At 45.5% G+C, this 72089-nt stretch overlaps 1 protein-coding gene across 1 annotated transcript; it reads left to right on the forward strand.

Moving 5' to 3' along the window:
• Positions 1-7244: 7244 nt before the first annotated feature.
• GHRHR (growth hormone releasing hormone receptor) lies at positions 7245-29646 on the forward strand. Its single transcript, XM_033165596.1, has 12 exons — positions 7245-7352; positions 10033-10146; positions 10835-10932; positions 16235-16332; positions 17037-17169; positions 18697-18850; positions 19970-20030; positions 20810-20879; positions 22221-22312; positions 25363-25492; positions 27759-27800; positions 29504-29646. Exons 1-12 carry the CDS (start codon positions 7259-7261, stop codon positions 29627-29629), a joined length of 1212 nt encoding a protein of 403 aa, XP_033021487.1. The 5' UTR covers positions 7245-7258; the 3' UTR covers positions 29630-29646.
• Positions 29647-72089: the final 42443 nt, after the last annotated feature.

Genomic DNA, 72089 nt, shown 5'->3' on the forward strand with positions numbered 1-72089 from the left:
TCCCTGCCCCAAGCAGCATGGCCAAAATTTAGGACTGATGGGATCTGCAGTCCAGCAACAGAACCTATTGAATTACAGAAGTTGTTGGACTCCAACTTACAGCCCCAACCAGCATGGGCAATGGTCAAGGATAATAATAATAATAATAATAATAATAATAATAATAATAATAATAATAATATCCAGGCTATCCTGCTGGATTTCCCCAGCTGCCCGGAGTAGCTTGCAGCACATATAAAAACATAATAAAACACCAGACATTAATAACTTCCCGATACAGAGCTGCTTTCAGGTGTCTTCTTAAAGTTGCATTGCTATTTATCTCCTTGACATCTGATGGAAGGGTGTTCCCCAGGGAAGGTGCCACTACCGAGAAGGCCCTCTGCCTGGTTCCCTGTAACCTCACTTCTCACAATGAGGGACTCACCTGAAGACCCTCAGAGCTGGACCTCCGTGTCTGGGCTGAATGATGGGGGTGGAGACGCTCCTTCAGGATGACAGGAGTTGCTGTCCTCAACCTCAACGATGACAGGAGGGCACCCAGGTTGGGAAGAGCCATGGCTCAATGACAGAGCACCAGCTTCACCTGCAAAGGTCCCAGGTTCAAACCTCAGCATCTTCAGGTAGCCCTTGGAATATCCGATATCTGAAACCCTGGAGTGCTGCTGCCAGTCACTGGGCTAGATGGACCACTGTTGGCTTCCTGTGTCCCAATGCGCAGGGATGGGAGACTGAGTCCAGAGACACAACCTGATGCTCTCCCAATGTTGTTGGACTCCAGCTTCCATCAGGCCCATCCAACATAGCCGATGGTCATGGATGATGGGAGTTGTAGTCCAAAGCATCAGCCCACAGTATCAGGTTGGGGAAGTCTGCTTTCCTTCTTCCTTAACACACAACCCCAAACAATCCAGCTCCTTGCTTGGAACACCCACCTTCCCAATTAATATGTTTCCTGCATGTGGAAGTTGCATTGATTTGCATGAAAGCAGCAGTCAACTTGAGCAGGTCTGTGCCCATCTTTTGTGTTGTCACTGTTTGTGTTGCATTTTTCGAGGGACCTACCAGCTCCCTTTGGCAGTAACTGGCAGAGTTCTCCGAATGCACACAGGTGGGAGGCAAATCAATCGCAGCCTAGAGAGTTGCTAATAATATTGAGTCTCTCTCTGTCTCTCTCTCTCTCTCCACCACTCCCCCTCCCCACTTCCACTACACACATTCACCGGTTCTGTTGGTCATTTGTGTGCTTCAGATCAGCAACAGGCAGTAGGGAGGCGAGAGGCGAGAGGGATGCTCGGAAGTGGGGGGTGCCTCTCTAACTCCTGCAGCATGAACTCGGGAAATATATGGAACGGCCGCATCTTCTTCCTGTTGACTCTACCGTCTCTTGTAAGTAAACAGTCCAAAAGTCTTGTTGTCGTTGTTCCACTTCTGCTCGGATCGGATCCCTGTTTGATATCGCATCAACCTTTCTTTCTTTTGGCGTTGATTTGGCAGAAGGTGCTCAGAGAAAAGTGCGCTAACGGGGTTTCTTTTGACTGTCAAATTGCACCGCTTACCTGTGAATGTTTCCTGTGAATGCAAACTCTGATTTAGAGAGCTCCAGTTCTGTGGGTTTTTTTTTTCAGAAGCACTAAGGACAAGAGGAATAAATGAGGAAATTTAAGGGCTTGTTCTGATACAATGATGGGGCAGAGCTTGGGAAACATTGCGTGGGGACGTAGTGGCAACTCTGTGTGATCTGTTGGTTTGTCACCTTGCGTATTGCTTAAAATGTCTTGCTGAGTAGCTCTGGCATCTACGGACAGGCATGGAGATGCCCCAGACCCTGAAGAGCTGCTGCCAGCCAGTGTAGACAATGCAGAACTGGGTGGACTGATGCTTTGACTTGGCAATTCCTATGTTCCAGGCTGCCCTGCCAACTACCTCACCCCTTCTGGTATTCTGCTAAAGGTCACTTGTACATTATTTGAAATATAAATCAAGTATTCGGGGAAATTGCCAATCTTGTCTGCAAAGCCCACCTACGTTTTCCACTCCGCCATCAACGTTTCCATCTGTGGTGAAGCGAATCTGGGAGAAAGAAATTCTCCAGTCAGTTAGCTTACAAAAGCTCCAGATACGGGTTCTCCTAATTTCAGAGTGTTCCCAAGATTTGCAGCTGTGGATAAATTGAGGATTTAAGGGTAGGGTGTGTGTGAGATGGTTGTGAAAATATTCACAGTGGCAAGTTGCCATTTAAAACCCACTGCCAAAGCTGGAGGTCTGACTTCATTCAGAGTGAGCCTCAGAGCTTTACTTTGGAAGCAAAATTTGAAAGGTGCCCGAGAGAGTCCCAAATTTTCAGTTCAACATATAAACTAAATGCTTAATTCATGTGATGTTTTTCTCAAGCGCTGGGACGATCCATGTTTCCCAGAAAATTGGCTCCCAGTTTGAATCTAGTGATTTTGCCTGAAGCTAGACTGAACTGAGTCCTGATAATCCATCACCTCCAAGCCAATCTGAAGTTGTCCCACTAACCCCATTGATAAGCAAATCCATTAAAAGGGGTGTTAGCCATTGTTACCAAACACCTCCAATTCAGGGAGGACTTTTTGAGGGTTCAAGCTCCCCCACCCCCAGTTAGTAATAGTGTTGGAACCCTCTGCTCTGGCTATACAGTGGTACCTTGGTTTAAGAACAGCTTAGTTTATCAACGACTTGGATTAAGAACACTGAAAACCTGGAAGTAGGTGTTTTGGTTTGTGAATTTTGCCTTGGAAGCAGAACACGTTCCTCTTCCAGTTGAGTGTGTTCCATTTGTAAATCTAGTCCCCCGCTGCTATGGGAAAGCACGCCTTGGTTTAAGAATGCTTTGGTTCAAGAACGGACTTCCGGAATGGATTAAGTTCGTAAACCAAGGTACCATATACAAACATACCATTTGTATATTATTTAAACTTAACCATGCCAAGATTAAAGAAGGGAATACCATTACATCTACTTTGGTCCTGTGTGGTTAAACCATTTCAATTAATGTGCACATTTCAATGATTGTGTACTGGCTAGAGTTTTTGGACCAGGAAGATTTAGATTAATAAATCTCACAGTCTCATCTGCACTACACTTTTAAAGCACCGTAATCCCACTATAAATCGTCATGGCTTTCCCTAAAGAATCCTGTAGTTTGTTAAAGGTGCTGGGAGTTGTTTAGAGACCCTTTCCCCTCTCACAGAACTACAATTCCCAGAGTTCCTTGGGAAAGGGGATCGGTTGTGAAGTTCTCCCCATCTCTAATCTAAAGGTAAAGGTAAAGGGACCCCCTGACCGTTAAGTCCAGTCGCGAACGATTCTGGGGTTGCAGTGCTCATCTCGCTTTATTGGCCGAGGGAGCCGGCGTACAGGTTCCGGGTCATGTGGCCAGCATGACTAAGCCGCTTCTGGCGAACCAGAGCAACGCACAGAAATACTGCTTACCTTCCTGCCAGAGTGGTACCTATTTATCTACTTGCACCTTGACATGCTTTCGAACTGGTAGGTTGGCAGGAGCAGGGACCGAGCAACGGGAGCTCACCCCGTCGCGGGGATTCGAACTGCCAACCTTCTGATCGGCAAGCCTTAGGCTCTGTGGTTTAGACCACAGTGCCACCGCGTCCCATCCCTAATCTAAGGGCACCCAAAAGGTTCTGTATAGCACAGGCTCCCCTCTTTGGACAGTGTGTGGAGGGGGGGGGGAGCAGGCTCTTTTTACTTTCCTACAAAAATGAGAGGAGCGTGGCAAATAGAAGACTTGCAGTGGGTGAAGTATTTGCTATCTCTAGCCATGTATTTGGCTGGAGGCCTCTTCATTAATGAAGAAGGCTGTGAATATGAATAGGGGAAGCACATGCATTTAGGGAATCATTGCCTTCTGCACTCTTTGTGACCCGAAAAAAATGTATGATCCAGAGATCTGGAAACCTTTGCTGAATATTTATCCCACTGGTGTGGAAATGAGCCGAGCAGCATCAGCTAGGCCACCTGTCCAGTAGGTGTTTTGATTTTTCTGGGTCGCATTATCTCCCGCCCCTTAACGAGAACAAATCAATGGGTTGTAGCATCCTGCCATGACTAGTCAAAAGAATCAGGAGCAGAGGCCAAAAGGAAAGTCTGCAGCCATGTGCTGGATCCCAGAATGCAAGGGGGAAATAATAATAATAATACTAATACTAATACTAATAATACCCCAGCCACTCTGGGTGGCTTCCAACAAAATGTTAAAAATACAATAAAACATCAAACATTAACAGCTTCCCTAAACAGGGCTGCCTTCAGATGTCTTCTAAAAGTCAGGTAGTTGTTTATTTCCTTGACATCTGACAGGAGGGTGTTCCACAGGGCAGGTGCCACCACCGAGAAGGCCTTCTGCCTGGTTCCCTGTAACTTCACTCCTTGCAGTGAGGGAACCACCAGAAGGCCCTCAGAGCTGGACCTCAGTGTCTGGGCTGGATGATGGGGGTGGAGATGCTCCTTCAGGTATACTGGACCAAGGCCATTTAGGGCTTTAAAGGTCAACACCAACACTTTGAATTGTGCACGGAAATGTACTGGGAGCCAATGTAGGTCTTTCAGGACCGGTGCTATATGGTCATCTGTAGATGGCTCAGTACATTTGGAGGAACATATCTTTGCCCTTTAAAAAAGCAAATTAATACATAACATCCTCTGTATATGCCCTCCTAGTTTTTAAATTGGCTGTGAGTCACAGAAAATTGGGTGGTCCCGAGTAGGATTGTCAGAGAGCCCTTGTTGGTGCTAATTTACTAGTTCGCTAAGGGATGGAAGACCATGTCGGCGATCACACAGGGTCCCCAGACGTTTCACCGTCTATTAATCCCTGTGCCACCACTTTATTTCTCGCTGCCACCAACCAGGCGCTACCTGGTAAAATACTGAGTCCAGTCTGGGTTAAATTGTAACATAAAACTTCTGTTTATTCATTGTAGTTTAACAAGCATGTGGTCTCATAAACGATCTCAGTCAATTACAATCATAGGGTGCCTATCCAGACCTATAACTTCATCTCCCTGCTCTCACTCCCTAAACCACCTCTCCACTTTTTACTTGTCTTCTTAGCTCCTAACTGTTCCTAACTCAACCTAACCACAGGCTCTCTCCCAATTCACTCCCACTCCAACCAACCACCCAACCCGCCAACGAACTCCCCTCGCCTCTCCCAGAGCTGGTTTTATAGTCCCTCTGACTCCACCCCCCTCCTGGGTTCTGATTGGGTAACCTGTTTAACTATTTCACCTCCAGCGCTCTCAAATGTTAACGTCACAGACCAGCCTTACAAAGCTTTCCCAAACTTGCAGGGGTAAAAATGGCAAAAGCTGCATCAGGCTGACAATTGAAGAAAGGTCATAGCTTAGTGGTAGAGCATCTACCAGTCCCAGGTTCAATCTCTTGCAATGCCAGGCAAAGCTGGCGAGTCTCTGCCAGTCACTGTAGACAATGCTGGGCTTGATGGAGTACTCTTTTTTTCATTCTGCATAAGGCAGCATCCTTTGTGTTCCTAAAAGGTGGTAGTCTCCAGGAAGGAGAGGTTGCATAGCTCAGTTGGTTAGAGCCTGGTGCTGATAACACCAAGGTTGCAGGTTTGATTCCCGTATGGGACAGCTGCATATTCCTGCACTGTGTGCAGTTGGAAGGGCTGTCTTTAGCATATGTGGCACCGGGGTGCAAAAAACTGCTCAGTGCCCTCAATTGGGGGGGGGGGACAGGCCAAAGTTTTAGAGCTTTTTTAAGGGGCGCAGCTCAGAGGTGTTGAGCTTTTGGGGGGGCATGCAACTCTTTCCCGTGCCACTGTGGGTGGAGGGAAGAGAACACTCCCCTGCGTGCCTTGTGTGAGCAGTGTGTGTGTGCTGGGCGGGCCTCTCGACAGCCTGCCAATCACAGGTGCGCAGGAGGGCGGAGCCAACCGGCTGCCTCATTGCCCGCAGCAGAAAAGCCTGTGGCACTCCAATGAGCTCTGCTCCGCCCGGCAGTGGCTATGCAATCCCCGAATTCCAAATCTCGGCCCCGGACTCGCATCCTGGTGCCCCTGAGAGCCCAGGGCCCGGGTGCCACACACTCCTAACACCTATGGGTAAGCCAGCCCTGGCGGTTGGACTAGATGATCCTCAGAGTCCCTTCCAACTCTACAATTCTATGATTCTATGACATTTCCCCGTTTTTCTGAGCACCAGATATATACCCAATGTTGAGTCATTTATTCAGTAATAACTATTACATGTCACACCCTTTTCAACAACTGAATGATGATTGACATAGTGAACTGATGTAGGATGTGCAAGGAAGAAGGGGGAGGAATACATCACTCAAATGTTAATACCATCACAAACAACAATGGCTTCAATCCTCACCCTGCTTCCCTGAGAGTAAGTCCCATTATATTCAACAGGAGGGGCATTTGAGTAGACATGGGCACTATACGTGTAAAGCACTATCGTACCACTTTAAACATTCATAGGTCCCCTCCCAAAGAATCATGGGAACTGTAGTTTCCTAAGGATGCTGAGAGTTGTTAAAGGTAAAGGGAGCCCTGACCATTAGGTCTAGTCGCAGACGACTCTGGGGTTGCGGCGCTCATCTCGCTTTATTGGCTGAGGGAGCCGGCGTACAGCCTCCAGGTCATGTGGCCAGCATGACTAAGCCGCTTCTGGAGAACCAGAGCAGCGCACGGAAATGCCGTTTACCTTCCCACCAGAGTGGTACCTATTTATCTACTTGCACTTTGACGTACTTTCGAACTGCTAGGTGGGCAGGAGCAGGGACTGAGCAATGGGAGCTCACCCCATTGTGGGGATTCAAACCGCCGACCTTCTGATCGGCAAGCCCTAGGCTCTGTGGTTTAACCCACAGTGCCACCCGCGCCCCTCCTGAGAGTTGTTAGGGGACTCTTATTTGACTCACAGGGCTACAATTTCCAGAGTTACCAGGGAAGAGGGATTGACTGATAGAACACTTTGGGAATTGTAGGTTTAGGAGGCGGATACGATCTCCTAACAACTCTCACCGCCGTCTTTAACAAACTACAGTTCCCAGGTTTCTTTGCTGGGTGCAGCCATGATTGTTTAAAGTGGTATCATAATACTTTAGATGTATGGTGCAGATGGGACTGTGGTTAGGATTGTACTATAAGGAGGGTTTTTGTGGGGGTGCAGGGAAGGAAAGAAGGTGAGGTTGTATCAATGTGCCCAGCCTCTTATTTCTCCCCTGTTTCCAGGGTCTTGGAATGTCTCAAGCAGAATGCGAAGCTTTAACAGAATGGAAGAAAAACGAGAGTGAATGCCTCAAGGAGATTCGGCAGCACATGAATGAAACAGCAGGTACCTTAGAAGAAGAAGTGTTTGGATTTCTGGAGATGCATTGAATATCTCAAGGTTGGGGAATTCCATGCCTTGGGACCCCCAGACCTCCAATCTAGCTCTTAACGCCCGCCCCAAGCCATGTCCCTCACCACTTCAGCTTCACACCCTCCTTAAGTGTCCTTTGTTTGGCTGAAACAACATGTCCTCACACTCTGATCATGTCTTTCACTTTCAGGGATGGAGGGCAGAGAGGGGTGTGCAAGTAGTAGTAGTAGTAGTAATCATAATAATCATAATAATAATTTATTATTTGTACCCCGCCCAACTGGCTGGGTTTCCCCAGCCACTCTGGGTGGCTTCCAACAAAGATTAAAAATACATTAAAATGTCACAGGTTAAAAACTTCCTTAAACCGGGCTGCCTTCAGATGTCTTCTGAATGTCAGGTAGTTGTTTATGTCTTTGACATCTGGAGGGAGGGCGTTCCACAGGGCGGGCGCCACTACTGAGAAGGCCCTCTGCCTGGTTCCCTGTAACCTCACTTCTCGCAGGGAGGGAACCGCCAGAAGGCCTTCGGCGCTTGCGTGTACCGGGTATCTAGTTTAGAGAGATGTAGTCAGCGTTAAGTTTTTGGGCCACAGTGTGTAGCCTGTGTTTTGCTTAGGTGACTGTCCTGGAGCCTGGTGTTACCTTCATTCACTTTGCAGTTTGATTACTAACTTTCACTCGGTGTGGGAACACCCTTTAATATAGTTTGGGTGTTTCAAGGGGTCCAGAATGAGGCTGCCTGGTTGGGGTGAACTTCAGTGAGTACATTACATCAGTCACACAAAAAGTAAAGGTAGAGTCAGGATTTCATAAGGAAAATCCCAGTGTCCATATTAGAGCAAGCCCTTGATTTAGGCCAACCAAAATGCCACAAAATAGTACACAAGCTTCCTAGTTCTGCAGAGTTCTCCATCAGGCTAGGTATTTAAAAACAGAAACATAAGGAAGAGGCCAGTATCCTGTTCTCACAGTGGCCAAACAGATGCTTGCAGGACTTGAGCATAAGAGTAAAGGTAAAGGTAAAGGGACCCCTGACCATTAGGTCCAGTCACGGATGACTCTGGGGTTGCGGCGCTCATCTCGCTTTACTGGCCGAGGGAGCTCACAGAAACACCGTTTACCTTCCCACTGGAGCGGTACCTATTTATCTACTTGCACTGCATGCTTTCGAACTGCTAGGTTGGCAGGAGCAGGCCTCCAACCATGGACACAAAGCATAGCCATCCTGGCTAGTGGACATTGATAAGCTTATCCCCTGTGAATTTGTCTAAACATCTTCAAAAGCCATCCAACTTGGTGGCCAACACTACCTCCCGAGAGAGAGAGAGTTCCATAGTTTAACTATTTAATCTATTTTTTTTCAATCAATCGATTGATTTTATTTCAGCTTTAAGCTCATAGAAAACTATTTAATCTATAGTTTAACTTAAAAGGGGGAAATGGAAGATAAAACAGCTGGGGTCACTCCATCCAATGACGTCTGCATTTGACAAGTTCTGAGAAGGAATGTGGAAGGGGCAAGCAGATATTCAAACAGAGCATTTCATGTGCTTACAGGTTTCACCAAAGCAGGGGCGTAGCAAGGTAAATTGGTACCCGGGGGCAATTTTTTTTGTCCCCCCCCCCCGCGCATGGGAAGGTTAGGTGGTACCCAGTGCAGAAAATTTCTTGTCAACCCCCCCCTATTGATTCCCCCCCCCAAATGGTTTTACGTTATTTCATATTTTCTTGCAAAGGAATAATAACAAGTAATAATAAAAAAACCTTTTATTTATATCCCGCCCTCCCCGGCCAAAGTCGGGCTCAGGGTGGCTAACATCAGATACATAACATTGGTATAAAATCAAACAATAATTAAATTACCACCTCCTAAAAACATCTCAAAATCAAATTAAAGTCTAATTAGATGGCTTTCCACAGGGTTAGGGTTGGGAACAGTAAGTGTTCTCTGAACTGAAATTTCAGCCGTCATGACATAGGAAAACAGCCAAGTGAACAGCTATTTTGGTGGAGGAGGGTCAAGATATTAACCGATATGCATGAAATTTCATATATAGCTATATAATCCCTAGTATAGTAAGATAAGACCTTCGGAGCAGGCATTTTTTAAAAATGCAAAAAAAAAAAATCAACTCCCCCCCCCAAAATTGTTCCTTGATAATTTGTCACCCCTTCCATTATGGAACAGGGGTGGCCCGCCCCCCGCCCCCTTGCTACGCCCCTGCACCAAAGCTCCCTGGGAAGAATTTCCCAAAAGCCTCTGAAAGTGTCTCATTTGAATGGCTGTTGGCTCCTCCCACATCCCCTCTTAAAATTTACTATATGGACGGCTTAACTAATCCCAAGAGCGTTTTCTCTCCCCCACCCCCACCCCTTGTGGTCCCATCCCCACTGCCAACACCTAGCCTGATAATAATTTATGGGTCCTTGAAAGGGTGCTCTTTTGAGACATTTGGGTTGAGATGCCTTCCAATGGATTTAGGAATATTATAGCCATGATATTGAAGGAGCTCCAGAGGTTACAAATCAGCCTCTACTGTAGGCTCAGTTCAGGGCACTGGGATAATCCTATTTGCTTTTGTATTCCCGTTTCCAAGCATGGCGAAGAGAGATGTGAGATTTCAAAGTGCTTTTTCCCTTCCCTTTGCAAGGTTGCAAGAGAATATGGGACCAACTCCTGTGCTGGCCGGATACAAATGCTGGACAAACACTCACCTTTACCTGCCCGGGCATCCTTCTCCACTTCACAAAGCAGCCAGGTGAGGGTGCTGTAGCTTTTTGCCCCCCCTCCATTGTGTTGATTTGTTTCTAGGCATTGTTTACAACTGCGCTTAACCCTTTGCATATCGGTAATTCCCCCCAATGTTTCCAAGAACAGAGTCCCCCCCCCAAAGAAGTGACATAAATTGTAGGGGTTCCTGGAGTATTGTAATGGGCAGCAGAGACCCACAGTTTGCAAGAGAACAGGACTCAAAAGAGGCAGTTTAGAACTGAGAGAATCAGTTTAAGATATACAGTACCTACAGAAACATAACAGTGACACAATATATATGGCAGCATTTGAATGACCTTTGTGTAAAATATATACTATTAAACAAGGAAACACGGTACGATACATTATAAGAAAGCACTAGAAATTATAGTCAGAGTAAGGTAAGAAATACAAGTACATTCAATGTTGTAAATGTAACATACATCGGGAAATGACAGGAAGTCTGTTTTTATATGATTTACGTAGGTTATTGGAATTTAGTTTACTGGATTCAATATTTTGATATATTTTTGCTTAGTTTAAAATTGTAAGGAAAGAATTTGTGCATGCACAAAGACATGTACCAAAAACTATGTATGGGTGTAAATTAACAAATTAATTAATAATAATAATAAATTTTTAATAGAACTGAGAGAATCCCACCTTACATTTCTGACTTCTTTCCCCCTTAATGTTCATAGGCTCGGTGAAAAGAAGCTGCACAGCTCAGGGCTGGTCTGACCCATTTCCGCCATATTCCACAGCATGTCCAGTGGAAGATGAGGTTACTCTTTATGAGGTGGGTAGAGCTGAATGAGTACCTCAGAATGATACACCCTGGTTTTTGGGGAGCAGGGGGAAGGCGAGGGGAAGGGGGCAACTTCTGCAGGAGAGCAATGCTTCCTGCGATTAGGCAGAGAATGATGGATGGCAAGGAATGGTGCCTCAAAAAGTTGGCATTGAATTATCTCTGCAGTTCGAGTTTCTTTGCTGATAGGGGATCTCTTGGATTGGCACACCTTCCAAGTCGGGGAAGGACTCTTCCTCCTACTATTTGGGGACCACACTTAATGTTGGGCTTTTGTTTTAAACTGGAAAAGCCTCGAAAACAGTTTAGCACTTGGAGTGGTGTCCAGCTACGCTTCTGCGGCGTTACTCTGCTTCTCCAGTGCTTTTGCAGAGTTGTTCAAACTTCAAACTTCTTACTTCTTCTTGAGCAATGGTATGTGTGCCTTTCGTGCTGGCAAATAAACTCCCACAACATCTGGGTTGTTTCAAAACAAGCACACTTTATTTACAGACATATAAATCACGGACACTCTCCCGGAGATATGGACGACATCTCCGCTCCAGTTCAGTCAAAAGTGAAACTGACAAAAACAGTGCGTCACATCAATCACATAGGCATTCACATACAGCAGATACCCTGGATGTATGACACATCTTCCCTGTGGGAGGGGCGAACTGTTGAGCTTCTTTAACCCTGAAAGCTCCAAACCTCACACTTAACGTATTTCTTTGTTGTTGTTTAGTCGTCTTAGACGTGTTCGACTCTCTGTGACACCATGAACCATGCCTTGGAAACTCTCACTTTCTTCTCAAAGCTTCTCCTTTTTTATGTCCATGGAGTTTTCTTGGCAAAATACTGGAGTGGTTTGCCAGTTCCTTCTCCAGGTGAATCACATATAGTCTAAACTCTCAACTATGACATAGCTCATAGCTTCTTGGAGTTATTCAAGCCCCTTTGTCATGACAAGGCAGTGATCCATGAAGGGGAACGTATTTCTTACATCCCCCCATTTCCTCCATGAAATTCAGAATAGCGTCCGGTGAGTGTGATCATTTCCTGTTTCTCTTCTTTCAAATCTCAGGTTCTGTTCTCCACATTTCCACACCTGTGTGCGATTTATTTTCATCAAAACCGGTCAGATTTTAGTGTCACTTTCTAATACACACTTTAGTTTTGCAAAACAAAATTTTCATAACGTGATGATTTTGTGTGTGTTATATGCGTTCTTGTACACAGTACTTGGCAGGAGAACGACATTCCAAAATTCCAAGAAATGTAAATCTTGAAGGATGGCTGAATTTTGGTCCACATATTGCTTTTGGAAAGTGTGGATTTGGTCAGTTCTGAGTTAAATGTGAATTGAATCAAATTTATCCCCTTAGTTCAGGGTGGTGTACATGGTTTGACAGAGGGAGGGGGGGAGAGGGGGGAGAGAGAGAGAGAGAGAGAGAGAGAGAGAGAGAGAGAGAGAGAGAGAGAAATTGGCTTAGGTTCATAGTTGTATTTGAAGCTCTTCTAATGCTGTTGGACTCCCATTATCCCTATGCTGGCTAGGCCTGTTGAGAGTTGAAGTCCAAGTACATATGGAGGTCTGTAAGTCCCCCTTTCCTGATGTAACCACTACACTGCTTTGGCATTAAATTGCTACCATTCAAAAGGAGTGTTCAGTTTGGCTTCTGAGTCAAGAGTCTAGAATGGCACCATCCTGCCTTCTCCCTAACCCAGGCCTCTGGTCCAAGCCTCCAACATATTCTGAGCAGCCCTACAAGGGCTACTGCTCAGCTTCAGCACCACTGGTATCAAGGAACCAGCGGACAGCTCCCTGTTCTGCTCTGTTGTAAACATCAAAGGCCTTGCTGATGTGAACCATTCCCAGCTCTACCAACCTCAAGTCTGTGGGAATGTTGTGGATAGTAGGAGAGGATATATTGATTAAATATTATCCTTCCTCACTCACGCTAGTGAGCTAGTAGCAGAGCACATTCCCTGTACATCACAGGAAGCTAGTTGGCAGTTTCGTTAGAATCTCTCGAGTTAAGCAATCCAGTCTGGCTTGTCCAGATTGGATTTGTTCCTGGTAAATTCCCCTTTAATTCCCCTTTAATTCCCTCTTAAAACAATAATGATACAACAGCATTCTTTAAAAAAGTAATAAGAAGTTTACTTACATTCAGTTCACAGTATGACCCCTGAAGGCAAGCTTTAGCTTGTAGTTACAGAAGAGAGTGTGGGTTCATCCCATGTAAGGAATGAGCCCACGTGCTGCTGGCTGAGAGCCAGCAGACAGCAAAAGAACATCAAGAAGGGTCAAGAGAGAGAAGGGAGAAGGGAAGGTGGCTGCGTTACTGGCCCTTTTGTAAGGTCTGCCAAGGTCACGCCCACCTATCTGGTCACACGCAGGGTGTGTGTGTGCTCTAGACCAGGTGAGACAGGGAGTCCTCCTGGCTGGAGCAACACTCCCCTGTGTGTCCACTCTGGGCAAACAAGAAATGTTGTATTTGACTGCTCCTGTGATGTTACATCCCACAAAGTCTGGGCCACTTCCTTGGTTTTGTACCACGGTTGGGAAGCTGTTGCCATCCAGATATTGCAGGTTTTCTCATCCTTGACCGTCATCCACATGAGCTGGGGTTGGTGTGACACCTGGAGGGCCACAGGTTTTCCCAGCCATGTTTTATATTTTTGAAGTCTGGCCTTCATGCTTCTTATATATCTTTAATCTGCCCATCTCTCACTTCTCTTCAGAGGTTTGGGCCATTCCTAAACATTTGTTCCAAACTAATAGAGGCAGAGCTCTGTTTGGAAAGGAAAGCCCTGTTGCTTAGCAACCTTCCTGGGGACCCCCGGCGCTTGCTGATGCGGAGACGCTTGACTCCAAGGCTTCTAGGTTATGAGCTCAGTGGTGTTCCTGCCTCCTCTGAGGTTTCGGAGACTTAAAAAAAAGTATCTCTAACAATTGCTATTTCCGAAGCAGGCTGCAGGGAGGGATGTTGAGGTTCAAAACTGTTTGGTTGTTTCGATATTTCTGAAAATTCGTTGGAATCTATACCTGAACAATTTCAGGAGCTTATGCTTGCTTGGCTCCAATTGTTCATTTATTTATAGCATGAGAATTGTGGGTTCAAGCCCCACATTGGGCAAAAGATTCCTGCATTGCAGGCAGTTTGATTAGATGACCCGCATGGTTCCTTTTAACTCTACAAGTCTATGGCATTTGTTTTTACTGTTCCACTATTTTGTAATTATATGCTCTGTTCATGTGGGTTGTTGTTTTTGTTTTGTTTTTTTAACCTAGAAGTTTCAATATTTAATTGTTTTCTGGAAACCCTCCGGAGCCAAAGAGTGGGACTGCAGCAGTAAACAAACAAACAACCACAAAGGAAAGATTATCCACAGTGGTCTGAAAAGCACACTGTGTTCCCTGTTCAAAAGTGCACATCTTTTTCCAAGCAGTAGAATGGAAATCTGAATTGTTGTTGTGGCTCACATGTGCTGTTATTATTGTCTGCCATTTGCTTATAATTGACCATTAAGCCTCAAATCTGCTTTCTGTTTGCAATATTTCAATGCAATGAGAAGCTGGTAGTGTTTTGGAACAGTAGCTAAAGCCGACAGAGAATTGTTAGTTATTCAAAAGCATTTATTTTCTTTCCTAAAAAAAGAAGAAGAAGAAACTTACAAAGTTAGCAAAAAGAAAGGGAAGGGGAAAGAAAGTGTGTGTGTGTGTGTGTGTGAGAGAGAGAGAGAGAGAGAGAGAGAGAGAGAATTTACAAATAGTACTAATAATAACTGTTTAAGAATTGGTGTCTGAGTTTTCATTCTCCACCCCTCCCACACCCCTTTCCCCTTGTGTTGTCGTGTTTGGTAATTCTATTTTTATTAAAGTTTCCATAATACAATAAAACAGTGGTTACAAAAATTCAAACAAAATAAGTGCAATATGGAGTCCTCTCTTAAAAGTAATTCTTAGTCGCTCCTCCCAGCTCTCACCTGGTACTTTGGAACAATGGAACACCGTGACGGAAACCAGAGTGCATGGAAATGCCGTTTACCTTCCCGCCACAGCGGTATCTATTTATCTACTTGCACTCAGGGGCGTAGCAAGGGGGGCAGCCCGCCCCGTGTTCCAGGGGAGGGGGGTTGACACTTTGGTCAGCCCCACCCCACACCACCCCACCGGGCGGGCAACTAACAGGGACATGCCGCCTTTTCCCCCTTCCAGCGGCTATTTTTCGGCGCGAGGGGCAGGCCAGCGAGGAGGGGGCATCACGCTTGTTGCTGGCATGACACCCCCTCCTCGCTGGCCCACCCCCTGCACAGAAAAAAAGCCACTGGAATGGGGAAAGGGGGAGGCAAAGCAGGCACTTAAACGCACCTGCTCTGCTTCCCTTTTTCCCCCTTTCCGCCGCTTTTTTTGGAGGTGTGGTAAGCCAGCGAGGAGGGGGCATCACGCTTGTCCCTGGCATGACACCCCCTCCTCACTGGCCCGCCCCCCGCACAGAAAAAAAAGCCAGGGAAAGGGGAAGCTTCCCCTTTTCCCCCTTTCAGCAGCATCCACATGTGTCGTGATGTCACAACGACATCATGACGCACGCGTTGTGCCCCTCCCCCAGGGGGATGCCTCCGCGCCGCCACCGCCCTTGGCAGCGCAGAGGCTTCCTATGCCCCTGCATGCACTGGTGTGCTTTCGAACTGCTAGGTTGGCAGGAGCTGGGACAGAGCGACGGGAGATCACCCCATTGTGTGCATTTGAACCACCAACCTTCTGATCAGCAAACCCAAGAGGCCCAGTGGTTTAGACCACAGTGCCACCTGCTCCCTACCGATACATATACCTTAAGTCAAACATATAAGTTAACGTACGACCTCCAGATGTCCAAACAGATATCCACATGAAGCTGACGTTCAAATGCAGCCAGTCCAGTGAGGTTCTCAGACCATTCCATAACAGACAGCAGGGCATTTATCCTCCCAGATCATAACTGATGTTGCCCCTCTTTGCAAGAATCTCTTTGTACATTTGTTGCTCTGTTGTAGGACATGTATTCAATCAACTTTACCATATCTCAGATTCCTTCAGACCATTCTGAGACTGGGGCTGCTGGTGGTGGTGGCGGCTGTGTCCACCCCCCATGATTTAGCAATTTTTTTATTTTGCAGGAGATAGTTCAACGTTACCTCCAAATCCTTGAGTACAGCGTCTTTCAAATGGTTCAATATTTTTGGCTCGTTCAGTAATGGCTATCCAATTCTTTTCCGTAATAAGATTCAGCCTGTCTGAAGATTCACCCTTGTTCTCTTTTCATTTCAGCACTCCTACCTGACAACTGTCAAAACCATCTACACTGTGGGCTACAGCATCTCCACCACCTCCCTTGCTATGGCCATCATGGTCCTCATCACATTCAGGTATGTTCATGGGAACCTGACAGGTAGCATGCTGTGCCGACAGAGGGGGGAAATCACAAGCGGTATATGCCTTTAGGAGAATCCCTTCCTCCAAAGGGATTTCATTTCTGCCTGAACATTGAGCTATTTTTTTATTACATCAGCTAGACTGGTGACAGCGAGTGGCTGTCAGAACCATATAACACCGGTCCTAAAGGATCTACATTGGCTCCCAGTATGTTTCCGAGCAAAGTGTTGGTGCTGACCTTTAAAACCCTCAATGGTCTCTGTCCCAGTATACGTAAAGGAGCGTCTCCACCCCCGTCGTTCAGCCCGGACACTGAGGTCCAGCTCCGAGGGCCTTCTGGCGGTTCCCTCCCTGCGAGAAGTGAGTTTACAGGGAACCAGGCAGAGGGCCTTCTTGGTAGTGGCGCCCGTCCTGTGGAACGCTCTCCCATCAGATGTCAAGGAGCTACACACCTTTTAGTAGACATCTGAAGGCAGCCCTGTATCAGGAAGTTTTTGATGTTTGGTGTTTTTATATGCTTTGGAAGCTGCCCAGAATGACTGGGGCAACCCAGGGTACAAATAATAAAATTATGATGACGATGTTGATTACTGTTACTACTGCTTAAGTTTACTAGGTAGACAAGCGTAGGATTGACACTGTCCGTCTCTTAGCTTTTGCTCTCAGCCTCTTATGGTTCCATGTTCTGCTCCTGCAGGAGGCTCCGTTGCCCCAGAAACTACATCCATGTCCATCTCTTTTTCACCTTCATCCTGAAGACCATTGCTGTCTTTGTCAAGGATGAGGTTCTTTTCAAAACAGAAGATGTTGACTATTGCAGCTTTTCCACGGTAAGGTGTAAAAAAAAGTGCGACTTGCTTTTATCTCTGGTTTTCATCTGTGTGTGTCATGACCATATGGGTACCAGGGCCGCTTTCTTCTGCTTGCTCGTTCTCCTAAAGCACAAAATATAGCCTGGAAACCTTTGGAAGAACCTAAAAGGTGGAGGGGGGGGACACACCAACTGCCTTGCTCTAGCAGAACAAAGCTTCATGTAATCCGGCATTCTGCTTTCAGCTGGAAACAGGGTCTGTCACAGAGTGAGCCGGCAGTAAATCACACCATTCAAAGTCGGAGTTAACTTTTCATTAACAAGAATACAATCTTCACAGCCCTTGGCTGGGTGTCAGGCCTTATGAGCACAGCAGCTCAGTTTCATGAGTCAGTTGCCGAGACTGAAGGTCCCTGACTCTCCACCATTTCTCTGTGTCTAACCAGTCCCTGGTTTGAAAAAAAATTATCAACGAATTCCTATGCCCCACAAATAACCCAGAGATGCATTTTAGAAGAAGAAGAAGAAGAAGAAGAAGAAGAAGAAGAAGAAGAAGAAGAAGAAGAAGAAGAAGAAGAAGAAGAAGAAGAAGAGTTTGGATTTGATATCCCGCTTTTCACTACCCGAAGGAGTCTCAAAGCGGCGAACATTCTCCTTTCCCTTCCTCCCCCACAACAAACACTCTGTGGGGTGAGTGGGGCTGAGAGACTTCAAAGAAGTGTGACTAGCCCAAGGTCACCCAGCAGCTGCATGTGGAGGAGCGGAGATGCAAACCCGGTTCCCCAGATTATGAGTCTACCACTCTTAACCACTACACCACACTGGCTCTCTTTAAATAAAAGGATGCATTCTACTCGTGTAAAAACATGCTGATTCCCGGACCATCCGCGGGCCGGATTTAGAAGGCGATTGGGCTGCATCCAGCCTCCGGGCCTTAGTTTGGGGACCCCTGGGTTAGGCTGACGGATCTTTTAAAAATAAAATTCACAAATTGCTGCAAAACGTGGAGAATTTGAAAAAGGAGAAACTGATATGCCCCAAATCTACAAATCCTACACATTGATGTTGTTAGAATTGGGCTGAGGAACCCGTGTCCAAATTTTGTACTCCAGCTGCCATCAGCCCCAGCAAGCACATACAATGGCCGTGGATTATGGGAGTTGTAGTCCACAACACCTGGAGGTTTTTTTCCTTTGCTTTCAGATTCTAATGAATGCTTCTACGCTCTCCATAGCTTCCTTCTGAAGCTCCCCTGAGTTTCAGGGATATTTTGTGCACTATGGGAGCCTGTAGTTTGTGCCATCGGGGCACCTATGGAAGGGTTCTGGGTTTGTTTTGTTCTTGTTCATATTACCTATGTCTTTTGATGTTTCTGTTTTGTATTTCTATGCTGTGAACTGCCATGAGATCTTCGATGAAGGGCAGTATGTAAATTTAAAAATTAATAGTAATAATAATAATATCAGCTACACACACACACACAAAACCAAAGCAATGCCCTGGAAATGAAGGTGTTCATTGAAGTTTTGCTTTCTGTGTTTTTTAGACCGAATGCAAGATCTCGGTGGTTTTCTGTCAATATTTCACAATGGCTAATTTCATGTGGCTGCTGGTGGAAGCTCTCTACCTCAACTGCCTGCTGCTGTCCTCCTTTCCCCATGGAAGAAAATACTACTGGTGGCTCATGCTGTTTGGCTGGGGTAAGTGAGGAGGACTTGTAGCAGTGGTGGACCTCAGGCTGGGGAGCCAAATGTTGCTCTCCAAGCCACCCCAAGTCTGGCCCCTAGATGTTTCTCCAGGCCACTCCCCTCACCAACTCTGCTTCGCCCCCAAGTGCTTTTGCCTGGCTGGAATTTGTCCTCGAACTCTGATCCTCTGTCTCTAGAGGACAGAGAGTGATTTGTGTGTTTGTGTGTAGAACGAAGCGGACCGAACAGAGCTAAAATCCACAATTTCTTCCTCTGCACACCTTTGCATCTGTCCCCCTGCCCAGCGCTGGCATGTGGCCCTTGGAAGGTTGCCCAGAAGAGAATGTGGCCCTCAGACTGGAAGACGTTCCCCACCCCCGGTTTACAGCATCCCCTTCACCACTTATTAACAATCTGTTCACAAGTTAATCAGATGCAGAAACGGGCACGCAGACAGGCTGTTTGCATGACATCAAAAACACAGTGATTGTTGAACTTAATCCGTTCGGCATGTTGTCTCCACCACAACACCATTGCTTAGAGCAGGTGTGAGGAAACCATTTGGCTTTCTGGATGCAGGGGCATAGGAAGGTGGGCTGGGGGTAGTCTGACCCGGGTGCCCTCACTGAGAGGGTGACATTCGGCACGCCGCCCATCTGCGACTCCCAAGCCTACCCCAAGCTGTCGGGGTAAGGGGGGGAGCTGAGCTGCTTTGCTGGTGGCATTCCCCCCTTCCCCCTTTGTTTTGACAGCTTGGGGGGAGGCTTGGGAGTTGCGGGCAGGTGGGGTGCCAAATGTCTGCCATGGGCAGCTCACTCCTCCCCTGTGAGCGGCTCGCTCCGTCCCTGGCTGCAGGGTGTGCACCCGAGCGGCTATCCCGTGCCTGGGAGGACGCCCTCCATGCCATGCCACCCTTGGGAGCACGCCCACCCCGGGCAGCGCAGCCATATGCTCTGCTGCTGTCTGAATGTTGCTAGAGCAATATTTGGAGAGCCAAAGTTTCATCACACCTGCTCTAGAGACACAGATCAAGGATCTGTCCCCTTAACAAGTAGGTTGTCGGTTTTGGAAAACGTTGCGTGTTGATTGCATCCATAAAAATCACCGTGTCCTCTGTTTTTGATCCTACAGGTGTTCCAACGTTTTTTACCATACTGTGGATATTAGTCAAGGTGCATTTCGAAGACATTTCGTGAGTCATGTCCTATGTTCAGATCCATAAAAATGAGGGGGGAAGGGGCACCAGAGACAAGAAAGTAATCCAGGATTCCAGAAATACTGGCCCACTGAGCTATGGATCTATGAGCCACGCGTGGTGACTCACACAGGTGGTGCTCATCTCCGTTTTGGTGGTCAACCTGCTTTTGCAAACGTGGCAAGTGGTGGCTGTTGGCCTGTGTTTGGATTGTAGTGTGTGTGTGTGTGTGTGTGTGTGTGTGTGTGTCACAAGTTGTGCAGGTATAAAGTGGTCAAATTAGTGTTGGGCTGATGCTTAACGCACACAAAAATCCCCCCCCCCAAAATTGCCTGGAAGATCATTATTGCTTATGTAAAGGCCAAACAGAAAGTCCCTTATGGCATTGCTCATCTCAGACCCTCCAAGTGTCCTATTTGGGCAAAACAGTGTGTGAAAATACACAATAAAATGCTGGCAAATTTTGGAGGGACTTTTTAAACAAAAGAAATTGTAAAGTGATGCAAAAATGAGACAAAGCAAATTTAAGACTGCCTTGTTTAGAGGGTGCTGCAGGTCGGCTGTGTTGCACATACAAGCACCCCCTGCCAGCATCTGTCACCTGAGGCAGCTGTCTCTGTAAAATAGTAGGGCCGGCCCTGTTAAGAATGGACCCCCCCCACTCCACCAATACTAGTGGAGAGTGAGAGACAAGTGGAAGGATAAATAATTCAACCAAACAATATTCAGGAAAGACCATACGTTCATTTGCATTAACCATTGCATGCTCTTTCCAGCTGCTGGGATGCAAACCAAGGCTCTCCTTACTGGTGGCTAATCAAAGGGCCCATCATCTTTTCTGTCGGGGTATGTATCCTATTTGCATTTTTGTACACTTGAATGGTGGGAAGTCCTGGCTTTCATAACTCTCTCTCTCTCTCTCTCTCTCTCTCTCTCTCTCTCTTTCTGTGTGTGTGTTAAGGAGAGAGAGAGAGAGAGAGAGAGAGAGAGAGAGAAGTTCAAAGACTGCTAATGCTTCATCCCAGTCTTTGAGAGCCAGTGTGGTGTAGTGGTTAAGAGCAGTGGACTCATAATCTGGTGAACCGGGTTTGCGTCTCCGCTCTTCCACATGCAGCTGCTGGGTGACCTTGGGCTAGTCACACAGAGTGTTTGTTGTGGGGGAGGAAGGGAAAGGAGATTGCTAGCCGCTTTGAGACTCCTTAGGGTAGTGATAAAGCGGGATATCAAATCCAAACTCTTCTCTTCTCTTCTTCTTCTTCTCTGTTGATCAAGGCCTTTTAAAATCTTACTTACTGCTTAGTTTTATCTGGTGGTTCAAGTGGTTATTTGGTTGTTGTTGTTGTTCTTGTTGTTGATGATGATGATGTCGTGGTTTATTGCAGAGTAAGCCAAACCTTCTCAGAAGAAACAAAATAAAAAATAAAAAAATCATTCCAGTAGCACCTTAGAGACCAACTAAGTTTGTTCTTGGTGTGAGCTTTCGTGTGCATGCACACTTCTTCAGATACACTGAAATAGAAGTCACCAGACCCTTATATATAGTGAGAGAGTGGGGAGGGGTATTACTCAGAAGGGTGATGGGAATGGGTGATTGGCTGATGGGTGGTGACTTCTATTTCAGTGTATCTGAAGAAGTGTGCATGCTCACGGAAACTCATACCAAGAACAAACTTAGTTGGTCTCTAAGGTGCTACTGGAAAGAATTTTTTGTTTTTTATTTTGTTTTGACTATGGCAGAGCAACACGGCTACCTACCTGTAACTTCTCTGAAGAGGGCTTTCTGAGAATGTTCTTTCTTTTTAACTCCCATAGAAAAAGAGAGTGCTTGTATTGGGTATGAACTTTTTGTATATCTTTGGGCAAGTATCAATAAATATATTTAAAAATGAAAGAAAGAAATAAAGAAAGAAAGAAAGAAAGAAAGAAAGAAATAAAGAAATAAAGAAAGAAAGAAAAAGAGTGTGTTTTCCAGAATATGATTTGAACATTCTCCCCCATTCCCGCAAAGCAGACCCTCAGTGTCAAGATCATTTCTCCATCCAGAACATTTTGGAGGATATATTTTAAATCTGGTGAAGGGTGGCCAATCAATCAATCAATCAATCAATGAAAAACATTTTTTTGTGTTAACATTAACTGTGCTCTCTTCCTCCCTCTTCCCCTCTCTCCTCCCTACATCTGGGACAGGTCAACTTCATCCTTTTTCTCAACATCATCAGAATCCTGCTGAAAAAACTGGATCCGGGACAAATCAGTTTCAACAACTCATCTCAGTACAGGTGAGTTGAGTGGAACCAGCCAGCATGAAGAAATGCTGGCGGGCTGTGTACTGTGAACATAAATTTGAGCAGAGGGCTTAGAGAAAGATCTGAGGTTCATATGAATTTGGAATGGGGTGAAGGTAGTGGAATGTTTCTTTTTTCATTCCTTAATTCTAGAACACCTGGGGTGGGGTGTCACAAGACAGGAATAATTGTTTATGTATTATTTTATTTATTTCAGGGATAAAAAAATCCCTACTTTTTGGCTAAAAAGGCTCCCGGAGTGGCTTGTACATTTCAGTAATGAGGCAGTGTCTGCTCCCAGGCTTGCGATATAAGAGGCACAGCACAAAAGGGGGAAAGGGAGGAGGAGGAGGGAGGAGGAAAAAACAAGCAAACCCTGGCACTTAGTTCTTAGTTATAAAACTGGAGCATAAGCAGTTCGAGGAGTGGAGAAACCAAATGTTTCTAGTCTCTCAGCCAATATTGTGGTCCTGCTCCAGACCTCTCCTTCTGCCTGAGTGGTAGCAAGCTCAGGATGGAAGGGAGTTCCTTTAAGAACAAGCAGGAAATGTACAGGATTCATGGCCACAGAGTATAAGGGAATGGGGCACTGACCCACCAATCTCAGCCAGTTCTCCCCCCCCCCGACTCTTTACTTACAACCAGCGCAGGAGATGCCAATGGCTGCACCTCCTTGTTAGCGCTGCCTCCCATCAACAGATAGGCGGTGGGGCAGGGGTGTAGCAAGGCGGGGCATAGGGGGTGGTCCGCCCCAGGTTCCATAATGGAGAGGGTGACAAATTATCAAGGAACAATTACTGCCCTACTAGGGCGGTTCCTATTTTTTTTAAATGCCTGCTCCAAAGGTCTTACCTTACTATACTAGGGATTATATAGCTATATATGAAATTTCATGCATATCGGTTAATATCTTGACCCTCCTCCACCAAAATAGCTGTTTACTTGGCTGTTTTCCTATGTCGTGAAGGCTTAAATTTCAGTTCAGTGGAGCACTTACTGTTCCCAACCCTAACCCTGTGGAAAGTCATCTAATTAGACTTTAATTTGATTTTTTTTTTTTAATTTTAAATTTTTTATTGAATTTTCAGCAAACAGGAAAGAAAAAATAACAGAAATAGTAGTACAGCACTGTATAATATCTATATCTCACATAGATCTATACCAGTATCTCCAGTTAAATGAAAAGAAGAAAAGATTATTCTTAAGCTTCTCCCTTATACCGATTCTATGGTTTGTCACATAGCTGTTAAGATGTATTCTGTTCAATTAAAATATCTCAAATATATTTTATGCTCGTTGTTTGTTACTGGAGCAAAAGAAGAACAAAAAAGTAAATAAATAAAAAACTTAAAAAAAATAAACAGAGATCAAACCCATATTACCCCCCCTTCTGCTTCCCCCCAAACTTCCGCTGTTTTATTTTGTCAGGTATTTCCGCGGTTTACCCTTCTTTATTGTGTATGTCTACTGTCATCTATTTACACTCTAATAACTTAAAATACATTCTGTAAGTATAAACAATTCTTATCCATGCATGCCCAACTTACAGATTATTATCTCATACTGTTTGTACTTTTTATACTTTGATGATATTATATAATCTACTTCAAATTCCAATAAAGAATTATTTTCTGAACTATGACTGTTACATTTTTTTTTATATTGTATACAACTTATTTAAGTATTTCCTAAATTTGTCCCATTCTTTTCCAAAGTTCTCACCTCCTTGTTGCCGAATTTTGGATGTTAGATTTGCTATCCCCATATATTCAACCATCTTTTGACACCAAAATTTGATTTTGAGATGTTTTTAGGAGGTGGTAATTAAATTATTGTTTGATTTTATACCAATGTTATGTATCTGATGTTAGCCACCCTGAGCCCGACTTTGGACGGGGAGGGCGGGATATAAATAAAAGTTTATTATTATTATTACTTGTTATTATTCCTTTGTAAGAAAATATGAAATAACGTACAGTGGTACCTCGACTTACGAATTTAATCTGTTCCGAATGCACATTCGTAGGTCGAAAAATTCGTAAGTCGAAAAAAGTGATTTCCCCATAGGAATGCATTGGAAACGAAAAATTCAAAAAAAATCGTAAGTCGAGTAAACCCCATCTAAAACCGCCAACAGATGTCCTTCAGATGCCAAAAAAATCGTAGGCGCGTGGGCAATTTTTTCATTCGTAAGTCAAAAAAATCGTATGTCGAGTAATTCGTAAGTCGAGGTACCGCTGTAAAACCATTTTTGCAGGGGCGGAATCAATGGGGGACGGTGACAATAAATTTTCCACACCGGGTACCACTTGACCTTCCTATGCCTCCTAGGGGGTGACAATTTTTTTTTTGCCCCCGGGTACCAATTTACCTTGCTGCGCCCCTGCAGTGGGGACAAAGCTTTTTTTTTAATATAATTATTATTATTTTACATTTAAACTATTAACTACAATCAAACAAAAACATTCTTACATTCAACACTGGCTAAAGAGCCATGACTTCCCTCAACCCCTTCACATGGCTTTCTCATGTGTAACTTAATATTATAGTTCTTAAATCAACCATTGCCTTAAAATTTCACCAAAAAAAACAAGTTCTCATACTACTACCCTACTTACAATGATAGCTCTACAATATAACTACAAAGCTTCTTGAAGCCCTATTAACGTGTTCAATTGTAAAATGTCTTTTAAATAGTTCGTAAACTTTGACCAGTCTTTGATGAACTTCTGGTCCCGCTGCTTCCGGATTCTTCCCGTTAATTTGTCCATTTCTGCATATTCAGTCAATTTCACTGTCCATTCTTCAACCGTCGGTAATTCATCTTGCAGTGGGGACAAAGCTAGGATCCGTTTGCTCTCTCTTCCATTGGCTCAAATTCCACCTTTTGGCGGCTCTCCTCATTTCCTGCCTTGCCAGTTCCAACGGGCCCTGGCCATCACTTTAGATCAATTTAGATGCTGGGAGTGCCATCTTGTGCCCGTTTTCTGTAAGCCAAGGTGTCGTGACTGTGTTTTTCTCCCGATTTCTCCTCCAAAAAACAGACGCCTCTGTAAATCGACTCTGCTCCTCATCCCTCTGTTTGGGACGCATTACATCATCTTCAATTTTCTTCCCGATTACGCCAACGTGGGGGTCCGCCTCTCCCTGGAGCTCTGCATCGGATCATTCCAGGTGAAGTATGGACCTAAGTGATCAATCAGATTTTACTAGTGTGCTTTGCCACGGCTGAGTTGTTGTTGTTTTTAATTATTATTTATTTATTCGCTTTTTCCAATCAGTACAAACACCAAACTAAAAAGACACGCACAACAACAAAAAACCATAATGACAATAATAACACAGATTGACAACACAAATTTAGATACAGTAACATCCCTATGTCTACTCCTTGTTTATCACCTCTCTCCCCCCCCTCTATTTCCCACTGTTGTCTGCCTTGTCACTTAGATATCCGTTCCAAATTTCTTCGTATTTATCCATTCTTATTTTGCGTCGACAAGCAATTCTTTCCTATGTAGCTGATCTGTCCATATCATCAATCCATATGCTCAGTGGAATCTTTTTGCAACTCTTCCAATTCATCAGAACAAGGTTTTTTGCTTCTAATATAGTGTGACACAGCCACTTTTTTTTGGGGGGGGGGGGCCTCTTGAGATCTTCCAAGTTTCCGGAATATAATTTAGAATTAAATTCAGTTCCCCCCAAATAACAGTTTCTTTTTATTACTTTTGCTATAAATATCCTCACCTCGCTCCAGAATGGTCTGATCGCCGGGCAGTTAATCAACATATGTATTAAGTTCGCATTTTTACTCCCACATCTCCAGCAATTATCTGCACTTGTTATTTTCTTCTGATATAATCTTGCTGGAGTCCAGTGGACTCTAAATACTGTTTTCTGTTGAATAAGTTGAAGTCTTAAATCCACAGAGGTTTTTTTCTATTGATTTTATACTTGTCCCCCATATATCATAGGGATGCGGGTGGTGCTGTGGTCTAAACCACAGAGCCTAGGGCTTCCCAATCAGAAGGTCGGCGGTTCAAATCCCTGTGATGGGGTGAACTCCAGTTGTTCGGTTTAACCCACAGCGCCACCCGCGTCCCTTCTTGAAGCCTAGTTAGCACCATATAACACCGGTCCTGAAATACCTACATTGGCTCCTAGTACATTTCTGAACACAATTCAAAGTGTTGGTGCTGACCTTGAAAGCCCTAAACAGCCTCAGCCCAGTATACCTGAAGGAGCGCCTTCACCCCCATCGTTCAGCCAAACACTGAGGTCCAGCGCCGTGGACCTTCTGGCGGTTCCCTCTTTGAGAGAAGTGAGGTTACAGGGAACCAGGCTGTTATGTACTGAGCTTGGATCCTAGAACAATAGGCAGGTAGGATCCTAGAAGGCTGCAACCTGATTGGTCTGCAGGAGCCACCCAATCTGGCTCCAGGAGGAGGTGAATCAGCAACCTGATTGGTCTGCAGGAGCCGCCCAATCTGGCTCCAGGAGGAGGTGAATCAGCAACCTGATTGGCCTGCAGGAGTAGCCCAATCAGGCTCCAGGAGGAGGTGAATCAGCAACCTGATTGGCCTGCAGGAACAGTCCAATCAGGCTCCAGGAGGGGAGTTGAATCAGCCAATCACACGGGACCCATTGTGTAAATAATGTATATATAGCCAGAGGTTTGTGGGGTAAAGCACTCACTCACTGTTTACCATGAGCTGAAATAAAGAGCATGAAATCAACACTCAACTCCGAGTATATTTCACTGGCGACAAAGGTGCGAGAAGTGAGGTTACAGGGAACCAGGCAGAGGGCCTTCTCGGTAGTGGCGCCCGCCCTGTGGAACGCCCTCCCACCAGTTGTCAAGGAAATAGACAACTATCTGACTTTTAAAGGACATCTGAAGACAGCCCTGTTTAGGGAAGTTTTTAATGTTTGGCATTTTATTGTGCTTTGAATATTCTGTTGGAAGCCACTCAGAGTGACTGGGGAAACCCAGATGGGTGGGGTAATAATAATAATAATAATAATAATAATAATAATAATAATAATTTATTTGCCCAGCTTTGGGAAGGAGACAGGAGGACTCGAGGACCCTGCCAGAGCATCACAGCTCCTTCTCCAAGGCCAGCACCTCACTTCCCTGGCTTTGGGAAGGTGACATGAGGGCTAGGAGCAGGGCAGGGGGAACCTCAAATTTTGTCCTCACCAAGGGCACCATATTACTAAGGTCCATTCCTGTCAGGAGCAAAATTACATCTTAGGGGAGAGGGACCGGAGGAGGGTGTGGGAGAGGGGCAGTGGTGTGGTTTGGGGAGGAGGCATGGCCAATGGAGAATCCCAGGGACCTGGTAGAGAGGATTCCATTTGGCCCGCAGACCTGAGTTTCTCCAGCTGCCGGTTTAGTGATTTAATTTCTGTGTTTTTCCTCTTTATTACACAGGGCTTCATTGTTGCTGTTCTGTACTGCTTCTTAAATCAAGAGGTAAGGAGGGCTGGGGGGGGGGACTTTGCATTATTTTGCCATTTCTGTGCTTTCAGGGAAGCAGAGGGTTGCGATTCCCATGACCACAGCAGAAAACGAAATTGAGCGATTCAAAATCTAGCCAGGAAATCCCAAAGGCAACAAGACACAGAAGCAGAGAGCGTAAACCCTTCCCTGTTCTCATCTTCGTGAGGATGTGGCCCTCTTGTGGTTACACAAATTATTGCTTCCCCCAGCCTCCAACATCAGCTGGGCCATAGAATCGTAGAATTGTAGAGTTGGGAGGGACCCATGAGGCTCATCTAGTCCAACCCCCTGCAATGCAGGAATCTCAGCTAAAGCATCCATGACAGATGGCCACCCAACCTCTGCTTCAAAACCTCCAAGGAAGGAGAGTCCACCACCTTCTGAAGGAGTCCATTCCACTGTTGAACAGCTCTTTACTGTCAGAAAGTTCTTCCTAATGTTTAGTCGGGAATCTCCTTTCTTGTAACTTGAAGCCATTGGTTTGGGTCGTACCCTCCATAGCAGGAGAAAACAGGATTGCTCCATCTTCCACGTGACGACCCTTCCAACTTTGTGATTTTATGATTCTGTGATTCATTCTGTGAGAGCCAGTGTGGTGTAGTGGTTAAGAGTGGTAGATTCATAATCTGGGGAACCGGGTTCGCGTCTCCGCTCCTCCACATTCAGCTGCTGGGCGACCTTGAGCTAGTCACACTTCTCTGAAGTCTCTCAGCCCCACTCACCTCACAGAGTGTTTGTTGTGGGGAAGGAAGGGAAAGGAGAATGTTAGCCACTTCGGGTAGTGATAAAGCGGGATATCAAATCCAAACTCTTCTTCTCTTCTTCATTCATTCAATCAATCAATCAATCAATCAAAATGACCTGATGCTATGGAAACTTCTGCTTATTTACTTCTATATATTTATATGCTGCTTAATATCACAACAGTGTCTAAAGTAGATAGATGTTAAACAGTGAAACTAAGATATAATGTTCAGTTGCCCCATGTACAGATTGGCTCGGACTAGTATATTAAACCCGGTAATCCAGAAACTAGCCGATAAGTCACCCGAGTCACATCCTGCATACATGCTGCAAGATACGGACCCCCATAGAACCCTACAGGTTGCAAGGTTTTTAACCACAGTCCTCTCGCATAAGAGATGTTCTGGAATGCTGTTTGATTATTGAAAGTTTTATTACTATTTTATTCAAAAACCCGATCCCCTTGTTTTGTGTTTTGTAATGGTATTATCATCTGATAATGAAATTATCACCTTGTAATGGTATTATCTTATGCTGTTACGGTTTTGTTTCGTACAGTTTTGGTTTTGTTTTATACATGGGCAAAAAGCTGAAATAAAATATCTGGGAAATGAAACTAAGAAAATAAAAAATGAAAATATCTAGCAACGCTAGATAAATGATAAAGTCTCCCCCCCCCCAAGTGTCCACAGTGTTTTCCGATGTCAACAGACGACACCTAAACTTTTGCGTTTGTTGGCATTGACAAATTTCAGTCGAATTTTGTCAAGAGGAGTGCAAAATAGCTAAGAATAATCCAAAGGTTTTAGGTTTGTTCCTTCTGTGCTTGACATATAACAAATGTCACCGTCAGAGCTTTTCACTTCTATTCTGGCTGTGTCTGAGAACTGAAATGGCAGCTTTCTGGTAATAGCAGCTCTTTGATTTTCAAGGTGCAAGCGGAAATTTGTCGGAAATGGCGTGGCAACAGCTATGGATTTATGCCGATCTGGAGGAAGAGGACGAGGTGGACCGTGCCATCGAGTTCTGGCATCAAGATGACAACCTCGGTGTGTTAGGGGTGGCTGATAAGGTGAAAGGAGAGAGGAAGGACCAGAAGAAAGGAATATGGAGTTTTGGAAGAAGCTGTCGCCCAGATTCATCACTAAGCTGAGAGTTCTCCACCTCCATCACATAAAGACTGTGGCTTCAGCATAGAACATTCTGACTTTCTCATTTCTCACATTTTTGGATCTCTTGCACCTGCCTCTGAAGTGGAAATGATGGTGAAGAAATCTCCATTGTGTGCATCGTGCTTATCTCAGCTCTTTCGTTTTGCTTTGTGGAATAGACTATGGCTCAAGCCCCTGATTCGCAAGCATAATTCAACCACTGGCAAGATCAGGGAGCAGATTATGGACTTGGATTTGATTTAATATTTGTATTCTGCTTTTCCAACGACAGATGTTGAGCTCGGGGAGGCTCCCCAAAATCACAAAAGCCTTGAAAACACCCACACACCCACACCCACACACCCACACACCAAACATTGCAATTGCTGTCATATCAAACACAGTAGCATGTAAATAAAGCAAACAACATCGACAGATTCATCCGAACAATTAATACAATTCAATAAAGCCATAGTAACTCATGGCTTTGGAAGGATACTTCCTAATAACAATATGGAAACTTACTCCAGAACAAAAAAATAGATTAGCTGTGCCCTATTGCAGTGTGAAAGGGGTACTCAAGATGGCCCTCTAGAGATGAACTGCAACTCCGATCACCCCCAACTATTGGACCTGCTGGTTGTGGCTGATGGGAGTTGGAGTCTGCCAATTGGACGCCATGTTGACTATTCCCCAACCCTCAAATGTATGTCCTGTTTCTCCTTTATATAGGGGAAGAGGCTGCTCCTCTTGTCACATGGTCACACCAGTCCATTTGTGGGCTGGTGGAGTCACCGCAAGCACAGGGATGAGGGACATGGGACCCACTAGGCCAGCATTTCCCAAGCTTGGGTCTGCAGTTGCTTTTAGACTACAATTCCCATCATCCCTGACCACTTGTCTTGCTCAGAGGCAAAGCAACCTACTCTGGTACCCAGAGCAGCGTTCGTCACAGGGGCCATGGCACACGTCTCGATCGTGCGTGGTGAGTGGGGCCCCCCCAGGGGGTGTCGCCGATTGGGGGTCGGCATTTTGTCACCCCCCCTTTAGAATGGTACCTGGAGTGGGCCACCCCCACACCTAGTCTTGCTAGCTAGGGATGATGGGAGTTGTAGTCCAAAGACAGCTGGAGACCCAAGTTTGGGGAACACTTTGCTAGATGTTGAGGGACTACAAAGCCCCTCGCCCCTGACCATTGAGAATGCTGCCTGGGGGCTGATGGGAACTGGAGTCTGAGAACATCTAATGTCCTGTCCTGTGGCTGCCAGCAACTGGAATTCAGAGTCATTCTGCCTCCAGCAGTGGAAGTAGAACATAGCCAATAGGGTTGGTGGCCCTTGCTGGTTTTCACCTCCACGAAATTGTTTCATTTCATCACCCGCAAATAGTGCGTTGAATTCTGGGAGGCCATTTTGACTCAGCGTGGATTTTCGGCTCGTCCCTACGAATGCTTGACTATCGGCGTTTGCAGCAAGATTCCAGAAGCCAAATGGTGGAAATGACTGCATGGCAACAGGCCACAGCATCCAGTTCGGACTGGACGTTTCGAGGACGTTTCTCACAGCTTTCCATTTACCCAGTTTCAGCCTGGGTCGACATAGGCTGTTTTGCCCTCTGTGAAGTGCGGAATAAGCTGTAATCTTCAGGAGAGGACTGCTCCGTGGAGTGGACTCCATGGGAATGGACTCGATGTTGCCATAGCAACGCCGCCCCTTACAGTTCCCTCCAGACATCTGGAGGAGGGAACATGATCGTTAATCATAATTAGGAGGGCGTTTTGGGTTAATATGCACAGGGAAGGTTGAGGATTTTCAGCCGAGAGCACCTGGGGGGGGGAAATATACCGCATATTTAAGTGGCGGGGAGCATTAGATTTATCATGTAAATGTAAATGTCTCCAGAGGAGGGAGTTTCCCCTAGCTGAGGGCCTTATGTAATGTGTGGTGTGCAAGGAACAGAATTAATTCAGAGGGCTTGTCATATGAAAACCCCCAGGCAATTAATTGAGTTTTTAAACCCAGACAACAGAAATTATCCAGCTTCAATATGATTACTTTTCTCCCCGTGATGCGATAAGGCTAACAGCCTGACATTGTCTGCATTGTTTAAAACATCCAGATTTGGAAATGTGTCACTCAGGCTCCCGAAACACAAATTTGATGTGAATATTTGAATCACCGCAGATATATCATCGCGGACAATTTCTGCTTCCGTTTCACCCCGCTAAATTCGCTTTGACTTCAGTGTGTGCTGGCATCTGAGTAAGGTAGCATATGATTCAGCAGCCATGGAACCCAGTCCTCTAGATGCTGTTTACCCATGAGTAAGCCCACCTCTGCTCAGTGGAGCTTAGGTAAAGGTAAAGGGACCCCTGGCCATTAGGTCCAGACGCGGACGACTCTGGGGTTGCGGCGCTCATCTCGCTTTACTGGCCGAGGGAGCCGGCGTACAGCTTCTGGGTCATGTGGCCAGCATGACTAAGCCGCTTCTGGCGAACCAGAGCAGCACACAGAAACACCGTTTACCTTCCTGCCGGAGTGGTACCTATTTATCTCCTTGCATTTTGACGTGCTTTCGAACTGCTAGGTGGGCAGGAGCAGGGACCGAGCAACGGGAGCTCACTCTGTCGCGGGGATTTGAACCACCGACCTTCTGATCAGCAAGCCCTAGGCTCAGTGGTTTAACGCACAGTGTCACCCATGTCCCCAATGGAGCTTACTCCTGAATAAATGTGTTTAGGATTGTAGCCTAGGACCTGTCGAACTCAATGGGTCCTCTGAGTAAACGTGGACAGGCTTGGATAAGTTTGCATCAAGAATTGATTGGAAATTGTGGAAAAGTACTCATCCTTACTCGTTAAAATATATGTCTGCCATGAAACAAAAGAACCCTACCAAATGAATTTCCTTTGAAAATTTCGTGTGTGTTTGTTGTCACAAGGTGCATGTCTGAACCTGCGTACGTATTCACCACATGTATAGACCTGGCGTCCGCTCTTGAGAGGAATGCAACATTTTGACATGTGTCCATTTGAAAAACAATGTGTGTATACCTTTAACACTTGTGCCTAATAAAGAATTTGTCACACCGGGAAGTAGAAAAAAGTTGCTTTAATCCTCAGGAATGAAGGAGCCAGAGCATATTGGTGCTGATTTAGTCACTGGGATTGCAAATTATAGGCAGAAAATAATCATTCGAGACACCCACACACCTAGAGGAAGTAGTGTAGGGGTGTGCCTCAACACTCACAATAAGGGGGGGGGGACAGGGGAAAGGTATAGTTGATGTGGAACTTTTGTCTTTTTTATTTAAAATCATTGTCACTGTGGCCAATGTCACATGCAAGAACATACCATGAATTTGGTAAAACTGCAAAAGGGGAAAAAACCTCCAGTTTAGGTACAAGGAGGGTTCTAATATCTACAGTAAATATATATATATATATAAATGAGTAAATATTTTAAGGGTTGGGTGAGAGATGGTGAGGTTTTGGGGTGTCAGATGGTGGTTGTTTACAGGAGGAACAGCTAAGGTGGCACGTATCTTGCCTCTTCTGTGTGTGCCTTGGTGGAAATGCAGCGCAATGACCGCTCCCCACATCAAATGGAGGGCAAAGTTTGCATGGTCGCGCGCAGCCCCCTGAATTCCTGGGCAACACCTGGTAGTTTGGACTGGCTTTGCCAGTGTGGTGTAGTGGTTAACAGCGGTAGACTCGTAATCTGGTGAACTGGGTTCGCTTCCCCGCTCCTCCACATGCAGCTGCTGGGTGACCTTGGGCTAGTCACACTTCTCTGAAGTCTCTCAGCCCCACTCAACTCACAGAGTGTTTGTTGTGGGGGAGGAAGGGAAAGGAAAATGTTAGCTGCTTTGAGACTCCTTTGGGTATTGATAAAGTGGGATATCAAATCCACACTCTTCTTATTCTTCTTCTTCCCCCAGAAGGGATACCTGGGGTCTCCGCCTACCCAGTTAACTGTCCGATCCCACCTGGGGGAGGCGTTGCCAAGGGATGGCCAGGTAAGGGGAGTGACTACCCGGCCCACACAATAGAGGGGCAGACCTTGGGCAGAATAGTCATCTTCCTAAATTGGGGGGGGGCGTGGGGCAGGGACTCCATGCCCCCAGTGTGGCAGCGATAACAGGGTTAACCGTTAAAGGGGTATTGGGCGGAGGCATTGTCCATACGCCGAGAGGTTGTCATTGCTCTCCCCCACCAGTGGCGGCAAAACGGGGGGCGGGTTCTCTGCTTGAACATATGTTCTCCAGAGCCAGCCTAATCCCCACACATTCTGGATAACCCTGAAGTTTCCCAGATCCCCTGCTGGGGGCTGGGAAGTATAAACTCCCAATGCCTGAGCCAAGGTCTCCCTACATCTGAAACTTAATAAAGTTGTGGCCAATTTTAATCCCATAGCATGTTGTCTTGTGTCATCATTCTGCTCGGGGGTTGCCTAGGGTTTGGGGGAAAAGGTGAGACTCTTTTTCAGGTGAAGAAATGGGAGGACAGGTTCTCAGCATTGCAGTGGTTCAAACCATGCACTTTTGCAAGGTGCACCCCCCCCACACACACATCCCACCCCACTGTCTCTTGCTTTAGTCAGTTACTGGTCTGTGACTCGCTGAGAATGCTCAGTTCTCATTGCGCTGCTTTAGAACGATGAAATTAGGCTCAGCTCTACCAATGGAAGAGGACAAAGACTTTCCTGCTGCCCAGAAAAGGGTATGCGAAATCCTAAAACTGAACAAGGGCATTCAGGTCTGAGAAAGAAACTTTAGAACCGCCACTGCTATGTATATTTAACAAAGGCTATAAATTGTCTCCATATTCTCACCACCACCACCACCCTGGGAATTTTATTGCCATACTCGGAGACATTCTGTCTACACATTTCCTTGTGATTCACACTTGGAGGCAAACACAATTCTCCATCCTCTGCATTCCACATGGTTGGATCTGTGGATTTATGCCAGGATCTGTCCATATCTGGAACCCCCCTTTGTGCCCCGACTGGGCCAGGCAGGAAGACTGGAACACCTTCAGCATAATCCGGAAACCTGGACTCACACCTGTGATTTATGAGCACACCTTCAGAGGTTCAATAAACGTAGATGTGGCTGCAAGAGCTTTGAAGCAAGTTCTTCGTTATTACGACAAGCTACAGCATATTTACAGACTATGCAGACTGTGTGGTATAGCTTCTCACTCACACATCTTATCTACAGCAGAGATGAAATCACACTCTCAAACCAAAAGGATCAAAGATCAAAGACACAGTTCCTCCCCCTTCTGTCTGACCACTAGGTCATACGATTCTTCCAAAGGGAGGAGTGAGATGCTAACAGGACCCCCCTTTTCATGGACGTTGAAGACTATCTTTCATGGGGAAAACAAACTGCACCAACTCTTATTGCATCAATGCTTTGGACGATATAGACCCTTAGTTCTCACCTGTGGCGATAGCCGGTGCCTTTTGGGCACCAGCTATGGGGCCAGCCTGCGGATGGGACAGCCGATAATTCTGGAGCCCTGCTCCCACCGTGCCGTGAAAAAGGGTCCGCTGGCTGGAACCTGAAGGTTGAGCTTGTGAGTTCGGATTGACGAATGCCTCATGAGTCTTCTGCGAGCGTCTGCGAGTTCTAAGATGATCCGCAAAATAAAAGAACTAAACTAAAAGGTGGCCAAAAACTAACGGCCAAATAAAAGGTTTTAAAGTGCAAAACGAAAATGAAATAAAAACAACGGAGACTGCAGTCTGATGAAGAAGGCTTTAGCTACCCTGCGTGGTTGGTTTCAGTTTCTCTTTCTACCTAGGCTTGTCACACAACGATGTTCTAGCTGGGCTTGCCTCGCACTTTCTCCACACCCAAACAGGGAGCGGCAGCTATTTATTAGAAGAACAACCAACGTCACAACAAGCATAACAACCAATTACAGACTTGTTACCGGGCTAAGTTTAGGTGGGAAGAAGACTAACGACCATTACCTTATTCAAAGTTGGAGCCTTTTCCCCCGCGGAGGGATCCAGGCAGTAATTTGCCTGTCGGATACCCTTTTCACTCTTCCTTCCAAAGCGGAAGGATATCGTTAAGTAAACATAAACAAACATAGATAACCATAAATAACCATAAATGGACCTGGTTAATTAAAGCACTTACAAAACATATTCCCACACTCACCCACCCTGACCCATCCAACAACAATCTTCTTTTTTGCCATGTCATTTTCATTGATTTTATAAAAATACATTGATAAAATTCATCACTTTGTCTTTTCATCTTATAACATTTTTGGCTTTTTTAAGGCCACGACTTCCCTCAAACCCTCCACATGATATTCTAATATCAATAACTTCCATCTATACTTCTTAAATCAATCGTTGCTCTAAATCATCACATTCATCTTAATCACTAAAACAACAATCTTCCCCTCTGGGGTGGTGTGAAGCTCAGAGAGTCCTCCCCTCCCTTCGGTAACTTCACAGGTACGAATTAATGAGCAGTTGATAGATTTATAGTCCTTTTATTACAGCTTCATGTTGTGGTGACAAATAATAATGATAATGATAATGATTATTATTATTTATTTTAAAATGACAATTATTAAATAGTGGGTGGACATAGCAGACGACACAGTGATTCTCCAAGCAGCTCTGTTTATTCTCAGGCTGGAACAGAACTGGACTGAAGGGCTCAGCAGCCTGCTTATATAGAACTCAGCTACAAGCAACAGTAACAACTTTCTGTAGTTACCCAATCCCTGAACGTCACTTTTCAATCCCTCATTTGCATGTGCGGACCTGAGTGAAAACTGCAACAGAATGAACTATACACACACACCCCTAGTGGCCTAGGGTGAGAACTTCAATACATAACAATAATAATTTAATATTTGTTATAAAACATTTCCAGCCCATTTTTTCATTACAAAAAGAACTGCAAAGTGGCCCCCAATCACAATAAGTTAAAATCTTTATCTACAAACTGTAGATTAAGACGAACCTTAAATCAATAGTGATGTGGAAGTTAGATAAAGCTGCCAGCAATTACGCCAGCGAACATACAACAAATTAAGCTGAACTAAACACCAGCCGCAGTTGGAAAAGGTAAAACTGCAGAATCTGTTCTGTGACTGCTGAGTTAAGCGAATTCAAGGCAGAAAGCAAAAGTGTTGCCTATGGATGTTTGCATGTCATCGGATAATCTGATCTAAAAATGCAGTAAAGAAAAAACCAACAGTAATTGCAGCATTTCAGCGGAGGTAAATAATTGTATTTATATATGAATGTATTTTTAGGCTGCCTTTCAAGGTGGCTTATAATAGATAAAATACGAAAACAACCGTGCAAGAATAAGCGAAATGAAAGTACGGCAACTATTTTAAACCCAACAAATTGACAGGAGATGAGACATTATCATTATAGCTTATTATGCCATTATAGTGAAAAGATTCAGGATGATGGCATCACCAGCTGGTAGCAGGGTGGCACTGCTCTCTCAATACAAGATTCCTTATCTCCGTTGCTGATGAAGTGTGGAGATGGAGAGAAGCTGGAGAATCGGAAGACCATTGGAGAACTGGACTTGGAGATCTGTGTGCTGCAGGACTTTGGCAAGTGGACTCTATACTTGCTTCGTGAGCTTTGCCTAAGCAATGGCTTTGAAAGCGAAAGCCCTCTCTGGGCTCAGAGAGAGAGAAGGCTTCCTCAAGCAACTGTTTGTATGTAGTTACAGGTGGGTAGCCATGTTGGTCTGCCATAGTCAAAACAAAATAAAAAATTCTTTCCAGTAGCACCTTAGAGACCAACTAAGTTAGTTCTTGGTATGAGCTTTCGTGTGCATGCACACTTCTTCAGATACACTGAAACGGAAGTCACCAGATCCTTAAATATAGTGAGGGAGTGAGGAGGGGTATTACTCAGAAGGGTGGTGGGAATGGGTGATCAGCTGATAGGTGTGGAAAACCTGTTGACAACTCTTAACGGTTGCAATTAGTCTTGCAGGGAAAGGCAAGGGGTGAGATGGCTAAAGATAGCTTTGTCATGTATAATGAGATAAGAATCCAATGTCTTTGTTCAGACCAGGTTTCTCCATGGTTTTAAGTTTGGTAATTAGTTGCAATTCAGCCACTTCTCTTTCCAGTCTATTTCTGAAATTTCTTTGTATTAAGACAGCTACTTTTGAGATCTTGTATAGAATGTCCTGGGAGACTGAAGTGTTCTCCTACTGGTTTCTCTGTCTTGTGATTCCTGATATCAGATTTATGTCCATTTATCCTTTGGCATAGGGTTTGGCCTGTTTGTCCAAAATAGAGAGCTGAAGGGCACTGTTGGCATTTGATTGCATACACAATGTTGGAAGATGAGTAATTAAATAGTCCTGAGATGGTATGTTTGATGTTGTTGGGGCCAGTAATGGTGTTGTCCGGGTTTATGTGGCAGCAAAGTTGGCATCTGGGTTTATTGCAGGCTCTGGTACCAGTGTCCATTTTTTATTTTGTTTGTATGTAGTGTGTTTTTATCTTTAGGAACATCTGTATTGTGTATGATGGCATATACTACTGGTAAGTAAAACAATACTACACTTTCTTCTGCTGTGGTAAACTGAATCCCATACCCAGCAGGGACCACTCCGGACAACTCTTTGCTCCCACTGGTCCACATACATGGCTCTGTCCGTGGCCTGCTGGAGATCATTGACCAGCATGACCAAGGTGGTTTCAGTCCCATAATGGGGCCTGAATCCCAACTGGAAGGGATTCAAATGGTCTGCATTCTCCAGGTGTGCCTGGAGTTGTAGATTTGAGACTGGGCAATAATTAGCCATAATGAACGAATGAATTTATTTTTACGGTCACAGACCAACTTACTAAATCATTAATACAAGAATAATACATTAAAATTTACACAACAAAAACAATACACACAGGTATACGTATACAACAGCATTTAAAATATATAGATTAGAATTGGGGCATTAAAATACGGCCTAAAAATTGCCATTTAGGGTCCTATTCATAGCGACAACACCGCTTGTTCTCTGAGCTTTATGGCTGCTACACAGTATTTAGCTATTTTCAGGGTAATAATTAGCCATAATGGCCAGGTCCAAAGATGGTGGTTTTTTTTTAAATAAAATATTTAAAGCAGCTTAATAACTGCTTCTTCAAGCGGGTCTGGGAAGACTCCCTCACAGAGGGAAACATTCACCAGCCCATGGAGCCCATTGCCTAGCCCTGCCTGGCTCACTTTTATGAGCGATGGGCAAGGATCAAGGAGATAGGTGGTCACTTTCACTTGTCCAAGCAGTCTGTCCACATCCCCAGAGGTAACAGGTTGAAACTGATCCCATACAACTTGACTAGACAGAGCTCTGGCACTCTCCCACCCTGGCCCTGTGGGATGTCAGTCAAGTCCAACATTCTAAGGGAGGACCAACTGCCACTTTGTGTCGGTTATTTTGGTCTGTTGGTCGGTTAGGCTGCTGCTGCTTAAAGATGTGTTAAGAGACTCACTAATATAGTTTATATACCGTATTTTTCGCTCCACAAGACTCACTTTTTTCCTCCTGAAAAGTAAGGGGAAATACCTGTGCGTCTTATGGAGCGAATGGTGGTCCCTGGAGCTGAATTGCCCAGGGGCCAAAAGAGGATCATGCTTTTTATTTTACAAATAGAAAAGGGGGTGTTGAAAGGACCTCGCTCAACAGCTGATCAGCAAGAGATCGGGAGAGAGATAAGAGTCCCGGCTCCCTTTCAGCCCCATCCCTTTGCCCAGGCCTCCATTGTTGAATGTGCTGCAGAGGGAGGTTGTTTGTTTCCCCAGCGACATGTGACTGGCTGATTAGATTATCTGTCTGGAAACTGTAGAAAAGGCTCCCTTTCCTTTAGAAGCTGCAGAAATGTGAGTTGAACCCCATAAAAACAGAGCTTTTCCTCTTTGTTTTCCCCCCTTTGTAAAAAAAAACTGCAAAACTTTTAGTTGATCCTCAAAAAAACCAGGGCTTTTCCCTTTGCAAAAAAGCTGCAAAACCTTTAGCTGGTCCTCAAAAAAAACAGGGCTTTTGGAGGAGGAAAACCAGAAAAATGTTTTTTTTCTTGTTTCCTCCTCTAAAAACGAGGTGCGCCCTATGGTCCGGTGCACCCTATGGAGCGAAAAATACGTTAGTTTATATCTTTTGTTTTGTAACCTAAATATGTACATGAATCTGTCAGTAAATTACTTCACTTTGGTTATTAATCAGATTCATGTGTATCTTTATTTTTAGGGGGATAAAGGGATTGACAATCAAGAAAGGACGGCAGACTCAAACGAGTCAGCAATCCGCTTGTCGTTGTGCAGGTTTAAATAAGGAACGTTCAACTCTGCAACTATATTATATAAACGTTCCCACAGGCCCTACTGCCACAATGGAATCTACATTATCTGCAAAATTTATTTGTCTAAATTTATACATAAAAGTGGAGGACAGATGCACTTCTATAATTCTATATATGGGTGGTGTGTGGGTGAATCTTGACCGCACTGAGAAAAAGACATTTGTTAAGTGTTGTCATTTAAGGCTACATTCACACCATATGTTTAAAATATTATACTGTCACAGAATCATAGAATTGTAGAGTTGGAAAAGACCCCAGGAGTCAGTCATCTGGTCCAACCCCCTGCAATGCATAATGCTAATTTATACAGTCATAGAAATCTGGGAGCTGTGGTTTGTTATGGATGCTGATAGCTGCTAGGCAATGACTTTCCTCTTCCGAGAGCTACAATTTCCAGAGTTCCCTGGAAAGAGGGACTGATTATCAAGCCACCCTGGGAATTGTAGCTCCAGGAACGGAATAGGGTTCTCCTAACAACACTCAGCACCCTTAACAAATTACAACTCCCAGAATTCGGGATGGGTCATTATCCAGCAGACTCACCTCAAGTTCTTACATTCTTAACCCGGTGCCCTCCAGATGTTTCAGACTACAACTCCCATCATCCCTAGATAGCAGGACCAGTGGTGAGGGATGATGGGAGTTGTAGTCTAGCGACAGCTGAGGACCCAAGTTTCTGAAACACTGGGCCTAGGGCACGGCCAGGAGTCAGTCGTTGCAATCCCATCAGCAAAGCCCAGCATTTCCTTGAGTCTAAGTTGTTAGGCAAACACCATGCATGCTATCTTCAACCTACCCTGGAGGGGGAAAGAATGGAATGCAAATGTAATAAAATTAAGAAATATATAACCCCCAAGGATCATAAGCCCCTCTGGCCATCCTGAGAAAAAAAGCGTTTAATGAACTTTGCTTTGACGCGGAATAGAAATCTCTACCCCACCGCCACTTCTCCTCTGGCAAAGTATCTGTAATTGGTCTCAGGCCTTTAAATTATGTGACAATTTTCATCAAATAGCCCATCTTCTCCCCCCACAAACGACTCCAGATCAAGCTTTCAAGGCCTGTGTGATTTGGATTGGAGAATAGCTCTTGATTAAATGTGTTATGCTCCCTGGAATAATTGGATGGTAATTTCGTTCTTGAGTGCCTCATAATAGGGACCTCGGGCACGTGAGCGCTGGACATGGGGCATGCCCTCTACCCAACGATGTAATTGTACCTCTTCAATCAAGTGACACGACGGACTTCAGATGACATCCAGATTGCAGTTCTTGGAAATGTCTCCAGTCGGTGGGAGGCAAATCCTTCACAGGCAATGTTCCTTGTTGACTGTTGCATCATGCAGTTGTCGTGGTAGAGCAGGCAGAAAGTCACAGGTTCAATACCCAGCATTTTCAGATAAATGTAAGGAAAACTCCCAGGCTGAAATTCTGGAAATCCACTCCCAGTCAGACGGACAACACTGAGGTAGGTGGACCAATGGTCAGATGGTGTGAGGCAGTTTCCTATGCTTCCCATATCCCCGGGACTCAGATACCTCCTTCTAGACCTATGAGTCTGGGGTCAGAACCAGTGTGATATAGTGGAGTAGGACCTGGGAGACCACAGGTGAAACTCAAAAAATTTGAATATCGTGGAAAAGTCCATTTATGTAAGCAATTGTTTACATTAGCTACTGGAGTTTAATATATGAGATAGACTCATGACATGCAAAGTGAGATATGTCAAGCCTTTGCTTGTTATAATTGTGATGATTATGGCGCACAGCTGATGAAAACCCCAAAGCTGAAATTGTTCATTTGGGGTTCTCATCAGCTGTACACCACAACCATCACAATTATAACAAATAAAGGCTTGACATATCTTGCTTTGCATGTCATGAGTCTATCTCATATATTAATTTCACCTTTTAAGTTGAATTACTGAAAAAAACGAACCTTTCAACGATATTCTAATTTTTTGAGTTTCACCTGCATATAATAATACAATAATAATTTATTATTTATACCCCACCCATCTGGCTGGGTTTCCCCAGCCATATTAAAAACAGTGCAGCATCAAACATTAAAAACTTCCAAAAACAGGGCCGCCTTCAGCTATCTTTTAAAAGTAAAATAGTTGCTTATTGCCTTGACATTAGGTGGGAGGGCGTTCCACAGGGTAGGCGCCACTACCGAGAAGGCCCTCTGCCTTGTTCCTTGTAACCTCACTTCTCGCAGGGAGGGAACCACCTGAAGGCCCTTGGAGCTGGACCTCAGTGGTGGCTGGACAATGGGGATGGAGGTGCTCCTTCAGGTATACAGGACCAAGGCCATTTAGGGCTTTAAAGGTCAGCACCAACACTTTGAATTGTGCTCGGAAACGTACTGGGAGCCAATGAAGATCTTTCAGGACTGGTGTTATATGGTCTCGGCGCCCACTCCCAGTCACCAATCCAGCTTCCGCATTCTGGATTAGTTGTAGTTTCCTGATCACCTTCAAAGGTAGCCCCACGTAGAGTGCATTGCAGTAGTCCAAGCAAGAGATAACCAGAACATGCACCACTCTGGCGAGACAATGTGCAGGCAGGTAGAGTCTCAGCCTGTGTACCAGATGGAGCTGGTAGACAGCTGCCCTGGACACAGAATTGTCCTGCGCCTCCATGGACAGCTGTGAGTCCAGAATGACTCCCAGGCTGCGCAGCTAGTCCTTCAAATCCCCACTCAATCACGTACAGCTTCCGGGTCATGTGGCCAGCATGACTAAGCCACTTCTGGCAAACCAGAGCAGCACATGGAAACGCTGTTTACCTTACCGCTGGAGTGGTACCTATTTATCTACTTGCACTTTAACGTGCTTTGGAGCAGGGAGCAGGGACCGAGCAACGGGAGCTCACCCCATCTTGGGGATTTGAACTGCCAACCTTCTGATCGGCAAGCCCAAGAGGCTCAGTGGTTTAACCCTCAGCGCCACCCGCGCCCCACCTGTTAATAGATCAGTCTATATTCCTGTTTACCTGTGCTCACAAACTCACAATGCTGAGCTCATATTCGTTGAATTGAATCCTGTCTTGAACATGGATTGAACAAGCGAACAGCAGCAAACGCTGTTCCTATATCTGCTTTTGCCAAAATTCTCCAGCATCCCTTGTTGCCTTGTGAGCATCCACTACCACACCAGCGTGCAGCAGACGAGCTTAGGGGACACTGCTGGAAATGTAGCACACCCCGTACGATGCTCTCCAACACCTCACCCCGCTGCCTGCCCCCTCCTCTCCAGCATCTGCCAGCTGAGGCAGCTTTTCCACATAGCCTAACAGGAGGGCCGGCACTGGTGGAGCCTCCATGCTACTGAATCTAAAACAGTCCAACAGAAAATGTTCTCCCTTCAGAAGCCATTTGTTGGTTTGGAAACAAAACCATCTGAGAGCAAAGCAGCTATCCAGTCTCTCAGCCACAAGGTGGCAGGCAGTCTCTGGAAGCCAGGCTGCTGGGTTTTTTTCCGCTGCGATGTTTTGACTGCCTCTGCGGCTCAGTCTCCCAGCGTGAGGGCAGCTGGCTGGTGAATAGCTTCTGCGGGGAGAAATTTAAAAAGAAAACGGCATGAGCCAGACTCATCATTTGCTGCACGGATGGATCGAACGATAGTCTGTTGGTAATCCCAGGGACATGTGAATATCAAGCTTGGGTGCAATCTTCTTTATGCATCTCCTCCTTTATCTGTTTCTGAAATTGAAAAAAAGCCTCAAATGTTGTAGTGGTGGCAGCAAACCATCTCCTGTCTTGTTTAAAGCCCTATTTGGCCCTCCAGATGTTGCTGAACTGCAACTCCCATGATTCCTCTGAGAGCCAGCATGGTGTAGTGGTTAAGAGCGGTAGACTCGTAATCTGGTGAACTGGGTTCGCATCCCCGCTCCTCCACATGCAGCTGCTGGGTGACCTTGGGCTAGTCACAATTCTCTGAAGTCTCTCAGCCCCACTCACATCACAGAGTGTTTGTTGTGGGGAGGAATGGAAAGGAGAATGTTAGCCGCTTTGATACTCCTTCGGGTAGTGATAAAGCGGGATACCAAATCCAAACTCCTCCTCCTCCTCCTCCTCCTCCTCCTCCTCCTCATCCTCCTCCCCTTCTTCTTCTTCTTCTTCTTCTTCTTCTTCTTCTTCTTCTTCTTCTTCTTCACCATTGTCCATGCTTCTTGGGGCTGATGGGAGCTGTAGTTCAGCAATTTCTGGAGGGTCTCTCCACACCTGCCTCTAGACCTGAGCTTATGCACGCATATCCTTTGCCTCACCCTTGCCAGACACAGATTTAAAGCTCCGTGTTCAAAAGCTCTTCCCCCCCCACCTCAGAGATTTCCCAGTGAAAACGTGCTCTTTAAAACCAAAGCACAACAACAAATAGTAACAACAACAATTTATTATTTATACCCCGCCCACCTGACTGGGTTTCCACAGCCATTCTGGGCGGCTCCCAACAGAATATTAAAAACACAATAAAACGTCAAACATTAAAAACTTCCCTAAACAGGGCTGCCTTCAAATATACTCTAAAGGCCAGATCCTTGTTCATCTCCTTGACATCTGATGGGAGGGTGTAACAAATCGGATCTAAGTTAAGGGATTTTCAGAAACCCACGGTGTTTTATGAGTTAATGGGCACCCCAGTTTGAGTGGCAGATATCCCATGGGAGGCGGGACATTCCGCTCTTTTAAAGGAGGGAGCAGCCGTTAGAGAGGGGAGGTGGTGACTGGAAGAAGGGGGGCGTGGGGCCAGGATAGTGGTGGGTAGGTTAGGATAGGTTAGGATACGTTGAAGATGTGTATATGATGCTGAAAGAAAGAGTTTACACTGTTATGAAACTAAGCTTATAAACCATTACTGAAACCATTATGTTCTGAAAGAAATAAAGTCTTCTTATTGTTGAGCTAAGAAAATATCGTCGTTCATTTGGTCCAGGGAGTTATGTATGCTCATGAGGAGGTGAACTCAGGGAAAAGACAAAACTGACCTGCAGGGTGATAGTTTGTGTCTTGGAGTTCCCTCAGGAGGGGCTAGCGGGCGGGAACCTTGGCATTGCCACAGAGTTGCTAAGAGGGCTTAGCTAACTGATATAGTGAGGGATCTAATGAAAGAGAGACCCTGAACTGGAGGCAAAGGAGAGTTTAACCCCTGAAGCCCAGAGCAGAGGATATAACCGGCCACGGCTGCTGGACAGGAAAACTCCCATTACTAACGGATCCCCCGATTATAAATAAAAGGGGATTGACATAACAGACGGACCTCAGAGGGACAGGTGGGGTGGATTGAAATTTGACCCAGAACACCTGATTAGAAATTCACTTACTAACAAGCGGAGAGTGTGAAGTGGAGGTTCGTCACATAGGGCGTTCCACAAGGTGGGTGCCACTACCGAGAAGGCCCTTTGCCCGATTCCCTACAACCTCACTTCTCACAGGGAGGGAACCACCAGAAGGCCCTCAGAGCTGGACCTCAGTGTCCGGGCAGAACAATGGGGGTGGAGACGCTCCTGTGGGTATACTGGACTGAGGCCATTTGGGGCTTTTAAGGTCAGCACCAACACTTTGAATTGTGCTCAGAAACATACTGGGAGCCAATGTAGGTCTTTCAGGACTGGTATTATGTGGTCTCGGCGGCCACTCCCTGTCACCAGTCTAGCTGCCGCATTCTGGATTAGTTGCAGTTTCTGGGTCACCTTCAAAGGTAGCCCCACGTAGAGTGCATTGCAGTAGTCTAAGCAGAGATAACCAGAGCATGCACCCCTCTGGCAAGACACTTTGTGAGCAATCAGGGTCTCAGCCTGCATATCAGATGGCTTCGGGTTTGCTCCAATTTAGCAGTAAAGAGCCGGTTTTCACTGGAAAAGCTCTAAGGTGAAGAAAACAATGTGGCCCATGCCTGGAAATTGTGGAGGAAACACAAGTGTCGATAAGCCCCATTTCATATGGGGATGAGGATGGAGAACTTAAAAAGTTAGCTGTGATTCCTGCATTGCAAGGGGTTGAATTAGATGACCCTCTGGGTTCCTTCAAATTCTACAGTTGCCAGACTGTTTTCCAGGGACAGTCCCAGATTTACAGAAGCCATCCTGGTATTAGATTTAGATGTTTTAATGTACTTTTAATCTTTTGTTGGAAGCCGCCCAGAGTGGTTGGGTAAACCCAGCCAGATGGACGTGGTATAAATAACTTCTTCTTCTTCTTCTTCTTCTTCTTCTTCTTCTTCTTCTTCTTCTTCTTCTTCTTCTCTTCTTCTTCTTCTTCCTCCTCCTCCTCTTCTTTGATCCTGGAATGTCCCGCTTTTCGTTAGGACGTCCCTATTCTTGCTGGAGAAATGTTGGAGGGGGGAAATCTCTATTTGAATCAGAGAAATGTTAAAGGGTATGCAATGGGATTTCTCTATTTTGATCAGAGAAATGTTGGAGGGTATGCAGTTCTGCAGCTGAAAGGCTTGGCAGATGGGGTGGGGCTTTTGGCCCCGCATATCCAGAAGGAATTCTGATTGAGAGATGCATCTGTCAAAGCTGGAATCTCTTCCATGAGATATTTATCGCCTTCCTGGAACAAAACCTGGAAGCAAGGGAGAGGGGAGTTCTGAATGAGGGCACACCATCCAAAATCTGAGATCTGAGATCTCTCTCCAGCATGTTCTAGAATCCAGCTGGGGAAAAGAGCCAGGGCAAAGAAATCCTTTGCTTTCTGCCCATAAAATAATGATGGCCAAGCTCGGAGTGCCGTTGTCATGGCAATCTCAATAAAAGATCTGAAATGCTTCCCACATTAAAAGTTTTCTGCGAAAGGGGGTTCTTCTTTCTCACCTGGAGAGGAATTCCTTTCCTCTCTCTCAGGCCGCTTCTGCGTATGAGGGAGTTGTTGAGCCAGCCTCCTCACCCCCCTGCCCATACCACCAGCCCAAACCTGCCACCCCACCCCACCCCTGGCCCATCCCAGCTCCGTCCAGGTAAACTACGGTTGTGCTGGAAATGGGGAGGCTGGCTTTGTGGGTGTGCTGCAGTACATCAGCCGCAGATGAACCACTTGAGACTGTGATAGGTTTCAAGCAGCTACCCAGTCCTTTAAAGCCCTAAACAGCCTCGGTCCCATCCACCCCCATCATTAAGCCCTGACACTGAGATCCAGCGCCGAAGGCCTTCTGTCAGTTCCCTCACTGCGAGAAGCAAAGCTACAAGGAACCAGGCAGAGGACCTTCTCGGTAGTGGCGCCTGCCCTGTGGAACACCCTCCCATCTGAGGTCAAGGAGATAAACAACCACCTGACATTCAGAAAATACCTGAAGGCAGCCCTGTTCAGGGAAGTTTTTAATCTGTGATATTTTAAATGTATTTTAATATTTGATGGAAGCCGCCCAGAATGGCTGGGGAGACCCAGCCAGATGGGCGGGGTACAAATAAATTATTATTATTATTATTATTATTATTATTAATCAAAACAACAGCAATACTGTCAGTTTCTATTCCTCTCACTGTGCAGTCACAAAACTGTGTTTATACATTCCAAGAATGGACTTCTGGTTGGCTGCAGCGCCATTAGGATGAGGGAATCTTCATCTGAAGAGTCCCTAGAGGGCCTTGAAGCAAGGGGGTGCCGCAAAAGCACTGCGGACCCCCATAAAACCCCAGATTGAGTGTTCTGGGGACTTGGAGATCCGCTGGGTGCTCGAACGACTCCCACCCTCCCCGGCAAAGCTCTCTTTAAGAGCCCCGAGAGATTAGGGAATTGAAATTCAGAAGGGGGGATTGGGGGAAGGCACCTACTGTTATATTTAAAAAGTTATGTTATTGTAAAAAGAATTTTCTATGTTCTTTTATGCTTTATTTTTCTCTCTTCTAAAAATGAATAAAAATTATTTTAGTTAAAAAAAAAATACATTCCAAGACTGATTGTTGGAATCACGGGGAAAGGATGTTTGCTGTACTCTGTTTCCGGTGGTTGTTGTTTCCTTCTTCTTCAGACTTCTCTCAGCGAGAGGAGACATGTTTTCTTCTGTTCTTCCTTTTACTTAGTAATAAACGTAGTTTGTAGCACACACCTTTGCCTCAGTCCGTCTGCGATTTACCCTGCAAGATATCTGAATATGTGCTCGGTGTCTCCAAAGGATCATCCTTGCCCCCACCCCATGACCCGACAAATACTAGGCGCAGAGAGAGGCATTTCACATTTCAGAGGGCTAAGATATGCCACCATGTGTGCATAGATTAGGTTCCACTTTTCATCTTATTTTATAATATTTGTTTGTTTAGCCTTGTACAGTGATACCCCGGGTAATGCACGCGATCCGTTCCGGGTCGCGGTACCTAACGCATGCATGCGTATCACAAACGCACAAAAAAACAGAAGTAGCATGATTTCAGCGCTTCTGCGCATGCGCGAAGTGCGCAGAATGGTTCTGCACATCCGGGGGCGCACGTGCTCTGGAAACACTTCTGGGTTGTGGGTGTTCGCAACTCAAACGTCTGCAACACAGGGGGTGCATAACCCAATAAGCAACAACTCCTAAAGCAACAGAAATGTGTGTCAAAACATACACATCAGTATTGATATGTGTGTGTTTAAGTATCAGAATCAATTATAGTACAGTGGTACCTCGGGTTAAGAACTTAATTCATTCTAGAGGTCCGTTCCTAACCTGAAACTGTTCTTAACCTGAGGTACCACTTTAGCTAATGGGGCCTCCCACTGCTGCCACATGATTTCTGTTCTCATCCTGAAGCAAAGTTCTTAACCCGAGGCACTATTTGGGTTAGCGGAGTCTGTAACCTGAAGTGTCTGTAACCCGAGGTACCACTGTATAAGTTCCAGACTGATTTTTTATTTTTTATTTTTTGGGTGATAAAGTCCCACCATACAGCGTAGAAATGTTCAGGTGTTTCTTTTCCTTGGAGGTTATTTCAATTTGGGTATAACTGTAAACTGCTTTCGATTGATTTATTGGTTTATTTGTTGTTCGTATAGGACATTTTGTTTTTTTAATGTTTGAAGCTTTGTTGTGTATTTATACATGCTGTAAGCTGCCCAGAGTGGCAAGGGAAACCCAGCAAGATGGGTGGGATAATAAATAAATAAATAAATAAATAAATAAATAAATAAATAAATAAATTAATAAATTAATAATAATAATAATAATAATAATAATAATAATTTTGATTGAGGTCAAATCGAGCCACGGTTATGCTCTGAAAGCACAAAATGCAGCGATCTGCCTCAAGCTAAGCAGGACTATGTTTGCAAATGGTTGCGTCTATATAATTGGTGTGTGGGGGTGTGTGTAAAATGATGCACAATAAGGCAAATTGGACACGAGAGAAGTTTTCTCCCCTTTCTCCTGAGACTAGAATTCATGAACATCCAATGAAGCGGAACATTGGAAGACAAAAGGATGGACAGTGCAGGAGGCAGTGGTGGCCCCCAACATGGAGATTTTATTAAGGAGGATTAGACAATTTCATGGAGCAGAACGCTATCAGTGGCAACTAGCCACAAGGTTTAAAAGAAAAAAAATGTAAAGGACCCCTGGATGGTTAAGTCCAGTCAAAGGCAACTATGGGGTTGCGGCGCTCATCTCGCTTTCAGGCTGAGGGAGCCGGCGTTTGTCCACAGACAGCTTTCCAGGTCATGTGGCCAGCAGGACTAAACCGCTTCTGGCTCAACAGAACACCGTGATGGAAACCAGAGCACACAGAAATGTCGTTTACCTTCCTGCCGCAGCAGTACCCATTTATCTACTTGCACTGGCGTGCTTTCGAGCTGCTAGGTTGGCAGGAGCTGGGACCGAGCAACGGGAGCTCACCCTGCCGCGGGGATTCGAACCGCCGACCTTCTGATCGGCGAGTACAAGAGGCTCCATGGTTTAGACCACAGCGCCACCTGCGTCCCTGTGCCAGGAGGAGTGCACACACACCCCTAAAAACATAGCCTGACCTGGATCTACCTTATGATCCCGCTGCCTCCTGCCATGTTCAAGTGTCCTACTTTACAGAGGATGTCCTCTGCTCGAAGGCACCCTTTGTTTGAAAGGCTGTCTGGTATGAGTCCAGTTTGTAGGTCAATAATTCTAAGTCGGGAGAGCAGGAGGGGCCCTGAAGTTATGCATCCACAGTGAGCACCCAGATTGCACGTGTTTAAATTATCATGATTGTGTCTGCATTTGCACCCACCCATCCATTAGAGTGTTCAATTTCGTGCCCTTATCTCCGTCCTCTTTGCATGAGTGTGATCCATTTCCTCTCTTTTGGAGTAATTGGCCATGCAGCTCTGTCCTTGTCGGCCGGCTGCCTTGTCACCAAAAGAGTAAATGAGGGTACTTGTTTGCTCGTAGGCAGCTCTTGAGCAAAGGTGGCTGAATACCTTTCAGGTGGTTTGCGAAAAGGAAATAAAGGAAGGGGAGGAAAGCTTTCTGCAGATGAGTTGCGAATTAATCTAATTAAATAACGCTCTCCGCAGCCACTGAAGAGGCAGGGAGAAAAGTGAAATGATTGCCATTCCAATAGTTTCCCCTTTATTAAAAGCTACTCTTCCACCCTCCTCCCACCCCCCACCCCACACTCCCCAAAGCTCTTAAAGCTCAGAGAGGTAAAATTAATATCCAGCCAGCAGTTAAAAGCTACTTAGTTTGCTACTGAACAACAGGACGGGGGGGGGGGGGGAGTGCATTCAGAAAATTAGGCCTATTAACAGAGGCAAGAAGTGATGGGGGGGAAGAGAATTAGTGAAAGGAACATCATGTGCTGCGAAGGGAATCAGTGTAAACTAGGGTTATGCCCAAACACATGCACACCTCGATCTGCCCCATGGCTCGGATCTGGGGGGAGGGAACTGCTGACCCACTCTGGCTGTACCTCGGGAACACCACCTGCCCTGAACCCAGTCCCGAATAAGTATGGGGACATGGCTAATGCGGAAGTGTTGTTGTTGTTCAGTCGTGTCCGACTCTTCGTGACCCCATGGACCAGAGCACGCCAGGTACACCTGTCTTTCACTGCCTCCCGCAGTTTGGTCAGACTCATGTTGGTAGCCTTGAGAACACTGTCCAACCATCTCGTCTTCTGTCATCCCCTTCTCCTTGTGCCCTCCATCTTTCCCAGCATCAGGGTCTTTTCCATGAAGTCTTCTCTTCTCATGAGGTGGCCAAAGTATTGGAGCCTCAGCTTCAGGATCTGTCCTTCCAGTGAGAACTCGGGGCTGATTTCCTTCAGAATGGATAGGTTTGATCTTCTTTCAGTCCATGGGACTCTCAAGAGTCTCCTCCAGCACCATAAGTCAAAAGCATCAATTTTTCGGCGATCAGCCTTCTTTATGGTCCAGCTCTCACTTCCATACATCACAACTGGGAAGTGATGTATATAAACTCTAGATAACCACAAGGAGGCACGGGTAGGAGACATTGGGTCTCTTCTGCCCCTTCCCACTGAGACAAGGGGTGCCTTTCCTCCCCATATATTTCCTTCTACTGAACAACTGTTCAGCGGAGGTGCCTATCCTGGCTCATTTGCAAGTGGCCAGCACCACCCTTTAGGTGGAGCTCAGTAGGAGAACATCTACTTTGCATGAATAAGGGCCCTGGTCCAATCTCTGACATTTACAGTGGTACCTTCGTTCTCAAATGCCTTGGTACTCAAACAACTTGGAACCCAAAGACTGTGAACTTTTTTTGGAAGTTGAACGTGCTCCGTTTTTAGTGTTATGCTTCCATTTTGAGTGTTACACTTCTGTTCTGAGTGTTACGCTGAGGTCTGTCAGCTTTTGCTATTTACAGTGGTACCTCAGGTTACAAACACCTCATGTTACAAACTCTGCTAACCTGGACGTTGTACCTCGGGTTAAGAACTTTACCTCAGGATGAGAACAGAAATCATGTGGCGGCAGTGGGAGGCCCCATTAGCTAAAGTCATACCTCAGGTTAAGAACCATTTTAGGTTAAGAACGGACCTCCGGAACTAATTAAGTTCGTAACCACTGTATTTTGTCTTTTTGTGGCTCTTTTTTGTTTATTTTTGTGAATGTGTGGAACCCAGTTCAGCTACTGATTGATTGATTGATTGATTGTGCGACTGCAGTACATTTATTGCTTTCATTTTATGGATCAGTGGTCTCATTAGATAGTAAAATTCATGTTAAATTGCTGTTTTACGAGTTGTTTTTAAAAGTCTGGAATGGATTAATCCATTTTGCATTACGTTCTATGCGAAAGCGCACCTTGGTTTTGGAACACTTTGGTTTTGGAGCGGACTTCCGGAACGGATTAAGCTTGAGAACCAAGGTACCACTGTATAGTTAGGGTTGGGAATATGCATGAAAAGAAAAAATCCCAGCACTTCCCAGCATGCTGCTGTTCTTTTTCATGCTGTGATTCCCACCTCCTCAGATTCCCAAAGCCCTTCTTTTAAAAGAAATGACCCATTGCAAGGACTCATCCCAAACTAACAAACAAGCAAGCAAGCAAGCAAGCAAGCGGAAAGTTGTGTTTGCTTTTCTGACTGCCTCTGATTTTAGGGTTATTTAGGGATGCGGGTGGCGCTGTGAGTTCAACCACAGAGCCTGGGGCTTGCCGATCAGATGGTTGGTGGTTTGAATCCCCGCGACGGGGTGAACTCCCGTTGCTCGGTCCCTGCTCCTGCCAACCTAGCAGTTCGAAAGAAGGTCAAAGTGCAAGTAGATAAATAGGTACCGCTTTGGCGGGAAGGTAAACGGCGTTTCTGTGCGCTGCTCTGGTTCGCCAGAAGCGGCTTAGTCATGCTGGCCACATGACCCAGAAGCTATACGCTGGCTCCCTCGGCCAGTAAAGCGAGATGAGCGCCTCAACCCCAGAGTCATCCATGACTAGACCTAATGGCCAGGGGTCCCTTTACCTTTACAGCTCCCAAACTGGGTCCATTTCAGCCCCACGGGGCATCACCAAGCCCTCCCTGCCTTGCAAAACGTCCTCGGTGAGCTCCCAAGGAGGGTCGGTTATGCTGAGAGGCTGCTAGAAGTCACGCAGGGCATTTGTCTCCTTCCTGTATGCTGCTTGCGATCGAAGCGGAGGCACGAGGGAAAGGCCCACAGGCCGGAAACAGATGGTAGGGGAGGGAACTGGGTAGAACCCTCTTCCATTGCCTTTCCTATTGGTGTGAACACCCTGAGATGAGGTTAAACACCCCAGGGACGATTAGGCAAGGGGGGGTGGCAAAGGAGGAGAGTGGCAAGCACACACAGAGCCGCCTCCATGGTGTTCGCTTCACGGTGCAGCCTCTTGGCACCCGTGCTAACGGTCCACTGGTTAGGGGGTGCAATACTTGCCTTGGACTACTGCAATGCGCTCTACGTGGGGCTGCCTTTGAAGGCGACCCGGAAACTGCAACTAATCCAGAATGCGGCAGCTAGACTGGTAACTGGGAGCAGCCGCCGAGACCACATATCACCAGTCTTGAAAGACCTACATTGGCTCCCAGTACGTTTCCGAGCACAATTCAAAGTGTCGGTGCTGACCTTTAAAGCCCTAAATGGCCTCGGTCCAGTATACCTGAAGGATCGTCTCCACCCCCCATTGTTCTGCCCGGACACTGAGGTCCAGCACTGAGGGCCTTCTGGCGGTTCCCTCACTGCGAGAAGCAAAGTTACAGGGAACCAGGCAGAGGGCATTCTTGGTGGTGGCACCCACCCTGTGGAACGCCCTCCCATCAGATGTCAAAGTGGAAAAAAACAACTACCAGACTTTTAGGAGACACCAGAAGGCAGTCCTGTTTAGGAAAGCTTTTAGAATCATAGAATCATAGAATCATAGAATCATCGAGTTGGAAGAGACCACAAGGGCCATCCAGTCCAACCCCCTGCCAAGCAGGAAACACCATCAAAGCATTCCTGACAGATGGCTGTCAAGCCTCTGCTTAAAAACCTCCAAAGAAGGAGACTCTACCACACTCCTTGGCAGCAAATTCCACTGTCGAACAGCTCTTACTGTCAGGAAGTTCTTCCTAATGTTTAGGTGGAATCTTCTTTCTTGTAGTTTGAATCCATTGCCCCGTGTCCGCTTCTCTGGAGCAGCAGAAAACAACCTTTCACCCTCCTCTATATGACATCCTTTTATATATTTGGACATGGCTATCAGATCACCCCTTAACCTTCTCTTCTCCAGGCTAAACATACCCAGCTCCCTAAGCCGTTCCTCATAAGGCATCGTTTCCAGGCCTTTGACCATTTTGGTTGCCCTCCTCTGGACACGTTCCAGCTTGTTAGTATCCTTCTTGAACTGTGGTGCCCAGAACTGGACACAGTATTCCAGGTGAGGTCTGACCAGAACTGAATACAGTGGTACTATTACTTCCCTTGATCTAGATGCTATACTCCTATTGATGCAGCCCAGAATTGCATTGGCTTTTTTAGCTGCTGCATCACATTGTTGACTCATGTTAAGTTTATGGTCTACCAAGACTCCTAGATCCTTTTCACATGTACTGCTCTCAAGCCAGGTGTCACCCATCCTGTATTTGTGGCTTTCATTGTTTTTGCCCAATTGTAGTACTTTACATTTCTCCCTGTTAAAATTCATCTTGTTTGCTTTGGCCCAGTTCTCTAGTCTGTTAAGGTCATTTTGAAGTGTGATCCTGTCCTCTGGGGTATTAGCCACCCCTCCTAATTTGGTGTCATCTGCAAACTTGATCAGGATACCCTCAAGCCCATCACCCAAGTCATTGATGAAGATGTTGAATAAGACTGGGCCCAAGACAGAACCCTGTGGCACCCCACTAGTCACTTCTCTCCAGGATGAAGAGGAGCCATTAATGAGTACCCTTTGTGTTCGGTCAGTCAGCCAGTTACAAATCCACTGAATGGTAGCATTGTCTAGCCCACATTTTACCAGCTTCTTTACGAGAATATCATGGGGCACCTTGTCAAAGGCCTTGCTGAAATCAAGATAGGCTACATCCACAGCGTTCCCTTCATCTACTTTTAATATCTGAAGGACTATTGTATTTTAATATTTTGTTGGAAGCCACCTAGAGTGGCTGGGGAAACCCAGCCAGATGGGCGGGGTATGTATAAATAAATAAATAAATAAATAAATATATTATTATTATTATTATTATTATTATTATTATTATTATTATTGCCCCAGGCACTGGCAACACATGCTACGCTACTGGGCAACATGCCTCTAAAAGAGGCGCAGGAGAAAGCTGTTGTTTAGGCCCTGCTTGAAGACTTTCCATAGATGTATGGGTGGCAGTTGTGGTAACAAAATGCTGGCCTGGGCCAGCAGAACTCTTTGTATGTTCTTAGAAGGTAGACAGAAGGTCTTTTGTCCATTCACAAGGCCTGTGATTCCCCCTCCATCCACATCACCCAATTACATTGCTAGTTATGGCACTGCTAGAATCACCTCCTGTTGGCACGTCATAGAGTGAGTTGTTCTGGACATTGAATGAAGGAGAACTTTTCACATGGCTTTTGTTTTTAGCTGCCCTGAATTCCTTGCAATGCTTTATTCCACCCCGAGAGTTCAAGATTGACAACCTCTTCACTTAATTCTTCTCACCTTCCTGAACGGTCGCCCTGTTCCACAAGAACTTGAATATTCAATCATTCTTCAGTTGCCAAAGTAAGACACATGCAGAGTGCAGCATTGTTCTCATATTGATGAGATCTCTTGAGCTCACACTGAGCTTATCAACACACCTGCAATGATTCACTCTGTACCTTAGTGTATGGGATGCAGATGAAAGAGAGAAACTGTGCGCTTTCATGACCGGAACATCCACTGGAAGTGAGCGGAAACATCAGCTGATGGAGAAACCAGATTGCAGTCAAGTTACAGGCAGCTTGTGGGACTGTCTCTCTAGAGTATCTGGCATGTTATTTGCAATCCTTATTTGGATACAACACTTCTTCCAGTGTGCACATGTATGTACAACTGATACTGAAAGTGGCCACAAAGAGACAACTGAGGAATTTTGAAGGAAGTCAAAAAGAGTTTAGATGAAACTAGAGAGATTTTGGAGGACAAGTGATACTTTGATGCAGATGTAAGAAGAGAAGAACAAGAGTTTTTGAAGCCACTAGCATGAGTTTGGTCAAACTGTGGGAGGCACTGGAGGATAGGCGTGCCTGGCGTGCTCTGGTCCATGAGGTCACGAAGAGTCGGACACTACTGAACGACTGAACAACAACAACAACATTTATATAATCGACTTTTAATTATTAATTCTGAAGTTATATTGTTATTTTTTCTTTACATTTCCAATAAAGAATTTTTAAATCCAGTTATGAGGTTTGATTCGTTCTGCTGGTAATCTTGTAATCAACACAACTTATCCAAATAAACCAGAAATTTCCCCCATTCTTTTTCAAATGTTTCATTGCCTTGTGGTCAAATTTTTATTGTTAATTTGGCTATCCCCATATACTCCACCATTTTCTGTCGCCACTCTTCCACTGTTGGAATTTGTTGTTGCTTCCATACCTGTGCTAATATTATTCTTGCCCCTGTTGTCGCATAGAGGAACAAGTTTTGGTCATTCTTGTCTTAAAAAAAAATGGTTTTACAAATACAAAGTTATAAACAGAAAATCAAAAAGTGTATCCATATAAAGAAATTCCTCCAAATCTCAGGACTCAGTCCCACCTGCTCCATGGGGTTCCATTTTAAACATTTAATACAGTATATTCTACCATAAAGGTAAAGGTAAAGGGACCCCTGACCATTAGGTCCAGTCGCAGACGACTCTGGGGTTGCGGCACTCATCTCGCTCTATAGGCCGAGGGAGCCGGTGTTTGTCCACAGACAGCTTCCAGATCATGTGGCCAGCATGACTAAGCCGCTTCTGGCGAACCAGAGCAGCGCACGGAAACGCCGTTTACCTTCCCGCCGGAGCGGTACCTATTTATCTACTTGCACTTTGATGTGCTTTCGAACTGCTAGGTGGGCAGGAGCTGAGACCAAACAATGGGAGCTCACCCCGTCGCGGGGATTCAAACCGCCGACCTTCCGATCAGCAAGCCCTGGGCTCTGTTGTTTAGACCACAGCGCCACCCGCGTCCCTCACATTCTTCCATACTCCACCACATTTGATGAAAGGTGCCTTCTTTTTCTTTACATTTCCACCAGGTATTTGTACTTGTCTTGTACACTTTTGCCAGCATAAAAAGGTAAAGGGGCCCCTGACCATTAAGTCCAGTCGCCGATGACTCTGGGGTTCTGGCGCTCATCTCGCATTACTGGCCGAGGGAGCCGGCGTACAGCTTCCGGGTCATGTGGCCAGCATGAATAAGCCACTTTTGGTGAACCAGAGCAGCGCACAGAAACGCCGTTTACCTTCTTGCCAGAGCGGTACCTATTTATCTACCTGCACTTTTGACATGCTTTCGAACTGCTGGTGGTGGGCAGCATAGCAGAGGTCAAATACCGCCTTCCTTTTGTCTGCCCTGAATCTCCCATCCTGCACCATAAATGGATGGCCCTGAGTTCTAATCATACGAGAGAGGGGAGAGAAATGTCTCTCTATCCATTTTCTCTACGCTGTGCCTAATTGTATGGACCTTTCTCATGTTTTCTGCATTTGCTTTTTTTTTTTTTTTTTTTTTGCTGCACTTGAAAGCCCCAATTATTTGCAACCTTTTCTCATTTGGAAGCTGCTCCAGCCCTCTGAAAGCTTCAGCTGCCCGAATCTGCTACTTTTCCATCTTTAAAACATACTTTCGCTGATGCCGTGGAACAGCAATGTTTGTCGCTATTCCACCCCCCACCCCACCCCCCGAAACAGAGAGCGCCATGGAGCTCAATTAAAAGATAAAACACTTGACACAGCCTGCCCCTTTCTCTTCCACACTTCATCGCCGAAGCCTCTGGAATCACCCATCAGCCAGACCAACACAAAAGGAAACCATGACCCCTGCGTCTGGGTTCCCATTACCATTTTTACAGACGTCTGAGATTTTAAGCAATTCCGAGGGTCTGGCACGAGTGCATGGCTAAAGGGCATCGATTACCGGTAATCTGGTGTGGCTGCACAGCTTAAAAAAGCATCGATTAATTACGTATAATAACACTGCATATTCCGGGCTCACTAATTAGTGAGTTGTTGCTTGAAAAGTCATTTTTTTAAAAAGCAAATGGCTCTGTAGCTTTTATCAGCAAATACGATACCTTTTCATTTATTTACTTTCCAGCATCAACGAAATGTTACTGAAAGCAGTTGGCAGAGGGGAGGGGAGATAGTTGGGGTTCTCATTAAAATCTGCTGTCTTGTTCATGCAAATGTACATCGCATTAAAACCAACATCAAGGAAAGAAGGCAGATTTATTTTGCTTCTTTCTGGTTTCTGTTTTTTTTGGGCAGAAGCAGAGATTTGCTAGGTTACACCAAAACCCTTTCTTGTCTCCTTCCCTGCATTGGTCCACCCATGAGGCAAGGTGAGATGACTGCCTCAGGCGGCAGGATCCACTGTGGCAGCAGATCCCAATGTCTTCCCCCTCTTGATCCTGATATAGATCTTCCCTCACCCCTTCTTCCCTGGCAGGGCGCCATTTTGGGGGTTGGCCTCAGAAGCAGGGCATGATGGTGACAACCCACCCTCACTGGTGCTGTGGCTGGTATTATATAGCACTGCCCTGAAAGCCCTATATAATCACCAGCCATCGTGATGGCTTGTAGCCATTGGTAGCGCCTGTCCTGCTTCAGTTTATTTATTTGCTTTGTTGCATTTAGATCATTTGCACTCTGCTCCCAGACCAGCTTAAAGGTAAAGATAAAGGGACCCCTGACCATTAGGTGCAGTTGCGGACGACTCTGGGGTTGCGGTGCTCATCTCGCTTTATTGGCTGAGGGAGCCGGCGTACAGCTTCCAGCTCATGTGGCCAGCATGACTAAGCCACTTCTGGCGAACCAGAGCAATGCACGGAAATGCTGTTTACCTTCCTGCCGGAATGGTACCTATTTATCTACTTGCACTTTGACGTGCTTTCGAACTGCTAGGTGGGCAGGAGCAGGGACCGAGCAACGGGAGCTCACCCCTCTCAGGGATTCAAACCGCCGACCTTCTGATCGACAAGCCCTAGGCTCTGTGGTTTAACCCACAGCGCCACCCGCGTCCCAGACCAGTTTACGTGCCATCAAAACAAGAAAGTCCCTACCTGCAGGATATAAGAACCCGGCACACAATAGTTTAAACTATTGAATTGTCATCATGGGGGAAATTATGGATGGAAAGTTGGAAATTTACAGCTTGCGGAGCGATAAAGGAAAATCTAAGAGATATGTTTTACAGATGGTATTTAACCCCAACCAAACGTACAAATGTATAAAACAAAATGTGTAAAATGTATGAAACAAAATAAAATCTGCGTTGGAGGTGTAGTCAAGTAGAGGGGACCCTCATACATATGTGGTGGACATGTGGTACTATTCAAGGCTTCTGGGATATCGTGTATGAAGAGCTAAAGGAAATGTTCAAACAAAACTTTGCCAAGAAAACAGAAGCTATTTTATTGGGGATATTAGACACAGATATAGCCAGAGATAATATGAAAATATTCCTTTACGCTACAGGGGCTGCGAGAACACTAATTGCAAAAAATGGGGGAGGGGGGAGAGAAAGAGAGAGAAGCAATACCGACAAAAAAAGAGTGGCAGGATAAATTATTTTACTATATTGAATAGGCTAGATTGACAGAAGCCATTAGGGGTCAGCCCAAGCAAAAGTTTCCAAAAAGAATGGGGGAAATATAGAGAATACCTTAAAAAGCAGCGCCCTCAAATTAATACTCGGACTTGTTTCAATTAACTTCTGCAAAATAAATTATGTTATAGAAGTTAAAAACAGAAAGAAAATGGGCTAATAATGAACTAAGAAGGAGGCAGGTTATCAAAAATGAAAGAGAACTGTATTGAGGATGAAGGAAGTCAATTGGAAGAAAAGAAGAACTGATTATATATATATATTTGACTATTTGATCTGTGTAAGTTTCCGTACGTTATTATGCTTTCTTTGTATTTTTTTATTGTGTATTATTGCTTTTATGTTTAGTTTTAGGAGTGTGTGTGTATGTGTTGTAAAATAAACTTAATAATAATAATAATAATAATAATAATAATAATAATAAAGAACACGACACACAAGGGAAAGGGACAGGGAGGGATGAGGAAAGTTATCTAATAGAAATGGAATAAGAAGAGCCTGGCTGCTGGATCAGATCAAAGGCCTGTCTTAGCCCAGCATCCTGTGGTCATCCAGCTGCCCAAGTGGGAAGCCCACTAGCATGGAACCATAGAATCCTAGAATTGTAAAGTGGGAAGTGACACCGTGGGTCATCTAGTCCAACCTCCTGCAATGTGGGAATCTCAACTAAAGCATCCATAACAGGTGGGCACCCAGCCTCTTCTGCTCAAACCCTGCTTGTGAGTTTCTCGCTGGAATCTGGTTGGCCACTGTGAGAACAGAATACGGGACTAGATGGGCCATGGGCCCGATCTAGCAGGCTGTTCTTACACTCGTAAGATGTGAGTTGTAGCCCCACAGCACTTGGAGGGCCTGCGGCTTCCCAGCCCTGCGTTTAAGAAAACATATCCCATACCTAGGAACTCTCCATCCCACTAACTAGGGAAAACTTAAAATGAAATTCCTATGGAGATTTTACATTCCATAATACAACATTTCAATTGTGGGTGTGGGTGTTTTGTGTGGGTGTGTGTGGGTGTGTGGTGGGGGATGCATTCAGGTGGAGGTCGGCAATGATTTCACAAAGTTATACATAAAAATGGTAATAGGGGGAAATGACTGGGTCCTCCTGGCAAATGTTATCTTTATTAATGCATCATCTGCATCTGTTTTGCCTAGATTTAATTTCATTTGCTCAACTGTACTACCGACATTTACACAGAGATGAACGCCAGGCTTGCTGCATTGCTATGAGCTATTTTCCTAATTCTCAATATTTGTCCTGTTGTTTACATGCACTATATTTTCAGTTAGGTCCCAGGTGGCTTGTTTTTCTGCTCCTCTCATTCATCTCAATGGAGCGAGCTCAGGAGAAAGTCCTGGTGGATTGTGCTCTGGGTTAAATGAACTGCAAACGCCTGCCTTTGCATAATTCAGATTCCAGGAATCTGGATAAATCCTTACCATGTTTTTTACCAGCTGCCACATTCCACTCCATTCTCACCTCCACTTCCACCTGGCTTAAGCTCATACCTTACCAGCAAGGTTGCAAAGTTATCTGACAGGTTGGCAATCAAGGTTTCTAGTCCACAAGACCGAAGGACCTGTCTAGCCATAGACACGGTGAGCTAAGCTATTCAATATGTTGCCCACCTGCCGTAGTCAAGTGTGCAGTGCAACAGCCAGTGGCATAGGAAGGGCGGGGCACAGGGGTGGGGTGCCCCGGGTTCCAGGGGAGGGGGTGACACTCAGCGGCCCCTCCCCAAACCGAGCCCTGCTGCCCGGCACCCATCCGTACTGCTTTACAGATGTCCAGGGCAGCCCCACGGCCTGCCACTCGCATGGCGGCTCGCCCGGTTGCCACGGGAGCAGCAGCGCCGGCATCGATGGACTGGGCATGTGCAGCATTTCCACGCATGCTCAGTCCATCCGACGTTGTGACGTCACAATGCCCCCGCCCCCAGGGGGGGTGCCTCCATGCTGCCGCCCCGGGCAGCCAAAAGGCTTCCTCCTCTGCTGGCAGCAGTCCAGGAGCCTGACCATGAGCTGGTTGTTGGGCTCTTGGGAACTCCAGCACACAGGAGCTTTACCAACCCTGAGGAGCACTGAGCGCAGGGCAGGTGAAATGCTTTGCACAGAGCTTCCCAAACACCTGACAACCAGCTTCACAAATTTCATGTGCTTTGCACTTCTCAAGTGCTGAGCACGGAGCTGGCAAATCTGCTCTCTTCAGGGATCAGCTTTGTGACCAAGTTCCTACGGGCCAGAGTTTCCCCATCCCTCTATGACGTGTGGGGAGCCTTCGCTCAGCCCAAGAATCGTATTCCCTTGTGGAGATTCTTTGGGAGAGAATATTTGGCTAGATACAATGGGTGTGACTCATACCTATGCACAGTAGGCAACATTCCAGAGATGAAAAACACGCACACACCTCTACCCAGGCAGTCAGGAGGTATTGACATAGTTCAAGGTCACCTACCAGCCAGCCCAAAGGACTCTGAAGAGTGCTGAGAGCGGGACCAATGAGGGGCATAGCCCAGAGGGAGTGGGTGTGGCCTGGTGTCAGGAATGAGCCAGCTCCCAGTGAAGGTTTGCAGCCAGCTCCCAGTAGAGGTTTGCAGTCAGCTGAGGAAAGCAGCCAGGAACAGAGGGGGTTAACTCTCATGCAGGAGGAAGCGCAGAGAGCTAGCTCCCCCACCCCTTGGAATGGCGGTTGATAAGGCCTGCTAGCAGGCTGGAACCCAGCCAAAGCTCTCGGGAGTTTCAATCAGGTGGGAACAGAGTAGTTTGTCAGTCTAGGAAGAAGTTGGAACTGATCCAATCTCTCCTAAGAGTAGGCTAAGGGGTGGGCTTTTAGACAGGAAACAAAATAAAAGACATAAGCTCCGAAGATTCAATGTCTTCTGTAGAACACGGAAACAGTCTTCAGAAGGGTCATCTTGATTGATGAGGCTGGAGGCTAGGCTACAGCCGTCCGGAGCTATCTGTTTGTTTCTGCAATAAATCCTCCTTTTGAATTAACGACGCTCACTGTGCAATCAAGCTGGGAACTTGGACGCGGGACACCTGAGGAGGCCATGACCTGGAGAAACAAATCTCAAGGGCCAGGTAGAGATTCTTCAGCCAGAGTGCCCTAGAACTGAAGAATTGGAAGGGACTCTGACGATCATCAAGTCCAACCCCTTGCAATGTAGAAATATGCAGCTGTCCCATACAGGGATCGAACCTGCAACCTTGGCATTATCAGCACCATGCTCTAACCAACTGAGCTATCCAGGTTCCCTGCATTCTGGGATGATGCACCCCCCAAGGTGCTGATGCAATGCACAATCTTGTTCTTTATCGTTCAGCGTGCCTCTGTGCTTAAAAGAGCATCGTGTGGGAGTTCCTTTGTTGTTTTAAAGAAAACCGACACCATTTAAAAAACGCTCGTCGTTAATCTAATTAATTTCCTCCTTAACGACGATTCGTCCTCAGCTACGCACAGTTGCAAGTCTCCCTGGAGTGTTCCGAATATGTGTAAACGAAATCTTAATTCCATTTGCTTGCATTATGCATAAATGGAATAATCACCCTTTGTTTCCAGAGAAACTATCAAGGGAGCAGATCTTGAGCAATTTTTAAAATTAAAATATATACATATATATGTATAAAGAAGGTCTTTTGCATCAGACACTGATAGCATACTGTTCTCTGCTCACACCCCCTCTTGTCAAGTTGACAGATGAAATAGACATGCTCAGGATAATCATTGTCGCAGTGATTAACCAGGCTAGCAAGGTGTTATTCATTCAAGTCAGGAAAAATAATTTCTGCATAGAGCATGCTCCATAGTGGCTTGGGGTATCAACCCCCCTGTGCTGCTGCAGTTCTTAATTCAGTTTACAAGTTTATTTATTGGTTTATTTTATTGGTCGCTTGTTTACCAAGGTAAACTCAAAGCAGATTACAATATATATATATATATATATATATATATATATATATATATATATATATATATACACACACACACACACATATATTGAAACCTGCATCAAAGAAGAAACAGAAAAATGTAAAGGAAGACCTGTCCTCCTCCCAGAGGGGAGGAGTTGTGAGCGTGAGCCGGTTCCCGCATCGTCAGGGGGGTGTTTCGGCCACGCCCCCTGCAGCCAGCCAATAGGGCTGGTTCGGGGGTGGGGTTTAGCTGCACTTAAGCAGCCGCAGCAGTCCACTGCCCTCATTGTGCGGCGGTTTTTCTTCGGATCTAAATGATAGTGAGCTAGGTGGAGCCAGTGTGGTGTAGTGGTTAAGAGCAGTGGACTCGTAATCTGGGGAACCAGGTTTGCATCTCCTCTCCTCCACATGCAGCTGCTGGGTGACCTTGGGCTAGTCACACTTCTTTGAAGTCTCTCAGCCCCACTCACCTCACAGAGTGTTTGTTGTGGGGGAGAAAGGAGAATGTTAGCCGCTTTGAGACTCCTTTGGGTAGTGATAAAGCAGGATATCAAATCCAAACTCCTCCTCCTCCTCCTCCTCCTCCTCCTCTTCTTCTTCTTCTTCTACTACTACTATAAGACAACTTCATGGAAACTGAAATCTAATACCAAATATATTGCTCTGACAATCTGGACCATTGGCCAGTCAGCTCCAACTTCAATGCCAAGGATAGAGAATGTGGTGCCCTCCAGATATTGATGGACTACACTTCCCATCTTCCCTGACCACTGGCCGTCTTGACTGGGCCTGGCAGAAGTCGGAATCTCAACATCTGGTGACGTAGGTCAGAGGCAGCCATGGTGCTTGGACCACAGTTCCCATCATCCCTGACGATTGACCATGCTGGCTCTCGCTGATGGGACTTGGAGTCCCTCAATGTCTAGAGGAGACCCCCTTGGAGACTTCTGCTCTACACCAACATAGCCAAGGGCTGTTACTAGGGTAACTTTTGCCGCGCAAGTTCATTCCGGCTCAATTGACAGCTTGAAATCTTGTTGATATTCTATTATCAGCTTCCTAATGAGCATGTAAAGGAGGTTGTACGCTGAGATTGCATTACACCAGAGACTCACCCCTGTAGACTCGCTTTTGCTTTATAATTCTATTTCCCCACATTATAGCACTCGATGGGTATCAGAATACCACTTACACTTTACAGGACACAATAAAGCTTGTTGGAAATCTAATTGGTTTTTCTTGCAAATCTATGCTCCTTCCCCCACCCACCCCCACCCCCAATCCTGTAAACACAGCATATACATTTAACAAAGTGCCATTCAGGAGCGGAACGCCTGAGATCTTGTGTTGCATCCGAGTGTTTAAAAACATATTAATAAAGCCCCTTTGACATGAGGGCATCCCACCAGGATTCTAAACAGGAGGCTTGCTTGCAAGACAGCGGATCACAAGAGAGGGCTTTCCTTTGCGGTGCCCTATGTGTTGGTTTCTGCCGAGACCACAATATATGCATTAAGAACCCCGTGGAAAAGAATTGCTCCCTCTAGGTTTAATTATATGGAAGGCTGGCTAAGCATATTTCATAGTTCCTAGGCTACATTAAGAAACAGGGCTAGATTAGCCAGTAAACCAGGAATGCTGCAGCACAGAGCGTCTAGGCTTGCAGCATTTCTGAGGATTTCAGCCAGACTCTCCTCGGTTGCAATGGGGAAACAAAGCAGACTTTTCTTTTTCTTTTTTATAATAAATTTTTATTATTTTTCAAAATACATCAAATTACAGCCAATTCAACATCTAACATAAAATACATTATCCATTGCTCTGCCGAGCTACGACTCCCCTCCATCTCGTCAGCAGGTTTTCTAGTCCATTCTCAACATGCAGTTTTTATCACTTCATATTAAACTATGTCCAAGGTTTATTCCAGTCCTACTAGTGTTTTTAAACTTCCACGGTTCAATCTTAAGTATTCCACAAATTTACTCCAATCTCTCTGAAACCTCGAGTCATCCTGGTTTCTGACCCTACCGGTCAGTTTTGCAAGTTCCGCATATTCCGCCATCTTCGTCTGCCACTCGTCAATTGTTGGTAATTCCTGTAATTTCCACTTTTGGGCAAGCAATGTTCTAGCTGCAGTTGTCGCATACATGAACATCCTTCTTAACTATTTCTTTTCCCATCAACCCCAACAAAAAGGCTTCTGGCTTTTTTTGGAAAGGTATATTTAAACATCTTCTTAAGTTCATTGTAGATTGCTTCCCAAAAAGCCTTAACCTTATTACAAGTCCACCACATGTGATAAAAGTCCCCTTCTTCTTGTCTACATTTCCAACATAACTTATCATGTGTTCTATACATTTTCGACAATTTCACTGGAGTCAAATACCATCTATACATCATCTTATAAACATTTTCTTTCAAAGTTACACATGCAGTAAATTTCAAAGTCTCCTTCCATAATTTTGTCCATGCATCATACTCAATGTTGTGCCCAACAAAGCAGACTTTTCAGATGGCTAGGTTTGTTTCTCCCAAAGTTTCCAATTTCAACTTCTTCTTCTTCTTCTTCTTCTTCTTCTTCTTCTTCTTCTTCTTCTTCTTCTTCTTTTGTCCTGCCTTTCAAGAGGAGGCGGGTGGTGCTGTGGGTTAAACCACAGAGCCTAGGGCTTGCCGATCAGAAGGTTGGTGGTTCAAATCCCCGTGATGGGGTGAGCTCCCATTGCTCGGTCCCTGCTCCTGCCAACCTAGCAGTTCGAAAGCACGTCAAAGTGCAAGTAGATAAATAGGTACCGCTCCGGCGGGAAGGTAAACAGCGTTTCCGTGCGCTGCTCTGATTTTGCCAGAAGTGGCTTAGTCATGCTGGCCACATGACCCGGAAGCTGTACGCCGGCTCCCTTGGCCAGTAAAGCAAGATGAGCACCGCAACCCCAGATTCATTACCTTTACCTTTTACCTGCCTTTCAAATAAATATATCTCTCCCCCTCACATCGCACTAGGACTTGCGGACTTCTGATGAAGATTCAGGACAGAGAAAACAAAGGACTTCTTCACACAGCGCAGAGTTAAACTAGAGAACTCTCTTCCTCAGGAGATTGAGATGGCCACCAACTTGGAGGGCTTCAAAATATGATCAGACAAATTCATGGAGGAAAGGGCTATTAACGATGACTACTAGTCATCCTGGGACCCAGGTGGCGCTGTGGGTTAAACCACAGAGTCTAGGGCTTGCCGATCAGAAGGTCAGCGGTTCGAATCCCTGTGATGGGGTGAGCTCCCCTTGTTCGGTCCCAGCTCCTGCCCACCTAGCAGTGCAAAAGCACGTCAAAGTGCAAGTAGATAAATAGGTACCACTCAGGCGGGAAGGTAAATGGTGTTTCCATGCACTGTTCTGGTTCTCCAGAAGTGGCTTAGTCCTGCTGGCCACATGACCCGGAAGCTGTCTGCGGACAAACGCCGGCTCCCTTGGCCTATAGAGCGAGATGAGCACCGCAACCCCAGAGTCGGACACGACTGGACCTAATGGTCAGGAGTCCCTTTACCTTTACTTTACTAGTCATCCTGGCTATGCTATCTCCACAGCTGGAAGCAGCAATGCTTCTGAATGCCTCTTTCTGGAAACCACAGGCGCGGAGAGTGCTGTATTGCTTGAATCCTGCTTGCGGGTTTCCCACAGGCATCCGGTTGGCCACTGTGAGAACAGGATGCTGGAACAGACAGGTCATTGGCCTGATCCAGCAGTCTCTTCTCAAATTTATTTTTGTTTTAGAAACTTCCGCTCGGCCTCAGAATTTTTGCAAGGCAGTTTGTGACACGCAGCATAAATTAATAACGCAGTCTTCTTCAGTTAAAGAATGAAAGCTTTGTTGAGTTAAAAATCTTGTTTGCAAATAAACAGCATAGTGAACAGAAGGTTTAAACTAGCTTCAGAGCATACACAGAGTACAGGCTTCACTTCTGAGTCAGGCTCCATACAGACACTGACTCCACCCTAACTCATGGCTCCACAGCTCATAGGCTCCAAACTAACAGGCTCCAAACTGTTTGTCTGCAAACAGTTACAATATTTATACAGTAACTGACCCGGCCACGCGTTGCTGTGGCTGCTTTAGTGTAATGGGAAAGGAAGATGCAGTATAAAAGAGAAAGTGATGTCTTACCATAGGTCTTTGCGTTGAAGTTGAGGTTGTTTTGGTGTTCTTTTCTTGCTCGTTATTGTTTATGTGTATATAACTCATTATTAGTATTGTTGTGTTTTCTGATTCTATTTTTTGAATTGTTTGTATGTCTTGATTTGATGTTGTTTATGTGCATTGGAGGGCAGTATATTTGTTTGTACAGTATCAGGTTAGGCCGCCCGAACCCGGAAATGGTGGACGGAACGTTTGCAGCCGGCCTGACTGTGCCGTTGCTTCGCTGTGTACCTGCCGCTTCTATCAGCAGGCTATCTCGGTGTTAGCGGGCAGCTTAGCTTTCCTACCGATCCATCCGCCCTCCCAAAAGGTGGACCGGACGTTTCCAGGCAGCGTGGCTATGGTGCGGCTTCTCTCTATAGCTGCTGCAGGCAGCATCTAAAAGCCACCAAGGGCAAACTCCATCTTTGCGGGGAGGCTGCCTTTTGCGGGTGGCATGCCTGTTGATTGGATGGTGCCAGTGACATCAGGGGGAGGAGGAGGGATTGACAACGGGTGTTGTGTGCTGTGCTATTTAACGTCCACTGGAGGGTGCTGTGTTTTTTGCACAAATTCACAGATTTACCTGGGAAAGGTGTGATATTTTTACAATCTAGGTACTTAAGATCCTTCCCATATGGCCAAGGCATGTTGTGTCCAAATCTGACACCAATCGGTCATGCGGTTACGGAGAAAGTCGAAAACAAACAAACATGCAGCTCGAAGGATTTTATATATATATATAGATACCTCCGTGAATGTCCGCCTTGTCTAGCATCCATTCCAGCGAACATCTGCGGCAAACCCAGAAGTACCAGAATGGGTTACTTCCGGGTTTGCCGCTCGCGCATGCACAGAAGTGCTAAATTGTGCTTCGTGCATGCGCAGAAGAGCAGATGCGACACTTCACCCTGCATCTTTTCAGCTAGCAGCTGGGGCTGTGGAATGGAATGGATTCCAGCCGCAAAATGAGGTACGACTGTACAGAGAATGAGTTGTCCTCAAGATGAGTCACAGTGATTCAGCATGCTGAGCGATTGTGCAGCTTCACAGCATTTCTCAACATTTCTAGACCACTTTACGGCGTCCTTTACTGCTTCTGCTCTCAAATACCTTTGTCACGTGACAGTTTGCTGGGATAGGGGGTGGGGGGAAGCAAGGAGGTTCAGCCCAACCCTGCTAGTAACTGCCCTCCAATAGCAATGTTGATTTTCGATCCTGGCACAACTGATTGGCTAAGCTTCGAGTCCTGTGGGTTCCTGCAAGACCCTATTCATAGCAGTTCCACTCCTGGATTGGTTTGAAACGTATATGGATTGCAGGGCTGATGTGAAAGGAGACAATGAAGCAGCTATTTTTAAGGAGAAAGGAAAGTAGGCATTCAAAGGAAGCAGAGGAAGGGAGCAAATATAAGAAAATATTTTTCCCGCATTGCAAAATTGGCGAAAATTAGGGATCTTCACCTTTTTCTTGTGATTCCAAGAAGACCGAATGTTCCTTGTGGACATCACAAAAATAAATAATAGAAATGGCCTTATATTTCCTTTCTGAAAAGTTCACCAATCTGTTGTTCCTCCAACTCTCAGCCTGCAATCAAGCAAATTAGAGAGTCTGATGTTGTTACTATAGTAATCAATGCAACAGACAGAAAGGAAAATTGGGCAGCCTCGAATATATGTCTCTGACAGAAAAATCAAATACAATTTTACATAATTTGGGCCACTTAGTTCCTTTGTTCCATTGGGCTCTAAGATGCAGGACTCCCATTGTCAGCGTGGGCTGGTGTCCCCCTCCCTCCCTCTCTCCCTCACTTTCACTTGCTCTTTTTATTAAAGTAGTGAATAGACATTGAAGTCAAAGCTGCTGAAATTATTTCCAAAGGCAACAGCAGTTGAGATCAAAGACTGAAGGGACAGAGTCCTGCATGCATTGGGCTGAGGCGAAGCTGGATTTTGCATGGGGAATGAGGAAGGCTCGAAATAAGAGCCACATTCAGCTGGTCAAAACTGGGGAGGAGGGAGAAATGGGGGTGCCAACTTCTAAGAGGTCCAGGACAGGACTATACCCAATTTCAGATCTGGTGTGGATGTTGTCAACACACGGTCCCCAGTAACATAGGAAGCTGTCTTACACTGTGTCGGATCATTGTCATCTGCAAATTTGATGAGCGTCTTCTCAATTCCTTCATAAACCTGGTCTGAACAAAGACATTGGATTCTTATCTCATTATACATGACAGAGCTATCTTTAGCCATCTCACCCCTTGCCTTTTCCTGCAAGACCAACTGCAGTCGTTAGCAGTCGTCAACAGGTTTTCCACACCTATCAGCTGATCACCCATTCCCACCACCCTTCTGAGTAATATCCCTCCCCACTCCCTCACTATATTTAAGGGTCTGGTGACTTCTGTTTCAGTGTATCTGAAGAAGTGTGCATGCACACGAAAGCTCATACCAAGAACAAACTTACCGGTAGTTGGTCTCTAAGGTGCTACTGGAAGGAATTTTTTATTTAATTTATGAAGATGTTGAACAACAGGGGGTCCAGGACAGAACCCTGTGGAATCTCACTTGTCCCTTTTCCCCAGGATGATGGGGAACCATTAATTAGTACTCTTTGGGTTCGGGCAGCCAACGAGCCACAAATCCACCAAACAATTACCGTATTTTCCAGCGTATAAGATGACTGGGCATATAAGACGACCCCCAACTTTTCCAGTTAAAATATAGAGTTTGAAATATACTCGACCGCAGATTCTCCACCCGGCGTATAAGACGACCCCCAACTTTTGAGAAGATTTTCCTGAATTAAAAAGTAGTCTTATACACCTTATCTTATATATACCTTGTTCAACCTACTTTTTACCAGCTTCCTCGCAAGAACCTCATGGGGGACTTTGTCAAAAGCCTTACTGAAATCAAGATACACTATGTCCACAGCATTCCCCTGATCCACCAAGCTTGTAACAGAGAGAGAGAGAGAGAGAGAGAGAGAGAGAGAGAGAGATTTGTTTGGCATGACTTATTTTTGAGAAACCCATGCTGGGTCTTAGTAATCACAGCATCCTTTCTAAGTGCACAGTTGAATTATCTGTTCTAGGATCTTTCCTCGTATTAGTGCTAAGCTCACCTGTCAGTAGTTACCTAGGTCTTCTTTTCCCTCTTTTTGAAGATGGGGACAACATTAGCCCACCTCCAGTCTGCAGGGACCTCATCTGTTCTCTAAGACTTCTCAAGGCTCGAAGATTACATCCTCAAGCTCCTTTAGTACCCTTGGATGCAGCCTATCAGGCCCCGGAGATCTGAATTTATTTAAAGTAGCTAGGTATTCCCTTTCCACCTCTTTTCCTATCTTGGACTGCAGCTCCCTCCTTACACCATCTATTCTCTTATCACCAGGTAATGTCTCTACGTAATGCAGATACTATATATATATATATATATATATATATATATATATATATATGCAGATGTAATTCTGTGTGCTCTCACTATATCAGTCAAAGAAAGAGAGACGTTTCTATTTAAGCTTTTTACCCATTCCACTATTAAATCAACCATGTCTTCCCCTTCCTCCCATTCTGGAACTCTGCAAAGATGAAAATGTTCCCTTCTATCCCGATTTGAATGTTCCTCCAGCTTTAGCTCAAGGTCTTCATTTGCCTTTCGCAAATAGTTGTGATCCTGATTGACTAGATAAACTCATATTAAGGGCTTCATTTGCAGTATGCGAGACCTCTAGACTATGCTCTTTAATAAAGTTTCTATTTTAGCTTCTAAAGACTGCAATGCTGCAGCCCAGTCTGCTGCTAAAGCCTTCTTTAATTTGTTTATGAATGCCTCCATTTCTCCCTCCTCATTTAAACCTCTCAGCTGTTTCACTCCTTTCTGATGTGTGGGGCCAGACACCATGTCCTCTTCACTAATCTCATCAAGCAGCAATCAGTTCCCAATGCTTCTTGTAAATCTTGCTTATGGCACCATATTTTATGGACCACATCCACCACAACAATACCTGTCTGAAGATCAATTTGAGGGTGTGAATGCTTTTATTTAGCAGTCATTCAACTATAAATTAGCCTAATGGGTAAAGCATGAGTATGATGCTGAATCAAGCCACCATTAGGCTTCTCTGCAAGCTATGTCCCCAAATGTAGATGTTCATGAAGGTAACCCTTAGCCTTACCCTAGTCCTAATCTTTAGCCCTAGCCCTAGCCCTAACCCTTACTGTTACCCT

The sequence above is a fragment of the Lacerta agilis genome, chromosome 12 (genome assembly GCF_009819535.1).
Source record: "Lacerta agilis isolate rLacAgi1 chromosome 12, rLacAgi1.pri, whole genome shotgun sequence".
NCBI classification, from domain to species: domain Eukaryota; kingdom Metazoa; phylum Chordata; class Lepidosauria; order Squamata; family Lacertidae; genus Lacerta; species Lacerta agilis.

Coding starts and splice junctions, on each gene's coding strand:
- GHRHR (XM_033165596.1), top strand. CDS start 7,259: ATGTCTCAAGCAGAATGCGAAGCTTTAACAGAATGGAAGAAAAACGAG. Junction 7,353..10,032: donor GCACATGAATGAAACAGCAG/GTACCTTAGAAG, acceptor TCCCTTTGCAAG/GTTGCAAGAGAATATGGGAC. Junction 17,170..18,696: donor ACTATTGCAGCTTTTCCACG/GTAAGGTGTAAA, acceptor TGTGTTTTTTAG/ACCGAATGCAAGATCTCGGT.